General features: G+C 36.4%; 5 protein-coding genes and 1 long non-coding RNA gene across 7 annotated transcripts; 2 read left to right on the forward strand and 4 right to left on the reverse strand.

The window, feature by feature from the left end:
- Positions 1 to 3704: 3704 nt before the first annotated feature.
- Positions 3705 to 7284, forward strand: LOC147568094 (uncharacterized). Its single transcript, XM_086658995.1, has 2 exons — positions 3705 to 5313; positions 5828 to 7284. The coding sequence occupies exons 1-2, from the start codon at positions 3705 to 3707 to the stop codon at positions 7282 to 7284; spliced, it is 3066 nt and encodes a 1021-aa protein (XP_086515121.1).
- Positions 7285 to 12692: 5408 nt separating this feature from the next.
- Positions 12693 to 14017, reverse strand: LOC147568095 (uncharacterized). The gene is made up of 2 exons (XM_086654535.1): positions 13852 to 14017; positions 12693 to 13735 (listed from the first exon to the last, which is right to left on the reverse strand). The coding sequence occupies exons 1-2, from the start codon at positions 13903 to 13905 to the stop codon at positions 13013 to 13015; spliced, it is 777 nt and encodes a 258-aa protein (XP_086510661.1). The 5' UTR covers positions 13906 to 14017; the 3' UTR covers positions 12693 to 13012.
- Positions 14018 to 23988: 9971 nt separating this feature from the next.
- LOC147568096 (putative pectate lyase 18) lies at positions 23989 to 27495 on the forward strand. Its single transcript, XM_086654536.1, has 4 exons — positions 23989 to 24241; positions 24321 to 25224; positions 25890 to 26095; positions 27052 to 27495. Exons 1-4 carry the CDS (start codon positions 24108 to 24110, stop codon positions 27347 to 27349), a joined length of 1542 nt encoding a protein of 513 aa, XP_086510662.1. The 5' UTR covers positions 23989 to 24107; the 3' UTR covers positions 27350 to 27495.
- A 4267-nt stretch (positions 27496 to 31762) lies between these two features.
- On the reverse strand, positions 31763 to 42167 carry LOC147568097 (transcription factor MYB27-like). 2 transcript variants are annotated; one of them, XM_086654539.1, is made up of 5 exons: positions 41757 to 42167; positions 41555 to 41684; positions 41366 to 41454; positions 41203 to 41283; positions 31763 to 32338 (listed from the first exon to the last, which is right to left on the reverse strand). In XM_086654539.1, the coding sequence occupies exons 1-4, from the start codon at positions 41887 to 41889 to the stop codon at positions 41204 to 41206; spliced, it is 432 nt and encodes a 143-aa protein (XP_086510665.1). In that variant the 5' UTR covers positions 41890 to 42167; the 3' UTR covers positions 31763 to 32338; position 41203. The 2 variants fall into 2 exon arrangements, with proteins under 2 accessions (XP_086510665.1, XP_086510664.1); XM_086654538.1 differs by having other exon boundaries at positions 31763 to 32337; positions 41207 to 41283; positions 41757 to 41968.
- A 526-nt stretch (positions 42168 to 42693) lies between these two features.
- On the reverse strand, positions 42694 to 46650 carry LOC147568098 (serine/threonine protein phosphatase 2A 57 kDa regulatory subunit B' beta isoform-like). The gene is made up of 2 exons (XM_086654537.1): positions 44973 to 46650; positions 42694 to 43464 (listed from the first exon to the last, which is right to left on the reverse strand). Exons 1-2 carry the CDS (start codon positions 46158 to 46160, stop codon positions 43138 to 43140), a joined length of 1515 nt encoding a protein of 504 aa, XP_086510663.1. The 5' UTR covers positions 46161 to 46650; the 3' UTR covers positions 42694 to 43137.
- Positions 46651 to 55576: 8926 nt separating this feature from the next.
- Positions 55577 to 58913, reverse strand: LOC147568099 (uncharacterized). Its single transcript, XR_015230955.1, has 2 exons — positions 57583 to 58913; positions 55577 to 57544 (listed from the first exon to the last, which is right to left on the reverse strand). It is a non-coding gene; the product is annotated as an uncharacterized LOC147568099 (long non-coding RNA).
- Between the last annotated feature and the right edge of the window lie 12951 nt (positions 58914 to 71864).

The following is a 71864-nucleotide window of genomic DNA, read 5'->3' on the forward strand; positions in this document are numbered from 1 at the left end:
ATCTTTTTCCCAAACATTATTTTTTCAAACTAAAAATCCCAAGTCCAATTTTTTTTCCGGAAAATCATTTTTCTAGAAATAACTTTTTGTTTCAAAAACAACTTTTTCCCCCCACGAAATTCTATTTCTCTTAAGAAATCGCTTTGTTCCGGGATCTTTCTTTTTCACGAAAACCGTTTTTTCAAAAAAGTATAGACTTCCCGATATCTCGATATCTTCTTTTACGCAAAATCATTTTTCCACCAAAAACTGTTTTTTCATAAATCATTTTCTTTCATGAAAACCGTTTTTTCTTCGAACACCGCTTTTTTTCCGAAGCCGTTTATTTTTTCTTAAACTATTTTTTCCCCTTTCAGAAATTATTTTATTTTGAGAAAACCATTTTTCGACTACCGTTCTTTTTTTCGAGAAAGTTATTTTGTAGAGAAACCGTTTTTTCTCAGAAACCGATTATTTCGAGAAAATCGTCTTTTTCAAAACACGATTTTTTAAGAAAAGTCGTTTTTTCAAGGAAAAAGGTTTCTGAAAAAAAATCTCGGAAAAACAGGTGGAAAAATCGATTTTCGTGGAAAAGCGGTTTCTCCGAACAAAGAATTCGTATTCTCGTGATAAAAAAGATTTCCGGAAAAATTATTTTTAGGGAAAAGAAACAAAAATTGTTTACGGACCAAAAAAAATTGCGGGAAAAAGACAGTCACTTTCTCTGAAAAATGAATTTTAAAACAATATAACTTAAAATATATCTTTAAGATGAATTGTAAATCTTCTATTCTTACTAGTTACCAAACAAACAAAAAAGTAAAATAATATGGACTCATGGATTCACGATTCTTTCATCTAAATACACTAGTAATATATTTAAGAATAATTCTCGTAGTTATTATGTAGTCCGCGTAAACATGTTTAAAGAAAAAGTTAAATTAGTTTTTATTCTTTTTTTTTTGTTAAACAATTAGTATTTTTTATTCTACTTCTAGAAAGTTAATTTCCACCACCTCTTAACTTATTATAGGTACTCAACAAAAACAAAACTTATTGTAGAGAAATTTTTGGTAGATACCACTTAATATAAAAGAATTAATTACATACTGGCGTAGGAATTCACTTTAAATATGATTTCAACTGTGGCCAAAATTGTCTATCACTTGCGGTATAGTGGTTGGACACCTACTCCGTATCCTATAAGTCAATGGAAATGTAAATCCAAAATTTATTTAACCTGGGTATAGATAGCCTTTTAACTTGAAGCCTTTAAGGGATACTATATGGATTTTAGGGACAAGATATCTCAGGGTGTACTAACTTTCTCTCTGCTTCTACAGGAGAACTCTTTGTCAACTCAGTTATTATCACTCCTGAATCCTCAGAGGCAGTCAAGGTTAGTGAGACAAAGGATCAGCCCAAGGAAGTTAAAGATTAAAGTTAGTTTTATCAAGTTTATATCTAGTTCTGTTAGTAGGTGTGTGTAGTAAGTTTAAAGTCTATATTCTGCTTTTTGTGGTAGTTTTTGTGATGAACCTAGTGATATAAGTTTCTTGTGTTTGTATGGAGGTATGATATATATTGAAGGGCGCGTCTAAAGGCGCCTCTCCAAAATTCTATAGGGGCCTCCAATTGCTGTTTGACCGTAGTCAACACCCGACACCTATAGGCGCCCCCCACTCGGACTGACCAGTCCGAGGCACAAAGTTTTGCCTCGCACTGGCCCAGTCCGAAATAGGTCGGACTGTCCAATCCGATAGGTCTAGGACTGGCCCAAGCCGAGGCCATCCTTTAGACTTGGGAGGGACTGATCAGTCCGAGAGAAGATAGAGAAAGTAGATCTAGGGTTTCTTCATTAATGGTTTGGATCTTCATTAATGGTGGGGTTCTTCATTACACTTGAAATTGGGCAGTAGATCTAGGATTTCTTCATCACACTTTCGAAATTGGACAACATATCTAGGGGTTCTTCATCACGCTTTCGAAGTTGGCTGGCAAAATCTAGGGGTTTTATTATGTTTTTAAGCTGGTTTAAGATAAAGAAAATAGAGAGAGAAAGAAGCCAAAAATGATTAAAAACGGGTTTAGAGTTCAGGGTTTAATCTTGTGTTTAATCTTTTTGAAGATTAATGGATTTTAGTTGGTTGATTGTTAGATTGAAAATAGAGAGAGAAATAAGAAAAACGAAAAAGAGAAGAAGAAGATGGGGGTGCTCAAGAGGCCCCTATAGATGTTTTGGGAGGCGCCTACAGAGGGGAGGCCCCTACAGTAGTTTTGGGAGGCGCCTACAGCCGTCTCTCCATAGTTATTTTGTTAACAGTCTTATTAGTGTGGTTCCAATGTGGTTTCTTATTTTCTAGGTTTCCTTCTGGTTTCATTTAGTTTCCTTAGACATGATTAGTTAGGCCTAATCTTCTTATTCCATTTAGAGTTCTTGTTAGCTTAATTAAACTTTGATACATCAGTAGCCAGTAGATTCTGTATATATAGATTAGTGTGCTACGAGTTTTTCTTTAGGTAGTTTTATTTTTGCTGAACTCTGAAGGTAGTTGTTTGTATCACTAGTAGAAGAGAGTCTGATTATTGGGTGCCTCTAGCTTTTTTCTTTGTGGTAGTGGCTTGCAGCGTGTAGGCAATTTCTTTTCAATAGTAAAGTATTTTACCTGTAGGCACCCCCACAGCAGTCAGTAGAAGGAGTTTATCCCTCGGTCACTTCTTGTTTTATTGTCCTCTGTTAAATAGTTAGTTTTAGTACTAGTTAATAATAGTAGTATTAGGGTAGGTTATTATAGGACAAATTAGAAAGAGATATTAGCAGTGATTAGTATATATATATATATATATATATATATATATTTTAGTCTTCTGTATATTAATAGATAGTCTTCTTCTTTTCTATAATTTAAGGTAATATGTTATTAACTATAAGTATATATAGTCTTCTGTCTTAGTAGCCATCTTGGTCGGTGGTTCTCTGTCTTTTAGAGGAAAGGTTTTTATAGCTCTTAGATTATATTTTAGGAAAAATATATATATATATATATATAGTCCAGTTTGACATAAGAATATAATAACAATAAATAAACAAGAATATTCATCAATAACTTATAAAAAAAAATAAAAATAAAAAAAAATAAAAATAAAATAAAAAAAATAAAAGACTAAAACTATATAGCATTTCTATTATTCTATTTTATCATAGTTAGTTTTTTTCTATTTAGCTTAGTTTCTTCGAGAACTTTGGTGGCTTTCTTTGGACTCCCATTCCCTAGTGATGGTCGAGGGTGGAACAGGCTTCTTCCTTGACTTATTTCCGTCTTATAGAGCTTTAGTCGATTGCTAGGTTATGGTTGTGTCAACCATGACCAACAATTGTTTATCCTGTCTTAGTTGGAACATCAGAGGCACGTCCACCTACATCTCTAGAAAATATCTTCTCAATTTAGTGAAGATCAAACAACCTGATATTATTTTTCTGTCTGAAACGAAGAACAGATCTCATAATATAGATAAGCATATTCCCATTAGAAAAACTTACGCTAGTCATTACGTAGAACCGGCGAACAATTAAAGCTGGAGGTCTGGCTCTTTTTTGGAAGCACCACATTAACATTCAGATTCTCCAGTCCAACGCTAACATTATTCATGCGGAAATTAAAGACTCTCTTAATTCGTCTTCCTATATAACAGGTTTCTATGGGTGTCCGTATACCAAAAATAAAATGCGGCCTTGGAAAATGCTTATCGATCTTAATGTTATAGGTGACCTTAATAGTATTCTTGATCCTCTGGAAAAAAGTGGGGGTAAGGAGACATCTAATTCACACCTTCCAAAAATTCTCAATATCATTCAACTTCTAGGGCTTGTAGATTTAGGTTATAAGGGCAACCCATTTACATGGACTAATCGTCAACTGGATGGCAAGCTTATTCAAGAGAGACTGGATAGAGCGTTAGTTAATGAGCATTGGCTGAAGTCATTCCCTGAATCGAGTCTTAGCCATCTAGACACTAGTGGATCTGATCATAATCCAATCTTTTTGAGTTCTATTAAGACATCTAAACAGAAACCAAAGACTTTCAAATTTATTAGGACTTGGATGTCTCATCCAGATTGCCATGAGTTTATAGCCAATAAATGGAAAAATAATGGTGACCCTTCCCCTCATATGATTCAACCAAACTTGTCTAATCTAGGCAAGCATCTCTCTAAATGGAATAAGGAGGTTTTTGGTAATCTTGACAATCAGATTAACAGCACGATTGCTTGCCTCCAAAATAAAAATATCAATAGTAATGATAGGATCAAACTTAAAAGTCGTCTAGAAGAACTTTATAGGCAGCAGGAAAGTTTGTGGAAAGAGAAATCACGTAATAATTTTATAGCCTTAGGAGATAAAAATACTAAGTATTTCCACTCGCAAGCAATCCATAGAAACCGTAATAATCGAATCCTAGCGATTAAAGATCACAATGGTGATTGGAAGGATGACATGGATGAGGTCACTAATATCATCACCAATCACCTGCTTAACATCAACACTTCTTCTAATTGTGTTAGCTCTTCCAGTATCCTTGATCTTTTCCATCCAGTAATTACTCCTGCTCAAAATCGCGACATGACCGCGATTCTTGATAAATCGGAAATTGATTTGGCCATCCAATGGCTGAAGAAGGATTCTGCCCCAGGTCCAGACGGTTATCCGCCTTTCTTCTTCCAAGCTAACTGGGATACTGTCAATAAAGATATATACAAGATGGTGCAGAAGTTCTTTCAGACGGCGGAACTACCTCCAGAAACTAATCACACTCATATTTGTCTTATTCCTAAAACAGCAGTTCCCCAAAATCCGTCGGACTATAGACCTATTAGTTTGCTTAATACCACTTACAAAATCATCACTAAAATCCTAGCAGAGAGACTTAAAATTTATCTCAGTGACATCATCTCTCCTTTTCAGGCAGCTTACATCCCTAGCAGACAGATCGCGGATAATATTATTATGGGTCAGGAACTCATCCATTCTTTTAAATATATGAAAGGTGCAGTAGGTTTTTTCGGGCTTAAACTGGATATGTCAAAAGCCTATGATAGAATTGAGTGGCCATTTCTGATAGATATTATGGAGAAGTTAGGTTTCTCTGACCATTGGAGAAATATGATATTTAACTGCGTGTCCACGGCCTCCATGGCGGTGCTCATTAACGGTCATCCAGGTCCTACCTTTCATCCTACTCGAAGCATTAGGCAAGGAGACCCGCTTTCCCCTTTTCTCTTCATTATTTCTATGGAGGGTCTCAGCCGTATGCTTTCAGCTAATATAGGTGATGGTAAATTCTTAGGTTTTCCTACCAAAAACCAAAACCTAACGATTTCTCACCTTCTCTTCGCTGACGATTGCATCATCTTCGGGAGAAATTCTATTGAGAATGTCCACAATCTTAAAGCCATTTTATCCTCTTTCTGCTCGGCTTCTGGCCAAATGATTAATTACAACAAATCTAATATCTTTTATTCCAAAAATTCTCATCCTAAATTTAAACGTATCATTATGAAAACTCTAAAAGTCAAATATGCTTCCACTTCGGAAAAATACCTGGGAACGCAACTGTTCATAGGTCCTCAGAAGACTAAAGTTTTTAACTCTATCCTCAATCAAATAGATAATAAATTATCTAAATGGAATCATGCATTCCTTTCTCAGGCTGGGCGCACGGTAGTTATTTCGGCCGTAGCAGCAGCCATTCCCCGATATCAGATGCAATGCTTAATTTGCTCTTCCAAAGAGCATAAGTAAACGCATAGCGACTTCTCAGAAGTCTTTCTGGTGGGGAAAATCTAAAGGTATATGTACCAAAGCTTGGTCATATATTTGTCAGCCGAAAAAACTAGGAGGGTTAGGCATTCACCATCCGCATCTGGATAATCAAGCCCTACTTAGCAAGCTGGCTTGGCGTCTCAAGACTGATTCAGATGCGATTTGGGTGAAATTCCTCAAAGTTAAGTATTTCCATCAATCTGATCACCCAGGTCCGGTGAAAGCTTATCACTCCTGGATATGGAAAACTCTGAGAAGGCATTATGATCTCATAGATAGTCACATCACGTGGGAAGTTCATTCAGGAGAAAACATTAATATTTGGAAAGGTAATTGGATTCCGGGAGAAGTCCAACAACTTCAAAACACTAATAACTCAGGTTTGAATAAAGTGTCTGAACTTATTTGTAATAACAATTGGGATGAGAATATCCTCAGGCAAACTTTCTCTGATAATATTTGCAATCTAATTAAAGCAATTCCGATTCAACATGAAGGAATAGATAAAATGAAATGGAAGCTAACGCAATCAGGAAATTTCACGGTTAAATCCATGTATCAGCATCTTAGCTCAGCCGACCAATCTTCTTCTCTAGGAGATATTAACTGGAGTTTCATTTGGACATTACCCACTATTCCTCGTATCCAACTTTTCAAATGGAAAATATGTACGAAAGCACTTCCAGTGAGACAACGCATAGGTAAATACATCGGAAATATAACTCATTGTCCAAACTGTACAGAAATCGAAATGATAGAACATGCTCTATTTTATTGTCCCATAGCTAAGAGAATATGGTTTCACTTTAACATTATTTCAGAACACATCCCTTCGGTTTCTGAATGGATTATGTCTTGGCAAAATCAGGATCAAACCAATTGTACTATCGACAATATTCATTTTGTAACAATATTATGGTACATATGGAAAACGAGATGTGACCACTGCTTTCAACAAACGGTTTATGATGTGAATACAGTAATAGAATCGATCAAAACTTTTCCTAAAATTAGTGCAGAAAAAGTGAATCATGATAAAGTTGTCATTTCTAAATGGCAACCTCCGACTCAACCGTTTGTGAAAATTAACGTTGATGCATCTTTTGTTAATGTGGTTCAAATAATAGGAACTAGTCTAATTGTACATGATTATAGGTCAAATTTTGTCTTTGCAAGCGTGAATATTGGAAGAGCAAGGAACAGTGAGGAAGGAGAGGCTTTAGCCATACTGAACGGTATTACTTGGGCAAAAGAAAACAATTATATGCAGGTCATCATTGAAAGCGACAATATAAATCTGATCAAACATTTGAATAACTCAAAGCATCAAGTTCAATGGCAATCACTAGTACACATTCGGCAAATCAGGAACGTAAAGAAGGAGATGCAACAGGTAAAATTCAATTACATCAAGCGGGATCAGAATACTCAAGCGGACAAGTTAGCGAAATGGGCGCGTCGAAAGGAAAGAGTAAAAAAGTAGAATTGTATTCCGTATTTTCTTCTTAATATGTATTGTAATGAGACTCTGCGTGTGTTGAATAATATATATACTTTTAACAAAAAAAAAAGATATCTCAGGGTGTTGTTAACTTTGTAGTCCTCAATTCTTAACAAAAAAAAACTTTGTCCATTTGGAAGAATAAAACTGTGGGCAAAACCAAATGTGGGTTAATTCTTAGGTAAATGGGCTTTGGGTTTTGTAGTCATGGGAGTGTTCATGTAAAGAAAAATTCTACAGGCGCCTATGAACTAAGGGCGCCCATGCACTTCTAATTTGGTTATAATCAACCAATTTGACCAACCTTCACCTTGTAGCGCCAACAGATGAAATACTTAGAGCATGTCCAATGGGACACTCAATCTCTAACACTTAGAGTGCCACGTATGATTTTTTGGAGTTTTTGTTAAAAAATCATCTCCAATGGAACACTTTCTTAGACACTCTATTATGAGTTTGACACATTTATTATAGAGTGTCTAGAGATAGAAACTCTAAAATGAGAGTGCTACTTGAGACTCTCTAAGTGTTACTTTATAATTCCAACCAATAGAAAACTTTACTTTTCAACTACTTTTTATCTATTGAATTGAAGAGGGACATGTGTATTAAGTAAGAGATTTTAGAGATCTCCATTGGAGACCAAACAAATGTAGAGTGTCTCTATATTGACATTAGGAAAGAGAATCTTTATTTGACACTTAACAACTAGATTTTTAGAGTGTTTATTAGAGTGTCCCATTGGAGATGCTCTTAGGGCGATTTGGCAATGCCTTCATCCTGGTATAGGAATCTCTCTGACTCTTTCTTCTCTCTATTTTTCTTCTCAGGAAGTACTGTTTGATCATTTTTATACCATGGGTTTCATTTATTAGGGAACAGAGTGATAGGAATTGAGAGATTCGACAAAACCCTGATAATGGGTATTTCCAATCTCCATTAAATCTGAATGAATTCCCCTTTACCAAGTTGGGTATTTGGGGTTAGACGAGTCCAACTCAAATAATAAGAGAAAAAACAAACACCATCTTACTAAGGTGGATACTCATTTGGAAGTTCTTTTTTCTCAAAATAGTATTCAATTAGTTTGGTTGACAAGCGAGTACTGAATTGTTATTTGATGACAAAATGAGAATGAGGGTCAACACGAGACATATTTGTATTTTGAGGGTGTAGTCCCAATATCGATAAATAGTCGGGGGTCATTATCTATATAATCTAAATATTTCATGAAAGATATTTTTGTCAAAAGTCACAGATGTGATTGACACGCAAACCACTTAACTGATATTAGACGGAACAATAAAAAATGAAGCCAACCCCATACATATCTTTATTTTAGGGGTACAATCCTAATATTGCTAAATAGTCCAGGGTTGAAGTCTACATAACCATTTTGGTTGTTAGAGTATTACTTTGTCGTATAACTATTCTCTTATTTTGTTGTGATGAGATTTGATATAAAGATGTGTATCTATTGTGAAAAGGATTAGAAAATACAATTTGATTCTGTTTATATAGTCTTCAAATGAAATTTAAATTAATATTTATGTTTTACAAATGTAATAATTTACTATACTTAAATTTATATAGGATTCCTGCCAGAGCACCGACAGATGAATGGAACAGACAAGAAAAACGCTATTCCAAACTCGGAATTTTGTGTTTTTTTCCGTTGAGAAAACGTTACCTTTACTCCATCAAAGCATCAAACTACCTTAATGATGGGTCATCTTTGTTTTTTTGTTGAAAGGATCCGTCAACTTTGTTGGATTGGGTAGGTTTAGTAGAATAATGCTGTTTTTTTAATGTACTTAATCCAGGTTAGTAGGCTCCATAAACACGATCAATCAAACAAAATGACCCAACACATTCAAGGACAAAAGAGTCTGATCTGGACCTTATCATGTTCAATCATAAAAAAAAACACATTTATGCTCTTTAGTACAGCTAGGGTTTTGTGGTAAATATTAGGAGAATTGTCTTCTCATTTTCATTGTTGGTCATATTCAATTCTTTCTTGTATCTTGCTTGGGCAGATTTGTTTGCAAATATCTACTATTTGTTTTGCTTTAAATGTTAGTAAAGTTTATAAATATTTTTTTGGGGTCTTAACAGGAAATGAATATCTCCCAATTTTTTTAGTCCATACCAATTAAAAATAAAAGAATTTAAGCATGTGGGTAAAAATCCACTTTAAATAGGAATTCAACTGTGGCCAAAATTGTCTATTGCTTCTGAATGTAGTGGTTGGACACTTACTCCGCAACCCGTAAGTTCCAAGTCGATTTCATAGAAGTGTAAATTCAAGATTTATTTAACTTCATTGAGGAATACTATTTGATTTTTAAGAGCAGGATGTCTTAAAAATCAGGCTGTCGATATCATTGTAGTACATTGAAAATAAAAAACTGTGGGCAAAATCAAATGTGGGTAAGTGGGTTAATTCTCATGTAAATGGGCTTTGGGTTTTATAGTCGTAGGAGTGCTCATATAAAGAGAAGTTCTATAATCGCCTTTTCATTAAGGGCGCGCAGGCACTTCTACTTTGGTTATAAGCAACCAATTTGACCTTGTAGCGCCAACAGATGAATTACTTAGGCGATTTGGTGATGCCTTCATCCTGGTCTGGTAATCTCTCTCTCTATTTTTCATCTCAGAAAGTACTGTTTAATCATTTTTATACCATGGGTTTCATTTATAGGGAACGGAGTGATAGGAATTGAGAGATTCGACAAAACCCTAATAATGGGTATTTCCAATCTCCCCACTAAAACTGAATGAATTCCCCTTTACCAAGTTGGGTATTTGAAAACCCTTGTTTAAAAGCTCAAGAAATGGAGGAAAAATATAGTATTAAATTTGCAGTTTAGTTATGAGATTACTTGTTGACAAACTTGGAATATGAAGATCTAGCATCTTCCTTGAATATGAAATATAAAATTATTCATTTTATAATATAGAACAGATGAATAGACAGCCTTAAATCCATTCTTAATATGACTAAATTTGATTAATATGCTAAGCATTCATCATGTTTTTGTTTTAGCATGTGAAATTTACCATCTTTTTTTAAAGTTTGTATTGTCGTAATAGGAAATTAATTACAATTGGAGTGTGCCCATTACCTTAATAGAGTGACAATTTTAATACATTATGTGGACTACTTCTCTACCGCTCTCAATGTTTCGCTTGACGGAGGTATTGGTGGAAATAAAGACACTTCCATAGAATACATTTCCGTACTATTCACTTCCGTGGAAGGAAAAGGAGTTTCTCACTTTCTTGGTGAGGTGGTTCTTTAAATTATCTTTCGGCCACAACATTAAGGATCAAATAATCAAAATTACTATCGTTGGGATAAATTATTAAACTTAATGAGCTAGATGTACAACTTCTATCCACATTCTGTAATCCCACATCTGTCAAGTCGGGGATCTTTATCAGTAAATGAACTCTAGATCGCATTTCCTTTGTTATTTATGTTTTAGGGAAATTCTACCTTTGGGTTCACAAGTTCATTTATATGTATACTCTTACTTAGCATTTATGCTTATAACACAAGTTTGTCAATATTCAGCTTTAGCGAGTGATTCAATTACTTTTACTTTATATGGTTTGGAGAATCGAGTATAACCTGTTAATCTTGCTGCAATTAGTATTGTTAATGCTCTTATTTGGCATTAAGAAACTGACACCTATTTGTTATATTTGGATTCTAATTTGGTACCTTATCTTGCAGATGCTTATATTCATTTCTACTTTGTGTTGGAGAACATGAGCTGATAGAGCTAGTAGCTGTTGGATTCTAGTTTGGTACATTACTCTTATCTAGCACATGAATTGGTTTAAGCCCATCTTTTAGCTGCATCTGTGGCACCTTCTTTCTTTACTCCTGAAAGGGGGATGGTCTAACGTCTCATGGGTGCTGATTGAGCATGTTCTTATCCTTGATCTGATTCGATTGAGTGATGCTACATAAACCTCAGTACCAGACCACATGACGTGGGACCTGTCCGACTGATATATAGGTCATGACTCACGTTTATATAAGCTCACCCATGTCAAGAGTGCAAGTTCTTCTAGTGGGTAAGCAAATTTAAAACTACCCATTATCCAATTCCCTAGAGATAGTCAACCTCACTATCTAATATCTATGCTTTGTTCATAAAACACTAGCTAGGGTTGTCCGCCATACTAGGTGAGTGGTTTTGCTCACTCCCCTTGCACAACCACAAGTTTTAACTTCAAACCATATTGACCTATGTGATATGTGTGCGTTAGCTAGTACGATATTTGGTTTGTATAACCACAAAAAGACATATACCCAATAATGCTATATAGACGGTTTTGTTTCCAGCATCCAGTATTCTCTTGTTGATGTTCATACTCTAAGTATCACATGCATGACTTGTATGAACATACAGCACACTAAGACACGATTTCTCCAAGGCAACTTCGATTTCCACTCTCATATATCGTTGATTATGCCACTCTTATTTTCTTTCCATTAAAGGTAAAACTAGAGGCAAATAAAGGTTGATATAGTGGCGTGACGCTTTTTCGCCTTTTTTTTGCTAGTGAGTAGGATAGGATGTTGTATATCACGTTAGACGACAAATTAGGAGGCGCCTCGTCAAAATTGTCCGTAAAAGCAATAGCAGTAGAATTGTTCTTCTTGAGTGTGGGTCAAATCTAGATTGTTAATGGGTGAACCTAGCTAATTGCATGTACATGACCTAGGGAAAAAAATTGAGTAAAAATGGTTGAACCACTACAACTACAAGGGTCCCACACCTCCAATATGGAGTTGAAAATGGACCCTATGAAGGTGCCTAAGTGAGTCAAGTCAAAGTCCCTATCTATAACAAAAAAGATGAGTGAAAACCCCAATAAAGCAACATCTCTTCTTCTTTATAAGTAATAGTAAAATTGACTATTTTGTGAGGTAGGCCTCACAGTGTGGTATATTGGGAGTTTATATGATTACTTCTCTAATCTTTAGAATCATATATATATATATATATATATATATATATTGCTTTATAAAGGTTAAAGAAGAAGAAAAGAAGAATCACAATCTTGGACAATTTGGAATAATACTGCCAAAACAATATCAGTAGTAGTTTTCATTATAGATCTTTGATAGTGATTTGAGGGACCCATACTTAGCTGATGTGGCGGTTGTGATTTTCATCTCTCAACGGCCTAGATTTGGTCAAAGTTTGAAACCACACCCGCCACATCAGCTGGGAACCTTTTTTTGTCAAAATGTTTTGTAACTTTATCATTTCCCTACTTAAATCATCACATATAGCCTTGATTAGTTTACTAGTAGTCTCTCTCAATCTTACATGAACAAACAGATTCACACAGTTTTGGAGAAATCAAAACATAATTCACCCCAACTTTCAAATTGCAGAGGAAAAAAAATATCAAGCGAAAAAACAAGCAAGATACTTGGAACAATCTCTCTCTCTCTAAAACTCACTCTTTCTTTCTAAATCTTGGTTAGGAAATTAGGATACTTTCCTTTTCCCTAAGATAACCTACTGTACAAGTATACTTTGATTGATCCAGATCAACCATCTAACTCATTCTGATTAATGTTTGACACACAACAGAGAATTTGTTGATTAAAAGATCTCACTAATTAGGTAATATATTGATAAGGGTATATAATATTAGTATTTAGTAGCTAGATATCTTGTCAATGCAGGATAGTTCTTCTTTGGTTCTTAAAATTGGTAGAAGAAATATCAGAACCTTCATAAATGACTAATGATCTCTTCTTGTTGTTAAAACTACCCAAGTTGGTTTTGTGGTTAGAATTGGTAATGTTGATAGTGGAAGGTGATCCTTGGTGATGAAGAAGATGAGATTGCAGTGGGGCTAGTGGTGGTGGTTGAGGTGAAGAAGGGATGATCACTGGTGGGATATCGAAGGAGTTAAGTGGAGGTGGTGGGTGTTGCCACTGAGGTAGTGGTCCGGCGAGGAGGAGCGTTTGAAGAAGCGGACCAGCCTTCATCACAGCCTGCAAAAGCTTCCCTTTTTCAGGCAATGGCTTATCTTTTCCGACTTGTAACATCTCTGGCGGAAAAGGGTCGATGGCAACCGGAGAAGAAACTATACTCTCTTCACAATCTGAGGAAGATATAGCAGTATTAGATTGTCCTCCACTTTTTGGTTCATCTTCAATGCTAGAAACACCAGACAGAGGAGTTGTTTGTTGTTGAAGGAATAACAATTTATCCATTAAAAGTGTCTGATATTTGTCTTGAGCTTCATCTCTCTCTTTAATGGCAGTATTCAAGAGATTCTCAAGATGAAACATTTGATCTTCTCTCTTTCTAATCTCATCTTGTGCTGCTAATCTTGTTGTTTCTAACTCTAAAGTTGTGTACAACAGAGACTGCTTTAATTCTTCAATGCTCTGCAATTTAAAATCCAAAGTTGAGAATCAAACAAAACCCATGAAAGAAAATCTCTTCAATTTCAGAAAATCAAAACCAATTTCACCAAATCAAGATAAGAAATTCTAATCTTTACCTTTCCTTGGTAGAAGTAAGGCCAACTGAGAAGAGCATTTCCTTGAGCATCCATTCCTTTGTACTAAACCTAAAAAAAAAGACTCTGTATTTGGTGAGAGAAAGAGGAAATGAGGGTTGTTAATTTGTTTTAGTTCTTTCAGTCTTTATAATAATTGATTAGTGTTCCTGTTTTCTTTCGTTCTTGGTTTTTTTTTTCTAATGGGGTTAGACAAAACAGAACCTGCCAAAAGCCTAGTAAGACCAAAACCTCTCTCTTCTTTCTCTCTCTTCTTAGCTCTCTAGAAAAAGTTAGGGTAAGGTAAGAGAGATATGTAAATGGCGGGAATGTGAAAAGGGTGTTAAAATAGGAGTTACCCTTAAGACTTCTTTAACTAAAGATTGAATAAAGTAGTGAATAATAGTACTATTTTATGAGACTAGTAGTAGTACAAAGTAGAGTAGATTATACTAAAAATGATTTTAAAGTGGGTGGTTTGTTTTTTATATAGTTTTTTTTGTTAGTGAATTCTGTTACTAATTTTGTTCTTTCAGTTTAAGCAATCTCTTCTGTAATCGAGTTCTTTTGATACTTGATGGGCTTTGTCATTTGTTTATTAGATATTTGATTTTATCAGAAGTCAACGATAGAAAAAAAATTTGAGAGTGAGATTATGTGATTTACCAGATTAAAATTGGTACGCGAATAGGTTTTTATTGTGGTGGGTTGCTAAAAGTAATCTAGATGAGTTTTAAGGCCCATAAGATAGCGATGCAAATGAGTTTTTATTCTAGTGGTTTGGTAAAAGTAGGGTAGATGGGTTTCATGCCCATAAGATAGCGACATTGTGTTGATTTACTATCTGCTTAATGTACTAAAAAAGACAGACGAAAACGAATTGCTTGATTACTCGGCCACAGGGCTCAACGCTTATGTTTGATTTGGGCAAAAAAAAACATTGTTATTAATCCATATGAAAATATGAAATAGGGCGGCTTCTACAAGCTTAGGATCCGGCTTTATTAGTCTTTGCCGTTTGGCCCCACCCAACTCTTCCAACTTGATTACTTGAACTGCTCGATGAATGGCTCGAAAGCCTTAGTGCCATTTATTTCTCCTCGATTAACTAAAAATCCAGAGATCTAATGGCTATGATTAGCCACTTTAAATATCAGATTAATCTTAATACATATTTTAATACAGAATTAAGAGACCAAGTTGCAAATAAAAAATACTACAAGTAAGAAGAAATAGTGTAAAAAGGGGGGGAGTTGTTAACTTTATTTAAAAGGAAAATATCCTATTCTGGGGGCACGCATGATGATAACGGTTTTAACCGTCAAAAAAGAAATCTCAAATACCCTTATTATGTTTCCTCCATCCTTAAATATGTAGACCCCTCATCATTACTACAGGCGTGATCTTGTTTTCCTTTTCTTAATCTTGTTTTATGATAAATTAGTTTCTATTTGTGAAGTTTTTTTTAATTAGGGGTGAACAATGGTTTGGTTTCCAACCTTTTTTTTTAGTATATCTATAGTTTGATCCAAATAGTTAGGTTATTGAAAATCTCAATCCGAATCACCTTGGTTCGAGTTATCAAACTAAACTATGCAGGAACGATTTGGTTTGGTAGGAAAACCGAACTAAAAATTAAAATTTTTCCAAGAGCGAAACATTGAGTTTTCAGTTTTTCGACTTTAAGGTTCTTCATCTTTCAACCGAAAGCCCTAGGAACTCAGGGAAGAATGGTGTTTTGATGGAACTAACTTAACAATGGAATCTCCACCATCCATCATGTCCAATCATATATTTTATATATATAATATGTGGAAGATAATAATAAATGGTTTGGTCCGGCGTTTTTGGTTATCCGTTAAGCAAATCCATGGACCGAATCAAAACCCTTGGTTTTGACCTTTTAGTATCCTAATCAATCTGGATAACTATTGGATCGGTCACCAAAACCATCCAAATTTGTTTGGATCGGATTGGTTTGGTCAGTCAGAATACTAGATGTACACCCCTATTTTTAATCTTGTCAATTTGACTGGTTATCTTAATTTTATTTATTTATTTTAGTTTCTTAGTTATTTCAATTTTCGGTACTATGATGAAGTGATGTCTATTGAGAAGTTCATTTGTTTGAGTAGTAATCTCTAAGTCTTAACATAGAAGAGATTAAAGCTCGAAATTTATAGTTTCTATAAGAAAAAGTTGACTCTATTAAAGTTTTCAAAACTTATTATTTTCAAGGGAGACTTTCATTTAGAGAGTTCTTTCTTATGGTGTAATCCTTAAACTTTGTATGGCGTTTTTGTTCTCATAGTTCGAAGCTGGTTTGTTTGGATCTGAATAATCTGACTCAAGTAGATTCACAATTAAATCAAATAATTCACTTAGAAAACTCAGATAATACAAATCAGACAAAAATATATGACTCAGAGATCTAAGCTCAAGTCAAATTTCATATCTCATTAAAAAAAAAACTGAGTATCTTTTAGCATCTTTATCTATCTGTATGTAGTCTTCTTCTTTTTGTTGTGGGGAGAGTTATTTATTTTCCTAGTTGTGTGGGTTGGGCAAGTAATATAGGGTTGGAAAAGAACACAACCAAGAATTTCATGGCTACCTGTGGCAGCAAGCCGATTGTGGCGGCCTGCCGATTGTGGCGGCCCAGACGGACTTGCACGATCTGTTTATAAGGCAACACGACAGTTACGTTCCGTGTCGACCCGTTTCTAGTCAAATGGGTCGTGATGGGTCTAAGATTGTAAGTTCTCAAACGCGTCAACCATAACACGTTAGAAACAGTAACACGGTATGCTACGGCATGTGTCGTTCTTGACCCGCGGCGACACGCAAACTTGTAAATTTGTTTATTTAATTTATAAAATATTACTATTACCTGGTTGAAAGTAACTATTAATTATTACAAACAAAAAAAACAAAGTATGACTTAATTTGGTAATATAGTCCAACATGTAAAAGACTACAAGATAAAAGAAAAGTGAAAAGTTAAGAAAAATAATTTCTTTTCCGTCTAATTAACAAAGAAAGGAAAAAAACATGTTAGGCTTAAAAAAAAAGACCACAATGTCTGGTTTGAAAAGAATTAATTGCTATCTTTTTGTTACTTTTCTTTTTATAAATGTTATAAAAAAATTTTGAGTATTGATGAATGGACCATTAACGACTGGACCATTCAGCACGACACGACAACATCTGAAAAAGCCACGGCAACGACAACCACATTACTGGGACATTTATGTGCCCAGACCTTTGTGCTTTGGGAGGACATGACACAACCCGTAGACCACCACTAATGGATATTGTTGGGGTGCCTCTAGAACATCCTCTATCAATGCGATTGCCTAATAGACACCTTCGGCTAAGTGGGCTGCCGGAGGGAAAGTTCTAAAGGCTACCCCTTTATAGTAGGGCTGGCCTAATACACAGTATAGCATGATCCACTTTAAGTAGCCAAGTAGGGAAGTCTTAATCACATGTTATACACACAATTTTCACTTCACTTCTTAGTATAACCAAGACAAGCATTATAACAGACAAACCAGCTGACCATCTTCTTCCCCATGAGGGTTTCAGGTAACCCTGGTCGAGAGTGTGAGAGAGAGAGAGAAGGAGAAGGGGTGAAAGAACACGAGAAGGAGGGGAATAAAGTAGAGAGAAGGAGAAAGTGGTGGTACTGGTGTGGTTGGTGGTGGTGGTGGTGGTGGTGATGGTGAGTGAAAGTTGTCCTCAAAAATGGGGAAGACAGATGATGTATCGTGTATGTGTTTGAATAGCTAAAATGTGGTTGGTTCCTATGGTCCTGTATGTGCATAAACTAATCTGATAAAAGTTCTTTGGGCACCACCCAAATTGCTAAGACAAAACCTTTACACTATATATCGACAAACTCACGATAGACTTTCAACAACACAGTGTGGTCCAGATATATAACATAGAGTCTAAGAAATTATATTCATCTATATTGGCAAACGTTTGCAAAACCGCATATTATGTAAATTATACATAAATATAATTTGATTTCCGATAGATAACAAACAATAAACACATCATTCTAAAACCTAAATATTACGCCATCATTAAAAACAATTTTGAATTTCTCTTTTTTCCTTTCTACATTTTCAACTTCATGAAATACAATACGAATTCGACAATGTTTTTTTTTTTTTTTTTATATATATTTAGTTTATCAGAAACCATCGCTTTCAATCTCACCTTAATATCCAATTCTGATTTCAATCGCAAAATCTGCAAAAGTAAAAGATACAAAAGCATGTGATCGAAATAGTTAAGTGTAGTCATTGGTGGGACAAGAAAGAGAAAAGTAAAAACGAGTCACTCTCATGGCCCTCTTGCACTTAAATCATCTTTTGACCTTTTGTTCATGCCAACTTGGACATATAAAGGTCCTAAAATTGAACTTGGATAAACAAAAGGTACCAAATTTATATTAACTAAAACGTAGTGGGACCCAAACCTCACGCCGAATATAAGCTTTCCACATAGATATTTGGGATCAGATGCTAAAAAGGAAAAAATAAAAGTGGAACCGGGTAAGAAAATTGAACATACATACTTGGCTTAGGGTTTCTTTTCCTTGTATTTATCTACTTATCATCTTCACTTTATACAATCACCTTTGTTTGTTTTGGAATTCAAAGTAAGAGTCCTACTTGAGGCAATGTATATGTCTCTTTCTTCTTCTTTAACTTTATTACAAACCTAATACATTTTCTCAATATTTGAAAATTTGAGGACTTTGGCCTCTCACTCAGCCCAAAACACAATTTGTATATCCATGATTCATGGTTTGTAAGGACAATGGTAAGATTGTTAGAGCCATAATTTTGATAGAGAGACTTGGGTCCATTTGGATTTCGAGTTGTATTTAAGATATTATATGACGCAATTGTTTTTTAATTAATTAACCATTTAGAAGTCTCCTAAGATGTCGTCGAACATGATCCTGAACTACGAGTACTTGTGTGGGTTCGAAACTCAGCATCTTCTTAGATATTGTTCTATTTAGTATTAAACAGTGATGCAATGGAAGGTCTTAGCCGTAAATTAAAGATGAATCATAGTCAAGATAGATTTCTGGGCTTTCCGACCTCTCAAGGAGATTTGAGATATCCCATCTCCTTTTCGCGGATGATTGCATTATTTTTGGCAGGAACACGATTGAAAATATCCACAACCTCAAGAACATTCTCCAGGATTTCAGTGATACTTCGGGTCAGATGATTAATTATGCTAAATCTAATATTTTTTACTCTAAGGACTCACACCCCAAATTTAAGAGAATTATTATGCGTACGCTGAAAGTTAAATACGCTTCCACATCGGAGAAATATCTTGGCACCCAACTCTTCATAGGAGCACAGAAAATCAAGGTTTTCAAGGACATCCTGGAGCAGATCAAGAATAAACTTAACAAGTGGAACCATTCGTTTCTCTCCCAGGCGGGTCGTACTGTGGTCATATCAGCCATAGCGGCGGCTGTACCCCGATATCAAATGCAATGCTTTGCCATCCCGAAAGGAATAAGCAAAAGCATCAAGGCCGTTCAACGGACATTCTGGTGGGGTAAGACCAAAGGCATTTGCACTAAAGCTTGGTCATATATTTGCACTCCTAAGAAAGTAGGGGGTCTTGGACTTCATCTTCCTGAATTAGACAACGAAGCTCTTCTTTCTAAGCTAGCATGGAGACTCAAAACGGAACCGGAGGCGGTGTGGGTTAAACTTCTTAAGTCTAAGTATTATCCGCGTCAGGTCAACCCGGGCTCAGCTAAAGCTCACCACTCTTGGAATTGGAAGACGATCAGAAAGCATTATAACCTTATAGAAGATCTGGCTATTTGGGAGGTTCAGTCAGGAAACGACATTAGCATTTGGACTGATAATTGGGTGTCGGGGCTTAATGGACCGGTTCAGAATGATCATCAATCCAATCTAATTAAAGTGGCGCAACTCATCAAGAACCATCAATGGGAAAATGATCTTCTTAGATCTAACTTCGATGAGAATACTTGCAATCTTATCAAAGCTATTCCAGTTAACAGTGAAGGCAAGGATCAGATTAAGTGGAAGCTTACTAACTCGGGTAAATTCTCTGTTGCATCTATGTATCAATATCTCAGCAACCACCATAGTGAGGTTAATAATAATCAACATAACTGGAACTTCATTTGGTCGCTCCCTACTGTTCCCCGGATAAAGATGTTCATATGGAAAATTTGTAACCAAGTGCTACCAGTTAGAGAAAGAATAGGTAAATATATCAATAATAACTTTACTTGCCCTAATTGCACTTATATTGAATCTATAGAACATGCTTTATTACATTGCGAACTGGCGAAAAATATATGGTTTAATTATAATATCATTTATGTGAATATTACGTCTATCTCCGACTGGATTTTCTCTTGGGAAGAGAATGTTAATCTGAGCTACACGGTTAATAATATACACTTTTCGATTATTTTATGGATTTTATGGAAAGTGAGATGTGATCACTGTTTCAAGCATGAAATAAATAATCTCGACCACATCATAAAAATAATTGAGAATTTTCCTAGAATAATAAACTATAGCAGGAGTATAAGTCAAAGTGTAAATGGAAAATGGCAGCCCCCGCCGGCAAATTATATTAAAATGAATGTAGATGCATCCTTTATCAACTTAACATCCAATGCGGGTATCAGTACCATTGTCCACAATGCAGAATCAAAATTCATAGCAGCTAATGTTCAATCAACCAGGACCAGAAACAGTGAAGAAGGAGAAGCTATGGCGATGTTATTTGGTTTGGAATGGGCTAAAGCTAACAACCACAAGAAGATAATTCTTGAAAGCGACAACATAAATCTCGTCAAACATCTCAAGAATAAAAGACACTCGATACACTGGCAATCTCTTATTCATGTTCGGAGAATCAAGGATTTAAGTAAAGACTTTGAAGAGGTGAAATTTCAATATACAAAGAGGAATCTCAATTCCAGTGCTGACACTTTAGCTAAATGAGCGCGAAAGAAGAATTCTTGTAGAGTGTGGAATAATGTTCCTTTTATGCTTGTTGATAAGTATTGTAATAACTTTTTAGTTTAATTTAATGAAAGCTATTTCAACAAAAACAAATAGTATTAAACAGTGATGCATATGTATATGTTAGTTAGGTTAAAAGATGTATTTGCCTAAGAAGATAAAGCAATTTTAACCACGTAATAGAGTGAGAAGAGTGCGACCATATCTCATAACTATGAGGTTGTTTGTTTAAAACTTTAAGAGCATTTCAGTGTCGCATTCCACAACGCTTACTTGTACATCTCGCGAGGGGAGATTTGCTGTTTGGACTCCCTTACCTATAATCGACTTGCTGTTTGGACTCCCTTTTTCCAGTGTTGCACTTTGGACTCCCTTTTAAAAAAAAAAAAGTTAAATCTAACAGCTTAAAAGCACATTAGAGATGAAAATACTATTTTACCCTCTACTTAACCTAACCCAACCTAAGTAACCCACGAGTTAACTAAACCCATGTACCGACCCGCGGGTTGACCCAAGTAGGTTCTAAACAGCAACCGGGTTCCTTCTTCTTCTTCTATATTAGTTATTAATGGAATTGTTTTTTCATTTTTTTTGATGAAATCGATTTATCCCAAACTCTTTCCCCCATCTAACCGAACTTCCCAATATTCATGTATCATTTCTCGTTCTTAAATTGATAGCTTCACATTTAGGCTGCTCAGAGTTAGCCATGAAAAACCTAATCTGCCATAGTCAAAAGGCAATAGCCATAACACGAACTATTCTCAAACACCAGGTCTTGGTCGAACTCCAATAGCCACAAATGGTGGTAAAACTATTGCTTCCTACAATCCAAAAACAATCAAACCCAATTTCATAAACAGGAACAAGAAAACTAATGAAAAAAAAGCAGTGGCACTAAAAAAGATCAAATGTGTAGTTTTTAGAACTTCACTAAAACGACCATCAATAAGCATTTCCCCACCTTGATTTTCTCCAATTATGTTTGTTAATTCATCTATTATATGATGGGGTTGTAAAATCCCTTTCCCTTGAGCAACATACCTTCAAAAGAAAATCAAAGAGCAGTTGAATTAAAAAAGAAAAAAAAACAAAGCTTGCTATAAATGGATTTGGGATAAATTAGAGAGAGAAAGTTAGAACGACTGAAAGAAAAATAATGGGTAGGAATGTTGAAGAAAAATGGGTACAGTTAGAGAGAGAAAGTTAGAACAGGGTAGGAGTGAAAATAGTTCTTCTGGAATTGAAGAAGATAGAAATGTTGATAATGGTGAATTCTTCTTCACTTTTAATCCATTACATGTGGGAGTCATCCTCATCCTGAGTTAAACAAAGTAAGGGGCCCAAAGTGCAATATTGATTATTTAAGGGTTAAGTGGGAATTTTCTAAAATATAACTTTAGGGACGGAATATTCCTGATTGATTCCGTCAAAAGGGAGTCCAAAGTGCAACACTGGAAAAAGGGAGTCCAAACAGCAAGTCAATTATACGAAATGGGGTCCAAACAGCAAATCTCCCTCTCGCGAGATATTGGAGTGGAATGTCTCGCATAAAACGTTACATTATAGGGGTGGGGATAATAGATTACAGGGCCTCGCTTGACCTTGATGATTCCGTTACATATTTAACGGCTACAATTACATACACACATTATTTATGGTTGTCTAATTGAGAACTTCTTTTTTTTGATGAGAGGTCTAATTGAGAACTTATAAATAATTTGTTGGTTGTTGTTTCACATCTCTGTAGGCCCATTTGTTGGCTAGGCCAGACAAATAAAACCATCCTCAGCCAACCAAATGATTTTAATATCTATTCTAAATTTCTCAATTATTTCTTATCCACCTTCCCCTTAAAAACAATAAATAATTCATACCGACCTCTAATGTTATGAACCACCAACGTGTTTTACTAATTGAGCTTACCCGTCTCTGTTTGTTCACGTAGTACTTTGAATCTGACTTATATGGTGAAGAACACGATAGTCATTTGAGTTATCTTGGACAATATATGGACTCTTAATTTACATCTGATCTCAAATATATCTAAAATTAGTTTGAGTATCTATTGAGACGAGTGACTGGTGCGATACACAACCAACCCTAAAGTAAAAAATTTCTCTATTTGTTACTATTATTAGTTCAAAGATTACCGAGTCAAAGAGAAACAACTGAAAAAAAAAGAAAGGAAAGAAAAAGGAGAGAATGACAGTTGAACACGAATATTCTACTCTCATTGCAAGACACATGAGAAAAGAAAACAAAAAATCTGACCTAAATAAGCCTCCATTTCCCACAGATAAAAAAGGGTAGCTTCTCCCAAAGTATTAGAACTCTAAATCAACATTCTTTACAAACCTAAGTTCTTTAAAAGTTAAAAACATTTCAGCCAACTCAAGAAAAGCACAAATCCCTATGCATTTTAGTTGGTTTACACGCTTCACCCCCCAAACACTTTCTAATTCTACCTTTTCCCATCTCTCTCTCTCTCTCTGTTTTTCATCTAAATCCATCTTTACCCTAGGAGAGATTAATGTCTTTTAAGAAGAAAACAAGAATTATAAAGTAGATGAGTTTCATTATATAATTCAGAGATACTTTAATTGGGTTGATAGGTCAGATATCTATCTAATCTTCTCTTTATTTTTCTCTCTCTCAAATTAAGAAGAAGAAAAAACAGAGACCCATTTTACTTTGATTCTTTAATGAATTATAAGAAGAAGTATATACATATATCTTACATCATCCTTAACCAAACCCAGAAAAGAATATAATAAAGATCAATTGTTATACTAGTTTCTAATACAAGTATCAAATATAGAAATTTTTTGAGAATTTGGATAATCCCCTGTTTTAAATTCATCTTTTTTCGCCGATTTTCATTTTCTTTTACCTTTTTGGATACACCTTTTTTTTCAACTTCTCTTGGGTTATAAGTGTTTTAATGATTAACAAACAAGATAGGAATTTAAGTGAGATAATTTTAGAGAGAGAAAAAAAAGAATAGTTGGGGGTACCTATCTCTATAATCAAAACTAAAATTAATACTTTTTTTCATAAATAAAGACATATATATATATATACATATATTTATATTTATTCCAAATTGTATCTTTCTATCCAAGTTCATTGAAGAAGAAGAAATCTAGGGTTTAGAGAAGGAAGAACAGAACAAACCCACATTACTTACATTCATTCAAGATGCTTCTCAATACCTGCATTCTCCTAATTTCTCTCTCAAGCTTCTTCTCTCCTGTTATCAGAGCAACCCATTATAATCTAACTCTTCCTCATCAACACCCATACCCTGAATTTGTTGTTCAAGATGTTCAAAGGTAGTAATCAAAATTTTGAAATTTGGGTTTTGCTCTGTTTTTGGAATTTTAATTTGGGTTACTCTGTTTTATATTTCAGGAGAGTAAATGAATCTGTTTCAAGAAGGCAAATGCTGGGAATCCATGAGAAAGATCAATATACATGTATGACTGGTAACCCAATTGATGATTGTTGGAGATGTGATCCAAATTGGCAAGAAAATCGACAACGATTAGCCGATTGTGGAATCGGGTTTGGTCGAGATGCTCTTGGTGGAAAAGGAGGTCAGTTCTATATAGTTACAGATTCATCTGATACTAATCCAGTAAACCCTAAACCAGGAACATTAAGATATGCTGTAATTCAAACAGAACCACTCTGGATCATTTTCTCTGCAAATATGTTAATCAAACTCAAAGAAGAATTGATTATTAATAGTTTTAAAACCATTGATGGAAGAGGATTCGATGTTCATATAACTGGTGGTGGTTGTATTACTCTTCAATCTGTGAGCAATATTATCATTCATAATATTCATATTCATCATTGTGTTCCTTCTGGTAATGCAAATGTTCGTTCAAGTCCTACCCATTTTGGATTTAGGTCAAAATCAGATGGTGATGGTATTTCAATCTATACTGGAAGAAAGATTTGGATTGATCATTGTTCATTATCTTATTGTACTGATGGATTAATTGATGCTATAATGGGTTCAACTGGGATAACGATATCTAACAATTACTTCTCTCATCACAATGAAGTTATGTTAATGGGTCACAATGATAATTATTTGCCCGATTCGGGTATGCAAGTAACGATCGCGTTTAATCATTTCGGTGAAGCATTGATTCAGAGAATGCCAAGGTGTAGACATGGTTATTTTCATGTCGTTAATAATGATTTTACGCAATGGGAAATGTACGCTATTGGAGGTAGTGCAAATCCTACTATTAATAGTCAAGGAAATCGTTATACTGCGCCTTCCAATCCCAATGCAAAAGAGGTAAGGATTTCAACATCTTTTCAAGTTTGATCCGCAATGAGATGATTCTATTCACATGAGACTCCAAGATCATTTATTAAATGACATGGATACATCTTGAATTGAATAAACACTACAACCACCATTATTGAAACATCTCGACTCTAAAAGCCATATAAAAACTTTTAAAGCCATCTTAGCTAGGGTCTGAAAGTCCATATATTCGTATTTTTACTTTATTCACTGTTTTTGTTACATGAGATAAATGTAGAAGATAAACTAATTACATCAAGATTAGATTTCATAGCCTCGTGGACTTAAGAGCTAGTGTCAAATCATGGAACGCCAAGTGGTGGTGATGTAATGAGATGTTTAGTTTGCGGACGACTAACTCAAAACCAATATGATGAATAGAGAATTAGAGATGACCTAGTTATAAAAGTATTGTATGTTCACGTCAGAGTATTGTCACGTGCCCCTCATGTGTGTCATTTTGTTGAGCGACATGAAACACTTATTGCCGTTAGGCCTATCATACGTGGGTGTAGTTCTTATATTCTAATACTATGTTAAGTTTGTGGAAGTCTCACCCAAAATTATTACTGTATAATTTTAGTGATCTTGAGAGTACCTTTTATCTATGTGGAGTTATTATCTTATGCCCCATATGTATGTTCGATGGATAGGTAACCAAGAGGGTGGAGACAGATGAGAGAGAATGGACAGATTGGAATTGGAGAACAGAGGGAGATATGATGGTAAATGGAGCATTCTTTGTTCCATCTGGAGCAGAAGCTTCACTTCAATATGCACAAGCCTATAGTGTCGAACCCAAGTCTTCGGGTATTATTGACCAATTAACTGTGAACGCCGGCGTCTTAACTGCAAATGGGTACACTTTCTTTTCTTTTTTACTTGTTTTCATTTTGTGTAGGGCTCTAGTTTTGACCTAGCAATGTCCATTACTAATTAAAATGATTTCTAGGGTACACTATCAAGTGATTTGGGAACCCTAAACGGCCCAATAAAATCAATACTTTTTGAAACTCACTAAATTAAAGAAGATTTATTTGTTTAGAATTTAACTGAAAAAGAAAAGGTAAAAGATTGCATGGGTTCTTGTACTGGTGCGAGCCCATAAACAATAACCTAAAGTCTAAACAGCCGCGCCTACGCCCCTTTCAATAGTTTTTTCGTTATTTCTTGTACACTTTCTCATAGATTATAACATTATAATATCATTTTTAACAAATGGGTCCATAGTTTAAAACTATTTTAAGGTATACATCATGTTTGGATTACATTGACAATGTTCCATTAAGGAATTTTGATTACTTGAACTAAATAAGAAGGATAGTTTACATTCTTTTGTTGACCAATTGATATTGTAGTTGGATACCTTTCCGTGCTAACGAACATGGTAATTTCTCATACGGTTATAATATACATTCAGTAAACACAAAATTTTCACATTACTTCGTTTTCAGTAATAAGAAGAAAATAATTATAAATGAATAGGGTTATTTTAGTAGTCATAAAAAGATATTTTGTCATGAAACATATTTCCAATCCCATGTATCTTATCATGTCATGGAGAAAAACAGGTATTAGATCATAAGTGTCGCTGCTCGTAAGTCTTACTAATAATTATTGGTAGGACCATTTACGGGTTCCACACGTTATTTTTCGGTTTGTCTCCATCTGGTGGAGCTATCACCTTCATCATCTATGTTTTTCTTTTTGAAATATAATCAAATCTAATTATTTTTTATATATTTTATCATATAATAGTATCTTTTTATACTTTATAATACTAAACCCTAGTCCAATTTATGATCAATGGTGCAGGGTGAGTAGTAGAGGCGTATCATACCCAGGATTCAGTGGCAATGGTGGTTTCAGTGGCGGAGGAGGAACAACCAGCGGTGGCACCGTAATAGGGACAAACCCTGGTGGGAATGGTATCATTGGTTACAGTGGTGATGGTGGCGGCGGCAGTAGTACAGGAGGAGTAGATCCAAATATTTTTGGAATGGTATTTGGGAATGGGACATCAATTCAACTACCATCGCCTATATTTTTGTCGATTCTTCTTCTCATTATCAATGGTTTATTATTATTTTTAAATACAACCCAAACTACATAGAAATCTACATTTGTCATCCTAAATTTTAGGTAGGATAATTGTATACACAAATATAGGATTAGGGAAGAGAAGAAAGAAAAAGAAAAGGTTATTAAAAGGGGCACACCTTCTTCCTTGTCAATATATACATATATTCTTTTTCATTATCTCCCCACTTGCAGAAGTTAATATTAATTTATGCATTCATGGAGCTCCTACTATTTTGTATGTAATTAACCATGGAGTTGTGTATATCGGTATATATATATATATACACAAATTGGTTCATTAAATTAGAATATATGACATGTTGCACCCATACTTTATGACATGTTGCATGGGTTCATGTAGCAAATTAGGGTATCACTTTGCTACTTCATAAATTATAACTAGTTGGTAGGTCCTATCTGTCTAATAGAAGTTCCTAAATGAGAATGATCCATTTGACTTTTAAAAGAAATTGTGCAAACTCTTACACTATTACAAGAAGCAAAGATAGGACGGAATTCTTACAAGATTTTGAATCCCCTTCCACAAAAGAAATTTTGATTTCAAGTAAATTTCAGTATACATAATAAAAATATTTTAGTTGTTTTGGCTGAAATAATCTGAAATTTAGTTCTTGTTTTCTTTTTTGAAAGAACAGGACTCAAATTTTAGCCTCTCCAACAAAAAGACATAATGTCACATCACTCAACTAAAATAAATTTTAAATTCTTTATATTTTAGTTTTTCAGACAATGTAATATGTAATAAATAATAACGTTATGTCCTCTAAAATGAGGAAATAACTGTTCATTATAAAATGCACATTAACAGACACTGTTCCACTAGCTTTTATCATCACTATCCACCCACATGCGTCACTAAACTTTTCTCTTTTTGTTGCAAATCACTAGTACCTTTTTGTCACTAAACCCTCCCTCTTTTTTCCTTACTTTAGCAGGATTTGCACTAAGTACTTCGTTCTAGGCGTTTAAACTTTCTTAACTAGTTTAGCAACAATGACATTCTCGTATTTTCCAATTTTGTAGGATCCACGGGTTTTAGACCCAAAATAAATTTCAAAAATAGATGAAAGTCAAATCTTCATTTTCCATTTTGGAAAAAACATTGTTGATTCATAATGCGTTATATATGACACATAAAAAAAATGAAATTAAATATAAAATTTTAACAAATAACACGTTATTTATGAAACAAAACAAAACAAAAATCAATAAACAGAAAAACATTGTAACTTTGACATCTAGAGTCGATCCTTGGTTACCTTCTCTCCCTGATAAAATTCCTATCTTCATTGATAATTCCTGAAAACATTTTTTGGGTGTCGGACTTAATTTCTAATAGCACTAATAATTCCTATCTTCATTGATAAGTATATAGCTTATTCAAGCTATATAAGCTGGTCGTATTGTAAGAAAAGTTCAATCTTCTTAATAAGAGTTTAATGGTTTTCAATCTTCTTAGGTTTTCATCATGGTAACAGAGCTTTGGTGATTTTTTTTTTCGAAAGCTTCATCAATCCTCTTTCTATCACTAAGAATCATCACTAATTTCTTCATTATTCTCTAATGGCGTCACAATCGATCTCTTCTCCAAATTATGCTTTTCCGAATACTTCAATCTCGAATATAGCAAGCTTTGTATCTGAAAAACTTGATGGATCGAATTTCCTAATTTGGAAGGATCAATTCGAAGCTATTTTGATCAGTACTGATCTTTTTGGCTTTGTTGATGGATCAGTGGTGACTCCAGCCAAATCGATTATTGAAAATAATATGGAAGTTCCTAATCCTCTCTATCTTCAATGGCGGAAAACAGATAATTTTGTCAAATCATGTATGAAAGCTACTTTCACTCATTCAATTTCATCTGATGTGTTAGGTCTTTCTACTTCTAGAGAAATTTGGAGTTTCCTTGAACAAAATTATGTAGAAGAATACGAAGCTAAGATAGCTTCTCTCAGAGAACAAATTCAGAACATCAAAAGAGGAGATTCTTCTGCTACTGACTATCTTAGACGAATCAAGGTACTTTCTGATTCTCTTATTGCTGTTAATGAAAGGCTATCTGATAAGGAGTTAAGTAGGATTGTTCTTAAGGGTTTAGGCAGAGAGTATAGAACCTTTGTAGTTGCTATTCATAATAGAGAGAGTTCTATCACTTTTTCTGAATTAAGAACTCGAATCATTCATCATGAACAATGGATGAAGACTCAAGTTCAGGAAGATGAAAACACAGCTTATTTTGCTAGGAAATTACCTCCTAAACCTACCTATCAATCATCTCAATCCTATAAACATAATAATTCATATCAACCACATAGAAATTCATATCAAAATGATAATATGAGGTCTTCTTCTAATTATCATAGAGGATCCACATCAAATCATCATAATCAAGGAGATAAATCATCTGATTTTGATTTTTCTACTGTTCCTTGTGGAATTTGTAGAAAATGGGGTCACTTTGCCTCTAAGTGTCGGTACAGGTATGCACCTGAGGAACCAGATAGACACTCACAAAGTAAAATTGAAAATAGTTCACAAAGTAAAATTGAAAATAGCACACAGCATAAGAGAGTGAATCAGCAACCAAGAATATAAAGTATAGGTCCTCTCCACTCATTGCCAATTGGTTTTGAGTTGGATGGCCACAAACTTAACATGGTATCAGAGCTAGGCCCACACGTGATAGGCTTAAAAGTCACACGTGTTCCACGTCACCCGTAAAGAAAAAAACACACGTGTTAGGCTCAAAGAACGCCACACGTGAGGGGGCGTGTGAGAATAGTGCCACATGGGAGAATGGGTAATTAGCAACCAAGAATATAAAGTATAGGTCCTCTCCACTCATTGCCAATTGGTTTTGAGTTGGATGGCCACAAACTTAACATACTTTGACCAATTAAGTGTGCAGGCAATCATGGAGATTACAATCTCTAGGACAAACAGAAGTGATAAATTGGTTTGGTGTCCAACAGATAATGGAAGGTTTAATACTAAATCATATTATACAGAACACAGATCAAACCCCATTCGAAGTCAGGAAGCGCAAAATTTTCCTTGGAAAAGCTTTTGGAAAATCGAAGGAATGCAACCGAAAATCCAACAGTTCATTTGGAAGCTAATACATAATGGAGTAGCTACTTTATATGATATAGGTAAAAGGGTACCAGAGTTACCTCAGATTTGCACCTTATGTGACATGAATGAAGTAGAAACAAGAAACCATCTATTCGGATCTTGTTCGAAGTTCAGAGAGATACTTCAACTCACTGGAATCATAGATCTACAACAAATGGGTAATGATGAAGTAGCTAATCTTACATCTCTCCTTCAACATAAGGAAAACGAGAAAAATTGGTTTATATTTACCTATCTTTTGTGGGAATGGTGGAAGATTCGTAATGAAAAGTATTTTTATAACAAAAATCCAGATCTGAATCGCTGTTGGTGGAGTACGAAGGAATCATTAAGGTACGCAACCCCTTTTCTCAGTTCTGATCTTTCTATTAACCCTTCTGTATCAGATAACTGGATCCCACCACAACAAGGTATTATCAAAATCAACTGTGATGGATCCTATACTGAAAATAAAGCTTCAGCAGCAGCGGTGGCTCGAGATTTTAAGGGAGAAATCATAGGAACGAAGAACTCTTGCTTCAGACCACGATCTCCATTACATAGCGAATTTCTAGGGTTTCAGTTGGGCTGCGATCTGGCTGAGAATCTGGGTTTAAGAGACTATATACTAGAAGGCGACAGTAGGGTTATGGTTGAGCTATTAAACACCGTGGATTCGGAAGTACCATGGAGATTGACGGATGAGATTGCATGGCTTCGTGGACGGTTGTCAGAGTGACACTTCACAGTGCTGTTTACTCCTAGGAATTGCAATCAGGTGGCCCATAATTTGGCCATGAATGCTTTTGTCCCCTAATTTGGAGATATTAGCTTTTAGTCCTTCTCGGTTAACTATCATTAGTTTCCTTTCTTTTTGGATGTAAACTGGTGATTTATTTATGAGATTTTATTCCCCTAAAAAAAAAGACATCTAGACATACTTTAACTATACTAAATGTGTTTTGTTGTGGAAATATACGTAATTGATACTAAATAGCGTGTATATTGCGAAACAGATAGTAAGTTTGAAATCAATCGAAAAAATCTGAGAAAAAAAAGAAAGAGAATTTTGGGGATTGATTTTTAAAAGTGGATTTTTTTCTTATATAAAAGGTTATAATGGGCATTATGATTAAACAGAAATGATAGAGATCTGTTTTTCTATAGAGATAGGTCAATTTGGACTAAATATCCATTATAATTATTATTTCTGCTTAAGATAATATTAGTGTGGATTAAATGTGTGTTTAGGTGTAGATTTTTGGACTAGGAACCCAAATATTATATTTTTATTCTTGGAAGAGAATAAGATAAAATGAGAGTAATATTGAGTCGTAAACAATTCATAACTCTAATTTGCATAAAATCGTCCATAAAAAACATCACTTGAGTTGCTTTATGCTTTAATAACCATAGTTCTTGAAAATACTTTTCTTCGTCCAAAATGATCAAACTTCCATTTGAGAATTATATATTGAAGGAATATAACGAGTTCATATTTTTTAAGTCATACTCTTGTATTTTATTTACACCTTGAAGGTTCATATAGTCTACCTTCAGCACCATTAGTATGGCATATCATTACTTCACACAAATCACAATTCCCATTATTACTTGTTTAGATTAATTTTATTTCATCTCCCAGAGAGAAACTGAGTTATAGTCCCATATACTAGTATTACTATCAACATTATCTCTTGCCAAATGTGTCGAATATTGAAACCATGGATTCTTGCATTGTCCATTATGTTTGAGTACTACTTCCTGATTACCATTTGACGATGATGATCCTGATACCCAATCTGATAAATGATTTTCGTATGGTAAAGTGGCACCGTACAAATCGTTAGACGATTCAAAACCATTAACCGAACCTGTCATACTATTGATGCACCCGAAAAGGTTACACACCCAAGCGGAGGTATCAAGTAGTAATCCGGCAAAGCCGGGATCGATCCAAGGATAGGAAGGCAATTTGGATATCGAAGGGTCTTATCCCTCGGTCTAGATATTAAAAGCTAACTTAAACTAAAAAGGAAAGGAAACAAAGATAAATGGGGGTTTTAGATTGAATAAGTAATAAGAGAAGAAATAAACTAATTAAACGATAAAAGTAAACGGGCGAGAGAGATTCGAGAGAAGAGTTCGGAGGAACAAGAGTCGGGAGACGGTAAGAGTTGATTCGGGTAAAAGTTAATTGAGACGGTTACTTCGATCCACAAGATCGACAGTGACAAATACTATGTATCTATTCACATGAAAGTGTAATTAACTTCACCCACATTGACAATCCTAAGCATCATGTGTCTAACTAAGCATAACCGATCAAACATCACTAAGCATCGACTATCAAACTTACACACACCATCTAATGAATTGAGAATGAACAAGTATGACACTAATAAGCATAATACGTCAAACTAAGTATAATCGATCAAACGTCACTAAGCATCGATTATCAAACTAAGTACGCATTATCAAAGTTCGTGTCAATAGACGATTACGATCAAGGCTTCTAGTTTATAAAACTAGACGAAGACAATTAAACTCACATGTAAACAAATAATAAGTCAATCATCACATTCAAATCATGCTTCAAGAGTATCTGAATACGAGAGTTCATGTATCGAAGTCCGGGAATCTATAATGATAATCTACAACTATGTATTGTCCGATTTAATGTGTCAAATACAATCGATGTTCGACTCCTAAGGTGGTGTCTATAAGGACTACGTATATCCGAAGGTCATACTTAGTCAAACAAACGTCCTAAATCGGTTAATCCCGAGTCGTCGAAAATGTCGTCTAGTCGCCTAACTATGCGAAGTGCTTGACAAGACACATGAAATACGATCAAAACGATAATCGAATCAAATGAACATCAATTCATAATCAAAACATCAAATCATATCAAACATAATCACAAATTCATCACATTTCATCTCATATAATCGACACACTTGATTTAGCTAACATGGTGAATAAGTAATAAATGAAAAGAAGATGATGAGAAATCCCCCTTTTTCGATGTGGCTCGAGGCTAGGTTCGTCGAGAAAAATGAGTCTCTAAGTGTAGTCGATCTCCCCGTAGCAATTTTCTGGATTTCCCTTTAATAGTGAACTTTGGGTGTCCCCGAGTAAAAATCAGATTCCCCATAGCACCCACCATCATCTTCTCCATTTAGAACACAAACTCCATTAAAGCTTCATCAAGCTTTCTCTCTCTAAAGATTTCTTACCCAAAATCAAATCAAATCACATGGGAAGTTAGCCAAGGACATGGGGAGTAAAAGCCCCAAGGTTTCCGGCCAAGAAAGTTGCCGGAACACCATGAAAATCCGGCCAAAGAAAGACATGAAATTCGGCCAAAAACCATGAAATCCGGCCAACACACTTAGATCCGGGCCAATAGCTACTGTCCCTAGGCCGTCCCGTGCTATACCCGAGCCGGTAGCTGCTGTTCCGAGCTTGTCCGAGCTGCAGCCGCGTCCGTGAGTAAAGTCCGAGTTGCAGCCCGAGCATCGCGATTTGCAGCTGCTTCCTTGCTGTCCGCGCGTGCTGCTGCTGCTGGAAGCTTCCTCCCGAGCTCGGGAAGCTTCCCGAGCAGCAGCTCTGTCCCGTGTAGCAGCTCCCGTGTAGCAGCTCCCGTGCTACTCTTGTTCCGGCCAAGCTTAGGCCGGCCTAAGTGATGGCCGGCCAAGCTTGGCCGGCTCCCTCTTCTTCTCTCTTGCTCTCTTTAACCAAACTCTTGCACTTGAAGAACACCAAACCCTAGCCTCTTGCCTCTTTCTCTCTCTCCCTTACTTGGTATCAAAACTTGTGTATATTGTTTGAATGAAGAAGAAGATGAATAGTGTCTTGACTCAAACCCTAGACTTAGTCAATCTTGACTTTGACTCAAACTTGAGTCCATTGGGTGCCTCCAAAATCTCTTCCTTCTTTCATCTTCTTTGGGCTTGGGTTTTAGACTTCACTTGGAAATCAAGAGGGTGCCTTCTAGAATTATAACCAAAGGAGGGTGCCTTCATAGAATCCTTGTTTTAAGACCGAACCTCGACTTCTTTCTTTCACAACTTCCCCGTCCGAACTCGGAATTGACTTCCGTTTTCACCGTTGGACTCGTCTTTGACTCCTCTTCTCATATGATTTGCTTGAAGTCTTTTTCTCTCATTTTGGGCACATGAAATGATAGTGATAATTCGCCTCCTTTATTACAAATTCCATGTTTAGCTCCACATATGGTACCTAAACAAGAAAAACACATAAAATATTATTGATAACACTCGAAAATGACTAATTAGTCTAAGTTAGGCTCTCCAAATGTGACATTTTCGTGTCACATCAACATCCCCAAACTTAAACTTTGCTAGTCCTCGAGCAAAAACAAAATAAAATAAAAGCCTAACTCACTTTCGGAGGAATCCCGGTTGCATTTAGCATATGCAACAAGCCGTTAAACCCCTAGGTTACCCTAGTGGACGAGTGTGGTCTCGTGAGGGTTTCCATAGATGATACCCACAAACATTATGGTTTCAAATACACAAGGGTCCAAAATCCAAATCATAGATAAGCATGGTTCAAATAGTAAAGGGTTTAAGCATGTCAAAACATAATGAATCAAGTAAACATGTTCATGTGAAAGCTAAAGACCTCTTCACTAATGAACTTACCCTAAAGTGCAAGTGCTAAACCATAATAAGCAACATCTATGTTCCGAAGTCACAAAGCCTTGATCCCTAGTTTAGTACATTTCGCCTCGACTTTGGCCTCACGGACATACACTCCAAATATGAAATCACTCAAGAATGGTTCGCTCGTATGTGTGAGTGTGATCACTAAACATGGACTCAACACACAAAAAGGGGTGAGGACAACATTTTGGAACGAATGATCTCCTAGAAGGAATTAGCCACTAAATGGAGTGGGGAAGCTCACTCGCCCTTCTCACCTATTCTACCCTCTAAGGATGCCTTCCAAAGGTTGACGGATACAAAAGATGGATGAGATGGTGGATTCCCGAGAATATCGACCTCTTCATGATGAACCTCTCAAGCATCTTCACATTTGTTTCTTGCTTCGAATACTTATTCATGAAAACAAACACCAACACATATATACACTCACATCACAACACATAAGAGCTAACACATGCTCAAACATATACATGAACAACTTTATTTCCTTCATTCTTTCTTTCTCTTTTCCTTTTTTTTTTTTTTCAATTTCTTTTTTTCACTTCTTTTTTTTTTCTTTATTCTTTTTCTTCATTCCTTTTTTTTTTCTTTTTCTCATAACACAAAATCACACAAAACAAAATAATTACAACTCACACAATACTTTATTCTTGCAATCAACTTCCTTTTCATACTTGCTTTTGACATTCTTCTTTGTTTCTTCTCATGTCTTCATTCTCGGGATATAAGATGATGGATGATGATGGAGTATCCGCTTTCCTCTAGTTGACACTCTTATTGGGTTTCATGGACTACAAGGGCAAGGTTAAATCGCTATCCTAATGTCACTCTTAGTGGCTAAGGAAGTTGAGCACACGAGATCAAATGAGCTCTTTTAATAGTTACGAGGTTGAGTAGCTCTTCATTCTACTCGGAGTTAGCGCGGAAGAGTACACTCGAAGGGCAATTTAGGCTTTGAGCTCTCACATGGGTTAAGTCTCCACTAATGACTACTCGAGGTCTCTTAGAGATGTTTCTTCTTCACTAAGATGTTACTCCCATAGCATAACACAAACACTCAAGGACTCGACTTTCATGCAAAGGTCACTAGCAATCACAAAACTCATCAACTCAACACATATGCATCAACATTATTAAAACCATCACTACAATCACATGCAAATCTACTCAAAGTGTTCAAAATTTTCAAATTTTGGCTAATTTGAACCCTTTTGTCTTTGAAACCCATGGTCATGCATAGGTTATGGTCATATCCCGCATCCCCAAACTTAAAACTAACATTGTCCTCAATGTTCTAAGCATACACTCACCAAATGATAAAGAGGTACATCAATTCAAAGAGAAGAGTGGAGAGATATTACCATAACCGAAGGAGATAAAAGATGATACTACCAAGACTCATGTATAACGAGGTTCCAAGTTGATGCCTAGCTCACTTTCGGAGGCATCCCCAAACTTGGAACAAACCACGCCTTAGAAGTAAAACATATAAGAAATGCTCCTTAAAATAACCAAAACATAATGAGAATGAAGCACATAAAAAGCAAGACCATATAAAATGACCACTCACGCGGGATCACTCGATTGCATTTAGCTATGCAATTAGCCTTTGATTCTCTTATTTTCACACAAGAGCACGAGTTATGTCTCGCGGAGGGTTTCCAGAGATGCTACCCACAAACATCAAGACCCATCTTAATCGGCTAACGATCATATAGCAAAAGACGGAAGATTTGGGGATCAACCCAAAGAAAGCTATATACAAATGGTAAAAGTCTCACAATAATATCGAAGCATATAAGTGCACGTGAGACTAAAAGCGAAAAGAGACCATCCCCAAACTTAGTGGATGCACGGTCCACTAAGTACGCATAAATGCTAGGGGCGACGACTAAAAAGTCGTCAAAAGGATCGACATACAAATGAAGGGTCAGGAAGTCAGTCGAAGGTAAAAAGTCAAACTCAAGCTTAGTGGATAAAACATCCACTAAGTCCCTAGATATGCTAGGAAAGACGTCCGAAGTGTCCCATAAGGGGTCAACGACCGAGTCTGAGATCATGTGGAAGGTCGAACTAGACTCTAAGGGTAAGGCAATAGGCTCGGGGACCAAGTCAAGGTCCATAATTTCCTTAGGTAAATAATCCAACAAGCTATCCGCTATCTCTTCAACCACTATGTTATCGACATCCTTAAAGGCATCGGGAGCCTCAACGTTAGGCATAACACCTTCCATTCTACATAACCCATCCAAATAATCACAAGTGTTAAAGATTGGAAAGTTCAACATTGTGTGATTCCCAAGTTTACTCGTAGAGCTATCATCCTGAACATCAAAATCTAGTTTAGATTGATCAAGGTCAGATGACAATGGTCCGGGGAGTGAGCAACAAGGGTCATCGGTCAATTCATGCTCTAAGGGTCTATCAGGAGCTTCTTCGACCATTAACTTAAGACTAGAGTTAGGTGTATTACCCTCACCATCATTCATAGTCTCCTCTTGAGTTTGGGGTGCGCAAACCCCTTCCTCGTCGACGATAGGCTCTGACTCAAGTCTATCAACAATTTTGAGAAGTCGTTCCGTGATCTCTGTTATATCTCGATTAAATCTAGTTTGGTACTCTAAAATTGCTTGGAGAGTGTCTTCAGACATCTCCTCGTAATAAGGCACATGAGTATAACTAGACGAAGACTCTCGCGGAACACGGATCATGGGACAATACTCGGTTAAATGGTCTAAGCTCGCACAAATAGCACAAACCGGGTTAATGGTCTCCAAGGTCCTTTCTTCACTACCTTCATGTATATACATAGACTCGACTCTTTGAGTGGAATCATCGAGTCGGGAATTGTCATCACTAAGTGAACCGTTCATATATGCTTGTCGATAGTCACGAAGACTTCGACGTGGTCGATCAATACTAATAGAACTACGGTTATCATCAAATGACAAGTCCATACATGAAGGTGTTGTCATCCCAAATTCTTGTCGATAGTCTCGAAGACTCTTACGGGGTTGATTACCCTCATGCCCATAATCCCTAAAACCATATTCATGACGAGTCTGACTGATTCCATACATCCGTCGATATTCACCCATGGTTATCTTAGGTCGGTCAGGCTCAACTCGCCTACTCCTATCACTAGTCGGAACATTCCTATGTAAATTTGTGTAGTCCTGATGACTTGTAGATGGTCGACTAGTGTTGGAAAGGGTTTGCATAAGGTCATTCTCATCAAATGACCAACTTGCCATGATCTCACAATGTTCAAGGATACTAACACACAATCGCAAAATGGGAACAAACACTTATAGACTAACAATCACACACAAGTAAAAAAGAAAAGATAGAATGTGATACTATCGAGTGCTCCTCTCCTTTCGTTCGCCTTTTCCTTGGCTTCTCGATTCCTTCCTTTTCCCTCGCCTTTATGTCGCTTTTGGCTCTTTTCTTGTAATGATACCTAAAAGAAAAAGAAATTAAGAAAGTACAAAATAAAATAAAGACGTCTAAGAAACAAATAACACTAAACTAATGAACAAAACAACTAACGCTATCCTAACTACTAAACCTATCCCCGGCAGCGGCGCCAAAAACTTGATGCACCCGAAAAGGTTACACACCCAAGCGGAGGTATCAAGTAGTAATCCGGCAAAGCCGGGATCGATCCAAGGATAGGAAGGCAATTTGGATATCGAAGGGTCTTATCCCTCGGTCTAGATATTAAAAGCTAACTTAAACTAAAAAGGAAAGGAAACAAAGATAAATGGGGGTTTTAGATTGAATAAGTAATAAGAGAAGAAATAAACTAATTAAACGATAAAAGTAAACGGGCGAGAGAGATTCGAGAGAAGAGTTCGGAGGAACAAGAGTCGGGAGACGGTAAGAGTTGATTCGGGTAAAAGTTAATTGAGACGGTTACTTCGATCCACAAGATCGACAGTGACAAATACTATGTATCTATTCACATGAAAGTGTAATTAACTTCACCCACATTGACAATCCTAAGCATCATGTGTCTAACTAAGCATAACCGATCAAACATCACTAAGCATCGACTATCAAACTTACACACACCATCTAATGAATTGAGAATGAACAAGTATGACACTAATAAGCATAATACGTCAAACTAAGTATAATCGATCAAACGTCACTAAGCATCGATTATCAAACTAAGTACGCATTATCAAAGTTCGTGTCAATAGACGATTACGATCAAGGCTTCTAGTTTATAAAACTAGACGAAGACAATTAAACTCACATGTAAACAAATAATAAGTCAATCATCACATTCAAATCATGCTTCAAGAGTATCTGAATACGAGAGTTCATGTATCGAAGTCCGGGAATCTATAATGATAATCTACAACTATGTATTGTCCGATTTAATGTGTCAAATACAATCGATGTTCGACTCCTAAGGTGGTGTCTATAAGGACTACGTATATCCGAAGGTCATACTTAGTCAAACAAACGTCCTAAATCGGTTAATCCCGAGTCGTCGAAAATGTCGTCTAGTCGCCTAACTATGCGAAGTGCTTGACAAGACACATGAAATACGATCAAAACGATAATCGAATCAAATGAACATCAATTCATAATCAAAACATCAAATCATATCAAACATAATCACAAATTCATCACATTTCATCTCATATAATCGACACACTTGATTTAGCTAACATGGTGAATAAGTAATAAATGAAAAGAAGATGATGAGAAATCCCCCTTTTTCGATGTGGCTCGAGGCTAGGTTCGTCGAGAAAAATGAGTCTCTAAGTGTAGTCGATCTCCCCGTAGCAATTTTCTGGATTTCCCTTTAATAGTGAACTTTGGGTGTCCCCGAGTAAAAATCAGATTCCCCATAGCACCCACCATCATCTTCTCCATTTAGAACACAAACTCCATTAAAGCTTCATCAAGCTTTCTCTCTCTAAAGATTTCTTACCCAAAATCAAATCAAATCACATGGGAAGTTAGCCAAGGACATGGGGAGTAAAAGCCCCAAGGTTTCCGGCCAAGAAAGTTGCCGGAACACCATGAAAATCCGGCCAAAGAAAGACATGAAATTCGGCCAAAAACCATGAAATCCGGCCAACACACTTAGATCCGGGCCAATAGCTACTGTCCCTAGGCCGTCCCGTGCTATACCCGAGCCGGTAGCTGCTGTTCCGAGCTTGTCCGAGCTGCAGCCGCGTCCGTGAGTAAAGTCCGAGTTGCAGCCCGAGCATCGCGATTTGCAGCTGCTTCCTTGCTGTCCGCGCGTGCTGCTGCTGCTGGAAGCTTCCTCCCGAGCTCGGGAAGCTTCCCGAGCAGCAGCTCTGTCCCGTGTAGCAGCTCCCGTGTAGCAGCTCCCGTGCTACTCTTGTTCCGGCCAAGCTTAGGCCGGCCTAAGTGATGGCCGGCCAAGCTTGGCCGGCTCCCTCTTCTTCTCTCTTGCTCTCTTTAACCAAACTCTTGCACTTGAAGAACACCAAACCCTAGCCTCTTGCCTCTTTCTCTCTCTCCCTTACTTGGTATCAAAACTTGTGTATATTGTTTGAATGAAGAAGAAGATGAATAGTGTCTTGACTCAAACCCTAGACTTAGTCAATCTTGACTTTGACTCAAACTTGAGTCCATTGGGTGCCTCCAAAATCTCTTCCTTCTTTCATCTTCTTTGGGCTTGGGTTTTAGACTTCACTTGGAAATCAAGAGGGTGCCTTCTAGAATTATAACCAAAGGAGGGTGCCTTCATAGAATCCTTGTTTTAAGACCGAACCTCGACTTCTTTCTTTCACAACTTCCCCGTCCGAACTCGGAATTGACTTCCGTTTTCACCGTTGGACTCGTCTTTGACTCCTCTTCTCATATGATTTGCTTGAAGTCTTTTTCTCTCATTTTGGGCACATGAAATGATAGTGATAATTCGCCTCCTTTATTACAAATTCCATGTTTAGCTCCACATATGGTACCTAAACAAGAAAAACACATAAAATATTATTGATAACACTCGAAAATGACTAATTAGTCTAAGTTAGGCTCTCCAAATGTGACATTTTCGTGTCACATCAACTATCATTTCCGAGCGTGATCTCCTTTGAATTGGGAGGGAGTTTCATTGCATTTTTGTTCTCTCTCTGCAACTTCTCTGTCAAAATCAACTAACAGTGTATGTAAATACTTATAAGACAAATAGAGTGAGGATATATTGCAATATACATTGTTTTTACCTTGTGTTTTCTTCCTTAGATGAGTTCTCCAGTAGTTCTTAATCTCATTATCGGTCCTTCCTGGCAATTTCCGAGCAATTTTCGACCATCTAATAAATATAAAGACAATTAGTCCTTCTCATGTCAAAATCATAAGCTTAATTGAAAGAATAACAAAGATAACCATGAATTTGAACTCATATAGGTTACTTGTTTCCCCATCTTTCTTGGAGTTGAAGGACTGTATTCTCCTCTTCTGCAGTCATTCTGCCATGTTTAAGATCCGGGCGTAAATAGTTCATCCATCGAAGCCTGCAACTCTTGCCACTCCTCCTTAGGCCTGGAAAAAAAAACAAATTCAAAAACTGCTTATAAATCTATACACACAACAACAGCATGTTATTCTCCGTACTTGAAACTCTGGCAATGGAATCCCATCTTCTCTCGCCCATCAACGTTACGAACGTTTCCAGTCGCTCATCTTCCTCCTCAAGCCAAGGGCCTTTTCGAATTGTTTCGTCTTCCATGACTACTTTATATACCATTTTGAACCATTCAAATGATTTACCAAGTGAATGTGACTACTTACTAACCCAAAGAACTTGGTGAAAAATCTACTTTCTTATATAGGAAAGTACAATATGGTAATAGAGGTAAAGAACAAAAGGTAAGGGTAAGAAGAGTGGGGAAACTAAGGGTACCCCTACAGCCTAGACTTGAACGTCCTACGCATACAACACTAGTTTGTGGGTAATCCACCATTGACTTTATCTATGTCGTCCATGTCTTGCAATACATCTCTGAACTTAAACTCTTTTAGTTTAATCTGATTTTCTTTTTCTTCTTTTGTTATTTGTATTCTCTTTCAACACCACAAACTTCACACACTAAAATCCCAACTTTGTGCTTGTGGAGTAATGTGAGTGGGTGGAAATATGAGGCTGGGGAACATTTTATCCTTCTACTATGGTGCATGATTCTATAGCTTTTCATATCCATGAAGGAAAAGAAAAATATGATATTTCAAAAGTGTAGTCAATAGGTCAGATATAGTGGAATTGGCTGTGTAGATTGTAGATTACATCCTAGTCACATTACATTCAAACTCATGAGTCAAAGTAGATTTAAGATCATCACCTAATATTTTTCGAACCAACAATACTCTCAAGGGCAGTTTTAAAAAATTATAGAAAAGAAGAGTAACTCACCATTAAGCTTTGGATAAATGGTGGATGGACGGCCAGAAGAAAAGAGTAACGTGGAATATCTTTCTGACTGTAATAAACTCGCCCGAACTGTCACAGCTGCAACAAATAGAACAAGAAAAGCTAGCATAGACAATTTATATCTATCACAGAGACTACAAAAGATTATATTAAAACTCAATCATGAAGTTTTTCATACAACATTTTTGTTATCAATTTCAAGCCTAAATTCCATACAATTTCGATGAATGAACATAAAGAAAAGGCTGCTCTAAGAAGGTACAGAAAACAAAAAAAATCAGACTTCTCTCTGCGAGGAAAAAATGAACAACTACCAGCAATCCTCTTTAGAGGCATTAACAATCTGCAGCCTAGTATGACTATCCTTTTTTCTTTCACTAAATTACAACAACCACTGACTTTCTCGAAGATAATTTCCATCGAGTACCCCCCCACCCGCCCCCCCACTACCCGCATGAACAGACAGATCCAAATACAAAATGATTCCAGAAGGTGCGAGGATGAATTTAGGTCAATTCATACCCATCCAATTCGTGGGAATAATCATATGATCTGGCTCCTAATTAGTCAGCTAACCATTACTTCATCTCCCCCAGCCTTTGCCGCAACCACCTCTTCCAGCCTCTTCCACGTATGCTGGCGTTGCTCTTCTAAACCTTTCGCCCTTGCTTCTTTCTCTTTGTATTGCCTTTGACACTCTTCAAACAGTTCAGTGTCCATGTCTACGAACATCTTCCTCACATTTCCAGTCAATCCGTGAACTGCCTGGTTCCAGTGACTCTGGATGTTCCTTTCCAATGCCTCGAAGATTATGGGAAAAATTACATTTCGGTGTTGGGCAATTAAGCTCACAATGTGCTCATTGTTCCAAAGGAACAGAGCACGTTCCGCTACCTGCCAGGACAATTTTACCTTAGCAAACCATCTATATAATAAAACAGAAGGGAAAGCGATGACTGGGAAAAACATCCTTTTTTAATAAAGGATACTGTCTAGAAGTCCTTCTCAATATTTAAAATATAGTCCTTTGTAGAAATAAAGTTACCTATTTAAAAATTCCTTCTTAGAAATAAAATAACTAGTTTCAGAAAAAAAAAAAACAAAATAAATTTCAAGGTTTAAAAAAGAAATTAAAATCTCTCTCTCTCAATAAAATAATAACTAACTTAAGAGAAAATAAACAAAAAAATAATACAAAAAAATAATAACTAATAAAAATCTCTCTCTCAATAAAATATAACAACAAATTTCGTAACATTTTATTGATACAAGTGTCTGTGCCCTAGGGCACGGGATATACCCTAGTCAAAATATAAACAAGAAAATTCAAAATTTCACGTGAATAATATATAACTGCCATCAGTAGAAGTGTATAACTATGATTAGAATCAGTTAGCTCAAGATACTTTAACTTTATATAACATGGATACTACTTTTTAGTGCTGTTTTTCCCTGCTGGATACTCGGTATACTAATAGCCACTTCAGTGGGAATAACTTGAGATTTATAATAATTGCACTTTGTGTGCACTTGCACATAATCGTTTTGTTAAAGTGTTAAACTCGGGCTCGTCTCAGCATCGGTTGTGGGCCAAGCCCAAGTCAAGGCTGAGGCCCACCGAGATACACGGCCGAGTCAAGCCCATATTGAAAAAAAAGTTCTTTTACCATTTGATGGCACATATTTAGTTCTTATGTTATCTTCATGCATACCTTCGAATTGAGACTTCTGATGCCTCCTTATTTCTTCTTTTTTGAGATTTTTTTTCAAAATTGTATCTGAACTTCTAACTTAGAAGTTAAAGCTCTGGACCTTTTTATTTTATATACATTTTAAAATATCTTCTGATATTTCTAAATACTTCATATCTCTAAAAACTGTTACTAGAAGTTTCTAAAAGTTTTAATGAGTATTTACTAATTTGCAACATTTTAAATGACTCTTTGTATTCCAAAAACACAAAACCAAGAATTAAATAACCATAAAAACAAATAAAGCTGAGTCTAGCTGACTTATGGCAAGTCCGGCTGTCTTGGGACTCGGCCACGTTACTTGGCTGAACTCTAGACTCGGGAACTCGGTTGAGCACGGCTCATGCTACTTTCGAACCCGAGTAGACTCCTTATTAATAGCATAGAGTGATTGTAAGTCTCTCTAGGTCAATGTCATTTCTCTGTAATGTACGACACAGGACCCAAAAGTAAAATTTTAAGTAGATATATTAGGCAAATACTTGACAACGACAGTCCTACACTATAACATAATATATTTCTAGATAAACACGACAAACTAGTATACAATTACAACCTTTACGACACAAGTATAAATGACCACTTCCATTTCAATCAATCAGAAAATTTATTGTGCAAAAGCAAAATATAAGATTATAACTTGTCTAATACCTGGAAATGGGAGCTATTTAGGCAGCGACCTATCTGTCTGAAAAGTGGCACCATGCAACGTTGGAATTCGGGGGATTGAGTAGCCTCGAGCACTTCTTCTAATTCGTTAAGGAACATAACTTCCTTCTGACAGTTGGTGACAGGCCAGTACTTCAATAACCCCCTTATAACAGTATCTGCTAGCTTATAATCCTTTTCAACAAATTGGGTAATGCAGTATAAGAGCTGCTGATGGTATATACCAATTGATTTAGGCTTGTGAAGTGGGATAAGAGCTCGAACAAGGAACAATTTATGCTCCTCTTTCATTGGCAACGCAAATCCATTGATTATGCTGCCAAGGATTTCCAACAGCTCACCAATGCCACTATGTCTCTGTGTCTCGAATATGAACCTATAAAAGATATTATTGATCCCCTTCCTTATAAATGGACGATGCACCATAAACTTCCCATAGATACGATGAAGTATAGTCTTCAAATAGTCCCTCTCACGAGGATCCTCAGAATCAAACAGATCGAGGAGTTTCAAAACAAAGGAGTGATCAATGTATCGCTTTGCAATCTTAGTGTCGGTATCCAATGAAAGAATGTATCTCAATAACAATTCGTATACAATTTGCAAATGAAGCCAGGCAGGTTCAGTATATGGATCATCTTCTTCTGGGTCATTGCTCTCAGATCCTGTGTTTTCATGGGCACCTGGGGGTAAACATCGAAAAATATTGATTGATACCATTCTTATCAGTTCTTCCTGGACATTCTCTGTGAGCTTGCTAGAACCAGATTGTATAAAATCTACAAGCTCAAGCAATGCTTGACGTTTCATCTCCTTCTCCCGAACAAATTTTGAAGGGTCCGAGAAATCGAAAAGAATACAACATAGCTTCAACTTCCTGAGAAACAAGTTCTGACGATCGGAAACAACAACATCTCTAAATAAGGGTAGAAATTCGACCATATCAGATGAAGCCCGGTCTGGGCCACTCGATATACTCGTTTGCTGCTGAGTATTACCAGAAGAGGGTGCAACTGTACTTCGAGAAGCATGATTTACAGTAACGTTGGATGTGGAAACTGATCCAGAGTTTCTAAAACCAGAAGATGCACCATTCTCAAACGAAGCAGGTTCATTTGTATCAGCTTTAGAACCCTTACGATTCCCAAGTTTTATAATTTTGTTAAACATGTTCAAAATTGGATAAAACCCTAGTTTTTAACCCTAAATACTAAACACCTAATTCAATCTTCTTGTTTTTTTCCTATTATAACAGTGACAGCATGAAGTAACCAATCGAAACCCTAGAGATTGATAATTGATGACAAATAATAAGGTCTTATCTATCAAAATATGTAAGTAAACTAAAACCAAATGGATCTGGAAACAACAAAAGTAAAAAAAAAGAAAAAAAAAAGTACCCTTTTTTTGGAATGAAATCGTGTGAAAGATAGTCAATTGGAATCTTGAAAGAGCAGAAAATGGATATCTGAAATCGATCAAATGAAGTTATAGTCTCCCGGTGATAAGTTCTTGGATCTTTGAAATGGATCCATCGAGGAGAGAGAAAGAAGAGAGAGTGGAGAAAGAGAGGGAAAAAGGAAAGAAGAGTAGGAAATTGGGGGGAGCAACTGGTGAGAGCAAGTGATTTCCCTCTTGGTCGATCCATCACACGGTTCCCTATGTACGGAAAAATAGACCACTCAAAATCGAATCAAAGCCCATCTCACATGCTGGGTCCAACTGGGAAGCCTAATAAGCCCACTCACCGGAAGATGCAGGAGATAAACTCTATAGACGCTCCCACTCCATATGTATCCTTTGGGGAAAATTCTAAGGGGAAATTTTACACACCTTGTTGTCATTCCAAGTCTAAGTATTATTCACTCGGACTAAACAAAATTCAACTTGAAGGGTTTTTTTGAGGAGAGAGAGTGTCCCAAAGTGACAATCACTCGGTTTTCCTCTTCCCTCTCCTTTCTACCACAGATCCCTAATTCCCATACCCTAGAAAACCAGTTAACCCTTTGATTCTCACCTTTTCGTAATAAAAAAGCTACAGCTTAGAGCATTTACTTCTCCCCAACTACTACCTCTCTCAATTCCGGTAAAAACAAAGTAGAATCATATACAATCACTCACGCCAACTTGGATTCCCGAGACAAGAACAACGCTCATGGGGCGGATCTCCAATCACGCTTCCACTAACAACGTCCAAGCACAACTCCCAAAGGCAATTTAATCAGATTCCTCCACTAACAAGTAAGATCATATGCTCTCTTAAGTTTACTTTGGTGTGTTTTCTCTTTCTCTCGTTCTTGTCTTTTATCTCTCTCCTTCTTTCTGGAGTCTTCTCTCTATATCTCTCTAGAATGTCACCGGTCGCCGTCAATCGCAGTGAGTAGACGGGTCTGAGTTGCAACATTTTCCTAACTCAGTGCATGTAGAGCAATGATGATGGTTTGGCTTCAACTGTTCGTCTTCTTCTTTTACCCCATCTCTAGCTACACACCCCTCTATTTATACACAACTACTCAAACCCATCTTCCCTACAACATTGTTCTTATCTCTGACTCTTGCATGGCTTCCCATTTCACCATCTCCATGCATGGCAAGCTTACCCTTACCTTCGCTAAACCCTCATCCAAGCAGGAATCAGAACCCATCAACCAAGGCTTCATAGGACGATGGTGCTGTCCATATGATGTTGGGCTAACCTTCATAAAGAAACTTCTTTTCCTTCAGTCTAGATTCTTCCGTGACTGTGATTTTTATCCTTTTGGATGGTCCAGTGAATACCTTTCTAATCAAACCAAAAAGGCAGTTCATTCTTGATGCTCTAAACTTCGGCCGTCCGTGGATTCTCAGGGGAATGATGCTAGTTCTTAAGGAGGTGGAACTACCAGTACAAGATGCAGTCGACGACCTCTACTTTGAGCCCATGTGGTGTACCATTTACAAGGTACCACAAGCTCTTCAAAACAAAGAAGACTTCAACACTATTTTCAGCTGCATGGGAAAGATTATATAAATCAAACCCAAGAATTTTGGTTTTGTCAACAATAACACTGTCATGGTGCAGTTCATGTATGATGTGAGGTCACCACTACTCGCGGTTATCACCTCCATCTTCTCTGATGGCGAAAAAGAGATGAAGATTAGTTACTTTAAGTTTCCTGGGGCTATTTGTCGATTGTGTCGTATTGTGGAGCATCCACTTCATAGTTGTCTGATTTTCGTGAACTCCTCTAAGGAGGAAGAAGATACTGAACTTGACCCCACGGAGGACTCACCAGGTGATAATCTGTTCTTGGAACCAGAACCCCCTCAACTACTAGCCCCCCTCCTTCTCTTGTTCATCACCCAACCCCACTTCACCTCCTCTTTCCCTTCACGGGCAAAAAAGGTAGAAGCAGTTCCAAACCCACCTTGATTAGTTCTTCCGATCATCAAGAGGATCCCCCCCACCCCAATGCCATGCTTCTCGATAATGTTGAAGCCAACAGACTACATCAAGAATCCTTACTTATCTCTCGTAGTCTCAATATCACCACCAATGCAGGGGTAGAAGATGTTGCATCCTCAGACTAGTTCACTCACAGTAGTAGTTTTTTGTTTCTGTTTTAGTCTTTTGTTCCTTTTGGTTCTTTCTTGCTGGATAGTCAGAACCGTGTGGTAGTAGACACATAGGTTTCTTTTATCCATTTTATGTTGGGCTATTTGCTTTGCTACTGTTTGTCTGAGCCTTCTTTAGGCTCTTTTGTTTAGTTTTCTAGTAATATTGTCCTTTGTTTTGGTATTTTGATTGTTCTTGTTTCCTTTTGGTTGTTTCTGTCTGTTTACTTTTGTCCCTGCTTTGCCTTCTCTGGTGTACCATCGGTGGGACAACCCCCTGGTGATGTTAAGATTTTCGCTTGGAATGTCAGGGGCTGTGGTAATTTCACCAATCGGAAACACCTGTGGAACCTCATTAAAGAGCACTAGCCCGATGTCATCTTCCTTTCTGAGACTAAGTGTTTAAACACAAACATCTCTAAAATTCTGAATATTAACTCCACCTATCATCATGCCGCTATTGACCCTATTAACAAAGTCGGGGTTTAGCCATGTTTTGGAACAACTCTGTGGACCTAGAAATTATATCTAAAAACCAGAATTTTATTCACGCTAAAGGCATCCTCTCTCATAACAACTTCAACTTTTATCTTACAGGTTTCTATGGGTGCCCTTATAGCACTAATAAAATGAACCCTTGGACCAATCTGACCCATAACATTCCTGCTGACAACACCCCTTGGATGGTTATAGTGGACCTTAACAACATCCTCCTGTTGGGATTTACACCCTTCTACTAGTGTTTATAGCGGAAATAAGACATCTAATGTCTACACTAGTATTCCCAGGATCACATGCATAAGCCTATGATAATCATTAATTAATACTAGAAAGATAAATACCTTATTCGCTAGTTTTCCCTCAAACCTTTCCAATTGCTTATGAGAAGACCAAGAGCTTCAAGCGTAGCTCCTCTACTTGGGACACGAGAAATCAATTTTATCTCCCACCTTGTTGTATAGCTAGCACACCAATGGTGGTTGGAAGAAGAACTCCTTTCTTCTTGACTAGATAGATAGTTAATGGGAATTAGCTCACTTTCTCCTCTCTACTTGATGTGGTAGAGTAAGAAAGCTTAGAGAGAAATTCCACACCTTATTCTCTGCCGTAAGAGTGTTTATATAGAACCCTAATAAGAATCCACCTCCTTTTAGGTTTCCTAAAACACCCTTTCGAATAAGATTTAGGGAAATTATCGAAAATAGCAACCAGTTGATATTTTCTCAATTCCCTAATGAGATGACGTCCAAACCCAGCCAAAATTGGCAGATTTAATGTTCATAACATAAGGAAACGTCCCTCCAAAAATCAGCCCAATCCGAGCCCTAAAAGTGCCCGAATCGGCCTAGGCCCAAAACCCCGTTTTTGGGCCTTTTGTACTATCTTTGCCTAATTCCTTTTTAGGCCTATGAGATATGTTTATGGGACACTCCCATGATTATATCTCACTCCCACTAGTCATATCCTAGATCAATTTGTCACTCTTATGTGTAACCCGTTGTAGGATCCGATCGAAGTTAGCCGCGAATTACTTCGTAATTTGACGATCGTAGTTGGTCTCTAGCTACAACTCTACGATCCCTAAATCAATCGGACTTGATGATCTTACACATCAATTGTCCTATCCGACAAATTGTTCGCATTGTCACCTTGGTGGAAGGACATCTCCTTCAACTCCTTCACCTCCACCCCTCTGAGAAACTGGGAGGCAAAGAAGCTCATTTGGCCCATATTTTAAACATGAAAAATACTATCAATGAGATGGGCCTGCTCGACTTGGGCTTCACGGGCTACCCCTATACCTGGACCAACCGGCAATTTAAAGGCACCCTTATTCAAGAGTGGCTAGATAGTGTTCTCACTAACCACCAATGGCTCTTAGATTTTCCTAACTCTCAGCTTTCCCATCTCCCCACGTTGGGATCGGATCATAACCCGATTCTTCTCACTACCAAAACTAAAATCCATCTTGGAAAAAAAAACCGTTTAAATTCATTCGCACATGGATGTCTCATCAAGGTTGTGCTAAATTCATTAGAGACAATTGGATTCCCAATAACATTCACATCCACTCTAAGCTCAACTCCCTTGCTTCTCAGCTCTCAAAATGGAACAAAAACGTCTTTGGCAATCTCGAGTTACAAATCAAAAATCTCACCACCCAAATCCAATCTGTCGATGATCATGAGGTTTATGAAACTCTCAACACCCAGCTTGAAACTCTCCTCCTTCAGCAGGAAAGCCTCTGGAAAGAAAAATCCAGAGTTGCTAATATCAATCTTGGTGATCAAAACACCAAATTCTTCCACGCTAAAGCTATCGCCAGGAATCGGAAGAATAACATTAGCTCCATTAAACGTGAGGGTGGATCCTGGACTAATGAAGAACCTGAGATAGCAAATATTTTCTCAGATTATATTTCAGGGATCGCCACCTCTGTGGGCTCCACTTCCTCTAACCATCTCCTCAAGTGCTTCCATGTTCAAATTGACGATCAACAAAATCTTTCTCTCTCCTCTATGCCTTTGGAGGAAGAAATCAGGAAAGCCGTCTTCTCCCTTAAAACTGATTCAGCTCCCAGACCAGACGGCTACCCTCCTTTTTTCTACCAATCCAATTGGGACACCACTAAATCCGACATCTTAAATATGGTTAATAACTTCTTTGAATCCGGTTGCCTCCCCCTTGCTAATCATACTCGTATTTGTCTTCTTCCCAAAACAAAAACTCCTCAAACTCCTTCTGACTTCAGGCCCATCAGTCTTCTCAATACTACTTACAAAATCATTACCAAAATTCTTGCCAATAGACTCAAAGAGCTGCTTCCGAACCTCATCTCCCCCTTCCAAGTTGCTTATATTCTAGGGAGACAAATCACTGACAATATCCTGATTAGTCAGGAAATTGTTCATTCCTTCAAAACCACTCGGGGTCCAAAAGCTATTTCGGGCTCAAATTGGATATATCTAAAGCTTTTGACCGCATCGAATGGGCCTACCTTGAAAACATTATGACCACAATAGGACATTCTCACAAATGGATTCAACTCATCAACTCTTGTCTTAACTCCTCCTCGATGGCCATCCTCATCAATGGTTGCCCGGGTTTATTTTTCGTTGTTAGTCGTGCCATTAGGCAAGGCGACCCGCTGTCCCCTTTTCTTTTCGCGTTGGCCATGGAGGGGCTTAGCAGAGTTCTGGAAAGCACTAGAACCTCTTCGTACTTTGAAGGCATTTTGATACCTAACTCCAATATCAACCTTAAAGGTCCGCCAAACCTCGTCGCAAGATAAAATACCTAGGTACCAACTTTTTCAGTAACAATAACAAAAAACAGGTTTTTTCTGCGCTGCTCTTTCAAATCCAGAATAAGCTGTCTAAATGGCAGACTAATCTTCTTTCTCAAGCTGACCGCTCGATAGTCTTATCCTCTATCATAGCGACTGTTCCCCGATATCAGATGTAATGCTTTGTCATTCCCAAAGGCATTAGTAATCGCATAGAGACTATTCAACGATCTTTCTGGTGAGGAAATCCATCCACACTATTAACTGGAATGTGATCTGTAAACCTCGCAAATTGGGTGGCCTCGGCTTCCGGTTCCCGCACATTGATAATCAAGCTTTCCTTAGCAAACTAGTCTGGAGAATGATTCAAACCCCCAAGAGCTTTGGGCTCGCATTCTTAACGCCAAATACTTTCCTAAATCTATGAAGCCCTCTTCCCCTAAAGCCACTAGCTCTTGGATATGGAAATCCATTGGTAAAGATTACGATCAGGTGGCCAGTCTTATCATCTGGGACATCAACAAAGGTAATAAAGTGAATATTTGGCAGGATAATTGGATTCCCAACCACCCTCCCCCGACTGAGAATAGAAACAACATCGATCTGACCTGGGTTAGTTAATTGATTACTAATAATGAGTGGAATATCCATCTTTTAGCTAATTGTTTTAATCCTGAAATTATTAATGCTATTACTAGTATAAATTTGCAGGCTGAAGAAGAGGATACGATTAAATGGCAGTTGAGCAAATCAGGCAATTATGCGATTCAATCGATGTACAACCATCTGAGAATGCATATTTATGAGGTAAAAAATGATATACCTGAATGGAACTATATATGGCATATCAATACGATTCCACGAATTAAATTATTGTTATGGAAATGTTGTACCAACAGTCTTCCGGTGAAAGACAAAATTGGTAAATACATTGCTAATGTGTTCTCATGCACAAATTGTAGCAATGTTGAAACTATCGATCATGCACTTCTGCATTGTCATTTTGCAAAAGCTATTTGGTTCTGTTTTCAAGTTAGATTTGACAATATTCCTTCGGTTAAACTATGGATCATCCAATGGAAAGATCTAGAGGAAGATATCATAACGCTTTATGCTAAAATTATCTGGTTTATTTGGAAAGTCAGGTGTGAATCGTACTTCACTAATAAGAAACCATCTCCGTAGCAAGTAGTACAAATGATTAATGCTATGAGTACCACCCAGTTAAAGATAACTACAGAAAGCAAAACAAATTAAGCAACACAAATGGAGCCCTCCATCGACACCATTTCTTAAGATAAATACGGATGCATCATTCACAGAATTCTCTAAATCGGCAGGTGTAGGATGTGTTATTCATGACGAGAATGCAAACTTCATATAAGCCCTTTAGGATACAGTCAAAGGTCAGAACGCTGAGGAATGCGAATGCCATGCAATCATCGATGTACTACGATGGGCCGCTGATCTCCACTTCAAAGACATACAGATAGAGAGTGATAGTCTCAATGTGATCTCTGATATTAACGATCCAACCTTCTCTACTCAATGGCAAACAAGCAAGTATCTGAACAGAATTAAGGAATTAAAAGACCACTTTAATATGGTCTCGTTCTCTTACATCCTTCGCACAATCAATGATGGGTCATGAAAATGTCCCATCAGAGTCGTTTAATTTAGTCGAGTTAGTCGGTTTCGAATCTTTATTATAATAAAATAGTTGGTTTTCTTGATTAGGTGTCTTTTGGAGAGTTAGGTGTGAAAAACGGTTAAAAACGAGGAAAAGATGCATGAAGGGTATTTTGGTCATTTGGAGTCAAGGACAATCTGGTAATTTGGCCAAGGTCAGTGCGTGGTTGAAAAGTAGAGGTCGAGACGAGTCCGTAGGAGAAAACGGAAGTCAAATCGGAGTCCGGACGAAGGAATAAACCAAGGTCAAAGTTCAGTCAAAAATGTTGACTAGCGGGACAATGTCGGGTACGTTTCTGGCGCCCGGTTTACCGACCGACACGTGTCTTGGTACGAATATAGGAGCATCCAATATCCGTATTCTAGCTGAGCATCGAAATGGGGCCTCAAGAAGATGATCCGGTACAACCCGTTCCTACTTAGTTCCGTACTCCCGGAACAACGTTTTAAACTCATCTGTTGGCTTCCGCGCGCATCAGATCAACGAACCGAATTTCTCTGCCGCGCTATGATCCAGTATAGCGCACCCCAGCCTTGCTTCCGGTACTCCCGACGACGTGTCCAGCTCCTATCACCGCTCAGATCCCGGCTCTTCTTATCCAACGGTGAGAACATGATGCTGCACCACAAATCAACAGCCGAGAAGCACTCTAGCGGCCGTTTCCCAGCCCAAACCCTAGGAGCCCTAGCACGCTGACACGTGTCTCCTTTATCCCTTCTTTGGATACCCAGCCGCCGACTCAATGGGGTTGTGCTTTAGGGTTTTGCATTTGATCCCTATAATTCCAAAAGTAACCCTCTTTTCTCTCACTTTTTACCATTTAAACCCTAATAAACCCCAACCCTATAAATAAATCCCTTTCTCCTCCATTAGAACCTAGACTTCAACAACCCTCTCAAATGGCTTCCTTATCTAATTTCTAAGCCACTTCTCTTTCTATCTTCTAACCCTAATCCCCCATTCTTTTCCCCTCTTAGCCTCTCTTAGCCTCCTTTTCTCTCTACCTCTTCTCAACTAAAAACCCTAGCCACCATTCTTTTCTTCTACTTTCTCTACCACCTTCATCTTTTCTCTACATTTTCTTTCTAATTTCTTTCTCCTTCCAATTTCTTCTTCTAACCTTCTAATTTCTTCATACCTTCTTCTCTAAAATCTCTTCTTCTTCTATCTCTCTTATAAATTTCTCTTCTTTTATCTTCTAATAAGCTATTATTTGGAGTTTTGAGCAATATTCTTGAGATACTTGGAGCTTAAATTGGACATCAAAATGGAGATACATGGGAATATGGATTGGGAACATTCTTGGTGATTTCTTTCCATTAATCTTTTGTAATTCCATTTATTTTATGAATTCAATGAATATTATTTTAGATTCCATGAATAGCTAAATTTTGTATCTAGGGTGTAGAGGAAACCCATATTTGGGCTTATTTTGAGATATGTTATAAATCAATGAATCCTTATTTTGAGCTTCAATGCCTATTGATTGTCATTTCATGTTGATTCTATAACCTTATTATCATTCATGTATTATAATTAGATATTTCATGCTTTTATTGATTTATTAGATGAGATATGCCTTTTAGATCTTGAATGATAGTGTAGGAAATTAGTTTTATATGGTAGTCAATCATACATTCTTGATTTTGAATTGTGTTATTAAAGAATATATTCCGAAATCTAAATAGTTTATTATGTTAGATTTTGAGTTATACATGAGAAAAGGAATTTGTTAATTAATGCATGTTTTAAGTAGTCCATTTATGTGGTGAAATCGAAAACCCTAGATTCTTCTTCTCATCTTGATTTCATTCTTATTAGTCTTTTAGTATTGCTTTCTTTTTAAAATAGTTTCTTAAAAAAAACAAATCAAAATTAATGAAAGGGGGTTTTAATTCGAGATTTAGATAAAATAGCTTGTCCTTGGGACGATTTCCCGATTTACTAAAATACTATAACTTGACCCCGTATACTTGCGGGAATAGACCTATTTTTAGGCCCATCAAGTTTTTGGCGCCGCTGCCGGGGATAAGTTTAATTTTATTTTCAATCTTGAATTGGTTTTTATTTTTATTTTTGTCTATTTTGATTACTTTGACTTGTTTTTCCTTTCTTTTTGTAGATTGACAAAGGAGGGAGCGTCAAGGAAGAGGACATCAAGAAGACCCTTTTTAGTTATTTTTACTTTATTTTTATTTTGGTGAGAGAGTGTTATAATCTTTTTTTTTGTATTTCTTTATTTTTGTTGTTTTGTAATAAGGCCTTTATTGTTTTGACCCTAAATTAGAGGGCATTTAATTTGTAACCGAAACTAAGAAGCCTCGGGTTCGCACACTTGCGGGAAGAGTGGCCCGGGTCGTCTACAAAGGTCGTCGCCCGTCTTGAACGGGAGGTAACTTCTAGATCACCCACGAATCTCCTGTAAGTGGGTACTTGTGATGTTTTTGCTTGCCTAATTGATTGTCGAACTGTTAGTTTAATTATCATATTAGTAAGGGCATTAACCCATTACAAGATAGGAGTCGGATTTCATCACCGGTCTCTTGCCCATCTAGGTAACAACATCGCCGATCCCAAGCCTCACTTGAAATTAAAAATCGATTTAGACATTGGCCAAAGGGTAACGAGCTTATAGGACATTCTTGACAAATCTCGAACTTGATTAGCATTTGGAGTTTTCCCAGGAAGAGGGAACGATCCAAGAACACAATTCTTGATCGTTGTACTGTGACGGAGTAACTCCTCATAAGAATCATAGTTCAAGTTTTGGTAAGAAGTAGAAGCTGTCTAGATCAATTTTTAGGTGAAAAAGACTACCCAGTCGTCTAGATTGTGTCTAGGTTGCTTGGTTGAGTCAGCTTGTTTGTGTGTGTGTTTTCCTTAGGATCTTCGTAGTTTCGTTACTCTTTTAAAACAAAAAAAACCAAAAAAATGGAAAGATTCTTCTATGAGGACGAATTGGAAGAGAGACGGAAGGAACAATCATTGTTAAGAACACAAGAGATACTTTTACGGAGCATGTCTAGACTTGAGGCGACTAACGCTACTCTAGATAATTTTGACCAGTCCCGTAATGATGGTCATAACGTCGATAACTATTGGAATCATCATCAACCTCAACAAGGTTGTGTCCCTCAGTTACAAAATACCAATAATTATCAACGTTTTAACTATCAAAATTATTTTGAAAATCCGAGGGATAATGTCTATGGTGATAATTATAGGGAGTATTGTCAACCTCAAGGAGGTTATGAGTCACATTATGCATATGTCAATAGTTCATCCTACAGTCGATATAATGAAGAGTTTTATGTACCAAACATGTCCCAACCACCTCAATGGGATAACATTAGAACTAATGACTCTTCATCATCTTCATTAGACCAAATTTATAGTCGTCTTGTAAGGTTAAATATAGAGCTTGAGCAGAAAGGTCAAGAGCTACGAGCTGAAAGATTAGCTCTAAATGAAAGAATTGATAGAAATCTAGAGTTGCCCCTTAATAAGAAACCAAACATCATGGAAGATGAGTCCTTTGATAATATGGAGTACAATACACAATATCATGAGTCTTATGATGATGAGGACGGTAATATAAATGAGGCGAATACTTTGTTTGATCCTACTCCATGTTTAGTTTCTGACCATAGTATTTTGCCAACCATAGAGTCGCCGCTATCATCATATGAGTCCATTGCTGAGGAAACTCTTGAACCACCTTTAGAGAAACCAAAAGTTGAGTCTGTTTTGTCTCCCGAGTCTAAACCTTTTACTCATCTTGTCCATGATAATCTTTTGGATCAATCTAGATTTCTTACTAAAGATGAAGATGAAGAACTATGGCTAGTTGGAATGTCTAAAGAGAGTGATGACTCATTTGACTTAGGTGAAACCTTAGAATTCTTTAAGGACACCGATGACATCATAGTAAGAGAAATTTTAGAAATTTTTTCAGAGTCTTTACCTAAGTCAGACTCAAATGAGCTAGTACCTAACTTGGAGGTGATTTTACAACGAAACACTGAGGTCATTTTGGAACCTCCTATTTTGAGTGTTGATCTAGATGAGTCCAATCTCTTAAATAGTCATGCACCATGTCCCTCGGAAGTCCAAGTAACCTCGTGTCAATCACTTGTGTATTCTTCCACAGTCTCTCAATCAATTTGTCATTTTTATGAGGATCCATTTTATCCAATGTCTTTCAACTTTAGTTTATCGCCAAACTTAATGATTGTTGCTTCATCTAAGTTTGGGGATAAATCATTCACATTGGAAGTCTCACTTAAACTGCCATATCATTCCATGGACGTGAGACTGAACCTTCCTGGATACTTCATCTTTTGGGTTGACCCTCAAATCTTCCGATTACTATTGTATGGGGAGTCATCAACCCTTAATCCAGTAGGTTTACAGTAACTTTTCTTTCCTTTTTCTTTCACCATCGTCTGGCTGAAGACGATAAACTTAGCGCTTCTTGGGAGGCAACCCATGCTTCTGATATAGGACAGTGGAGTCTAGTAATATCTTCCCTCTCATCTTTTTTATTTTTGGCATAGTCTTCAGAACATTGAGGACAATGTTCGGTTTAAGTTTGGGGATAGGGAAGAACTTTTTGCTAAGTCCTTCATTTCGAAAATTCAAGAGGGTTCAAATTTTTTTCAATTTTGGACCGAAAATGTGAGTCTAATGGTTGTTTTTGGCTTGTTAATAGTTATAGAGTCGAGTTGATCGTACTATCCGGTTGTTAAAGGTTTCTTCATGAATTTCGAGTCTTGAGGTCGTCTGTGTGCTAGCCATGTGAGTATTATGGAAGTGAAGGGTAGACGGTTCTGAGAGAACTAGATTAATCATTAGTGGAGACTTAACCCTTGTGAGATTTCTGAGCCTTTCTATTACCTTTGAGCGTACTCTTCTGCACTGACTCTGAGTAGAGTGAAGAGCTACTCAACCTCGCAACTTTGTAAAAAGAGCTCATTTGATCTCGTGTGCTCAACTTCCATAACCACTAGGAGTGACATCAGGATAGCGAATAAACCTTACTCTTGTAGTCCATGAAACCCGACAATAGTGTCAACTTTAGGAAGACGGATACTCCACCATCCATTCATCATATGACTCCCGAGAATGAAGGCATGAAAAGTAAAGAAAGAAGAATGTGAAAGCAAAGTGCGAAAAATAGAAAAGTTGATTGTTGAGAATACTAGTGTTGGTATTGCATTGTTTGTATTAATTATTTTAGATTCAAAAAAAAAAAAAAAAAAAAAAATGAAGCGAAAATCTCTGAAAAAGAAAGTTTGTGTAAACAGTTCATGTGAATTTCAGTTTGTTATGTAAAATAAGTGTTCAAAGCAAAGCTAAGTATGGAAGTTGCTTGGAGTTCTCTAGCATTGAAGGCGTCGACATTCTCGGGATCTCATCACCTTCCATCTCATCACTTGTATCCGTTGACCTTTAGGAAGCATTATTAGAGGGTAGAGTGGGTGAGAAGGGTAAGTGAGCTTCCCCATTCCATTTAGTGGTTATATTCCTTTTCGTAGATCATTCGTTCTAAAATATTATCCTCACCCTTTTTATGTGTTGAGTCTATAGTCGTGATCACACTCACACATACGAGCGAACCATTTCTGAGTGATTTCATCTTTTAGAGCGTATGTCTGTGAGGCCAAAGTCGAGGCGAAATGTATTAAGATAGGGGATCAAGGGTCTGTCTGCTTGGAACTGAAGTGATTCTCATTGTGGCTAGTCACGTACACTTTGAGTCTAGATTATTAGTGAAGAGATCTTTAACGTCTGTATAGTGTTGTTAACTTTGACTGATTCCTATTAGCTTGCTAAAATTTTCTAGGAGATAAACATTTTTAGTCCGTCTTAGTTGACTTTGAGTGCTTTTGGACCCTATTGTATTTTAGAAATGTTTTTGAATTTTGTGGGTACATTCTCTGGAAACCCTCACGAGACAACACTCGTCCACTAGGGCAACCTAAGGGTTTAACGGCTTGTTGCATATGCTAAATGCAACCGGGATTCCTCCGAAAGTGAGTTAGGTTTTTCTTTTATTTTGTTTTGCTCGAGGACTAGCAAAATCTAAGTTTGGGGATGTTTGATGGGTCATGAAAATGTCCCATCAGAGTCGTTTAATTTAGTCGAGTTAGTCGGTTTCGAATCTTTATTATAATAAAATAGTTGGTTTTCTTGATTAGGTGTCTTTTGGAGAGTTAGGTGTGAAAAACGGTTAAAAACGAGAAAAAGATGCATGAAGGGTATTTTGGTCATTTGGAGTCAAGGACAATCTGGTAATTTGGCCAAGGTCAGTGCGTGGTTGAAAAGTAGAGGTCGAGATGAGTCCGTAGGAGAAAACGGAAGTCAAATCGGAGTCCGGACGAAGGAATAAACCAAGGTCAAAGTTCAGTCAAAAATGTTGACTAGCGGGACAATGTCGGGTACGTTTCTGGCGCCCGGTTTACCGACCGACACGTGTCTTGGTACGAATATAGGAGCATCCAATATCCGTATTCTAGCTGAGCATCGAAATGGGGCCTCAAGAAGATGATCCGGTACAACCCGTTCCTACTTAGTTCCGTACTCCCGGAACAACGTTTTAAACTCATCTGTTGGCTTCCGCGCGCATCAGATCAACGAACCGAATTTCTCTGCCGCGCTATGATCCAGTATAGCGCACCCCAGCCTTGCTTCCGGTACTCCCGACGACGTGTCCAGCTCCTATCACCGCTCAGATCCCGGCTCTTCTTATCCAACGGTGAGAACATGATGCTGCACCACAAATCAACAGCCGAGAAGCACTCTAGCGGCCGTTTCCCAGCCCAAACCCTAGGAGCCCTAGCACGCTGACACGTGTCTCCTTTATCCCTTCTTTGGATACCCAGCTGCCGACTCAATGGGGTTGTGCTTTAGGGTTTTGCATTTGATCCCTATAATTCCAAAAGTAACCCTCTTTTCTCTCACTTTTTACCATTTAAACCCTAATAAACCCCAACCCTATAAATAAATCCCTTTCTCCTCCATTAGAACCTAGACTTCAACAACCCTCTCAAATGGCTTCCTTATCTAATTTCTAAGCCACTTCTCTTTCTATTTTCTAACCCTAATCCCCCATTCTTTTCCCCTCTTAGCCTCTCTTAGCCTCCTTTTCTCTCTACCTCTTCTCAACTAAAAACCCTAGCCACCATTCTTTTCTTCTACTTTCTCTACCACCTTCATCTTTTCTCTACATTTTCTTTCTAATTTCTTTCTCCTTCCAATTTCTTCTTCTAACCTTCTAATTTCTTCATACCTTCTTCTCTAAAATCTCTTCTTCTTCTATCTCTCTTATAAATTTCTCTTCTTTTATCTTCTAATAAGCTATTATTTGGAGTTTTGAGCAATATTCTTGAGATACTTGGAGCTTAAATTGGACATCAAAATGGAGATACATGGGAATATGGATTGGGAACATTCTTGGTGATTTCTTTCCATTAATCTTTTGTAATTCCATTTATTTTATGAATTCAATGAATATTATTTTAGATTCCATGAATAGCTAAATTTTGTATCTAGGGTGTAGAGGAAACCCATATTTGGGCTTATTTTGAGATATGTTATAAATCAATGAATCTTTATTTTGAGCTTCAATGCCTATTGATTGTCATTTCATGTTGATTCTATAACCTTATTATCATTCATGTATTATAATTAGATATTTCATGCTTTTATTGATTTATTAGATGAGATATGCCTTTTAGATCTTGAATGATAGTGTAGGAAATTAGTTTTATATGGTAGTCAATCATACATTCTTGATTTTGAATTGTGTTATTAAAGAATATATTCCGAAATCTAAATAGTTTATTATGTTAGATTTTGAGTTATACATGAGAAAAGGAATTTGTTAATTAATGCATGTTTTAAGTAGTCCATTTATGTGGTGAAATCGAAAACCCTAGATTCTTCTTCTCATCTTGATTTCATTCTTATTAGTCTTTTAGTATTGCTTTCTTTTTAAAATAGTTTCTTAAAAAAAACAAATCAAAATTAATGAAAGGGGGTTTTAATTCGAGATTTAGATAAAATAGTTTGTCCTTGGGACGATTTCCTGATTTACTAAAATACTATAACTTGACCCCGTATACTTGCGGGAATAGACCTATTTTTAGGCCCATCAATCAACAAGAAGGCGGATATTCTAGCAAAATGGGGAAGACAACATCTATGCAGACGCTATTGGAACAAGGAACCTGGTTTTTTGCTTAATGAGAGTCTGAGTGTTTCTGCTTAAACCTTTGCATATTTCAACAAAAAAAAAGTATTATTCACTCATAGCCTCATAGGGGTAGGGATTGGTCTGGGTCAGGCTGGTCGGGTTCGTATCATTCATTCGGTCGAGCTTTCAAACTCTTTGTCCAATCGAGGTCTCGAGCTCAATTAGGCGGGTTATTTTAAAAATACCAGTGTTTCAAAATCCATCCAAGCCCGTCAGATCTTTCGAGTTTCTTGGGTATCGGGCAGTCGGGTATTGGGTTTTCACAAAAAATTTAAATTATACCGGTCGAAATAACCAAAACATTTCTATTTCCATGTCTACCGAAATTTCCATCGAAGCTGAACCTTAATTAAGTTTCTCTTAACAATGTCTTGTTAAAGGACCATTGGACAACAATATATATACATATATATATATATATATATATACATTATATTTTTAAAATATGTTTAAAAAATATAAAGTATATTTAATATATTTTATACATCATTTCACCGGTCACTACCATATTTTGTCACCTTGGTCACCACCACCATACAACCGTCACATTTTCGGTTCACCATCACGTGTATAATTATGTGTTATATATGTACTAGTTATAACCAATGCCTCTAGGGCACGGACAATTGTGTCTTGCAAATCATAGAAGGTCAATGGTTTTTGACCGATGAATACGAATAGGAAGTACGTCACATTTACAAACAAGAAGAACATTGGCGAATATGAAGATCAGAAATAAATTTTTTTAAAATAAGTTAATAATTTTTAATTCAAAAAAGTCTGAAATTGATTATTGGTATTGAAAGTAGCATAAAAAGTTCACTGAAGTTTACAGGGGGTATAGTGGAGGTGAAAATTCATTTGACTTTTATAAGAGGTAATTCGAATTGTTCAAAAGTATTGATAAAAAGTTATTTTACTGAAATTTATAGAAGAAAACCAAGAGAAAATTTAGGGTTATTTAGACATTGGCCTCAATTATTTAGCAATATTAGGACTACACCCCCAAAATGAAAATAAGCATGACGTTGACCACCGTACTCGATTTTTCCGTTAAATATCAGTTAAGTGGTTCGCGTGGCAACCACATGTGTGACTTATGACAAAAATACCCTTCATGAAATGTTTAGTTTATTTAGACATTGACCCCCAGTATTTACTGATATTAAGACTACACCTCCGAAACAAAAATGCTTAGGTTTGACTTTTATTCTTGATTTTTTTCGTCGAATACCAATTAAATAGTTCGCATGCGGTTTCAAATTCCTCTTATTTATATAGGTTTTCAAAGATAGTTTTAATGATTGGTCCATGAACTCAAAGTTAGTCTGAGAGGCCGATCCAAATAAACCAAGAATAATAAGGAAAATATGTTATCCGAAGTCCGAGACGGGTTCAACCCATCTGGCTAGATATTTTAGATAGACAACCGATTGAAAACATACAAAAAAGGGTTACCCTAGTATGTAGTCGTCCACGTACCAAGTCTGGTTGATTAGAGAGATTAAAAAATGTCTCAGAAATATAATTGTTAGATACAAAGTCTAGTCCTTAGTTAGTCTTAGACTTGTTACTTATAATATAAAAAACTTGTGCATGTGGTTGGAAAGCGACTCACTTTACTGATTTGTTACGGATAAATCGAGAATGGGAGTCACCCCCAGACATATTTTAATTTTGGCGGTGTAGTCCTAAATTTGCTAAATAAGTGGGGGTCAATGTCTAAATAACCTAAATATTTTCTAAAGGGTATTTTTGTCATAAGTCACACATGTGGTTAGCACGGGAACCACTTAAATGGTATTTAACGGAAAAATCGAGAATGGGGGTCAACGCCATACATAATTTCATTTTAGGGTGTAGTCCTAATATCGCTAAATAACTAGGGGATGATTAATAAATAACCCGAAAAATTTATAAAAGAAAATCCTATTAAAGAATTACTAGCAAACATATATGTGTACCTACATGTTTAAGTTTGGGGGTTGAGCTAAGAGTCCACTGAGAGCCTTCCCCACATGATCAATGGGTTCAATGGTTGATGAGACATGAAACTGAGTCTCTTAACCTGGGCTAGTTAGTCCATTTCGAGCAGTTACTTTCATGAATTACTTGTTTCTCTTGTCCAGGTGTCTTCTACGGAATTGAGCGCGAAAAACGGATAAAAACGAGAGAAAGACATTATAAGGGTATTTTGGTCATTTAGTGATTCTGAGAATTTCGGTCAACGTTGGTGCTAGGTTGAAAAATGGAGTCGAATACGAACCTGACGGTGAAAACGGAAGTCAAATCAGTGCCCGTATGAGAAAAGTATAATAGGTCAAAGTTAGAGTTAAAGTTAGTTGACCATCAGCACCAAGCTTCCTGAGACACGTATAATGCAGGCGGGAAGAAGATCTGACAGCCCAAGTTACTAGCAGGACACATTCTGTCACGGTGGGACAGCGTTCGAGATTTTTTTCCTGGCGCTGATTCAGTGCAATATGATACACGATGCTTAGGTGCTTCCCGGACTATCCAGTGATTCATTTTGCGACACACACCTGAATATCCCCATTCGACGACCATCTCCACTATAACGTGAACTAACTCGGTAGTCCATGTTACACCTAATCTCGAGCTATTGATGATTAGGCAACTAATTCACGTGACAACTGCTGATTAGTGCCAAATATTAAGGATATTTCTAATTGCTAATTTCCCTTTCTCTCTCTCGTCTCCTATCTATTTGAACTTGGAAATTGGATATTGTGGAGAGAGAAAAGGAAAGAGATTTTAATCTATAGAGAAGGAAATAAGATTTCTAGAGAGAGAGAATTGACTTTTCTCTTATATGATTTGGTTGGAATAAAGCTAGGGAAAGAAAATCTCTAATTCGATTAAGAGAGAAACAGATTAGAGAGAGGTTGAAGATATTTTCAGAGAGAGAGAGGGCATGAAAGGAGAAAATTTGATACTAGATTTTTAGAAACAGTGAAGGAAAGAGGGAGGATTCGTTTGAGATATTTCCACTGAGATTTTTGGATTGGGTTCTTTTATAAAGTAGCAGAGAAGCAGAACAAGATGACTTCTCACCTTTGGAGCATTATCTCCTCCTTAGCTCGACTAGAACAAAAATATTAGAGGGAGAGAGATAGCTCGACTATAACTGAACAGAGAGAGAGAGAGAGATTAGCAGAGATTCAAATTTGTAACAGAGGAGTACTGGAATTAACTTGTTTCCAATCCTTCTTCTGTTTTCTTTCTTTTTGTGAGAGAAAGAAAGATTAATAGAGAGAGATAGAGAAATTTGTAACAGAGAGTTAAATAAGAAAGAGTTTTGATTGTTATCATCTTTTCTTCATTATTTTCTCTTAGGTTGTGTTTGATATCAGAGAAATAACTCTATAGAAATAAAAGAGTTCCATGGAAAGTCTTCAACGAATTTTTTTTTTTTTTGAAACGGTACACTGAGAGAGGGCTCAGACCCAATTAAATAAGAATAAAAGAGACTACTTAATTCTTAAATACAATTTTCCTTCTTTATCCTCACGAAGGATATCGTGTAACTCCTCAGTGAAACTCGTCTGGTGGAGTTCTTCATATGTGTTTGTCGTGTTCCAATTAGCTAACATATCTGCAGCTCTATTCGACTCTCGGTATATGTGTTCGACCTCCAGTTCTTGTAATCCCATAGTGAGGCGCAAAATTCTTCTCCAAATGTTCCAACAATGCCACGGTGGTTTAGGGCCATGTGTGGTAAAGAAAGACTTGACTGTCATCGAGTCAGTATTGAGTTGCACCCGACTTAAATGAAGGGCGTTAGCCAATTTAAGTCCTGCCTCAATGCCTTGGAGCTCATGGTATGTAATAGTTGAAGGACTTGTTATGCCTACTGCTGCACCTATAGTATTTCCTTGTTCATCTCGAATGATAGCACCATAACCGCCTCTGTCTTCAACGAAATTTATTCCATGGAAATAAGAGTTCTTTCATTTGATAGTCATTTATTATTCCGTGGAATTACGAAATCTTTTATTTGGTTGACAACTAACTTCTACGAATATAATATTCAATTAAGAGTTTCTAGTTACTCCTTATGTAGTCAAAATGACATTTTTTCTTTTATGTTACCAAAATTACATTTTCGTCATTATGCTGTCTAAATTACATTTTTACCCTTATCTTTTCATAATTATACTTTTGCACCTATGTTGTAAAATGATTTAATTTTGTATCATTTCAATGTGAAAGTGCAGACATGCCATTTCTAGTTATTCATACCACATAAGGGTAAAAATGTCACTTTGATTTATACGAGGTAAAAATGTCATTTTAACATAAGGGTAAGATGTCAATTTGATACTTTAAAAGGGTAAAAATGTATTTTTGGCTATATAAAGTCAAAATATCTTTTTAACAATTTTGTAAACATGTAATTTGGTAAGAAGGGCAAAAAAGTCATTTGCCCAATGTATAGATAAAAGTTTATTTTGCTAAATTTTATGGGTAAAATGTCATTTACAACATATATGGAGATAAATAATAGGTTTCAAGTATCCGAATATATTAAAATGTTTTTATTTTGATTTTTGACTTTCCACAGAAACTAATTCCTAGGGTGGAGCAAGGAATTAAAAGTGGGTATTTCATGGAAATAGATTCTCTAGGGAATTAAAGCCATGGAATTATACTTCGTATGAAACGGTGGAAATACCTAATTCCATGGAAATTCTTTTATTTCCATAGAAATAGGATATATCAAACACACCCTTAGTCTTTTCGGCTACAATAGAGCGCGAGATGGATTAAAAGAAGTTTGAACCAGAGAAACAGTAGAGAGAGAAATCTCTCTGTTGGAGAAGAAGACTGCGTTTGGAAGTTCTATTGGAAAATAATTTTCTCCTCTTGCTGGAAAATTATTTTCTCTAGGGGAGCGTTTGGCTGCCATAGGAAAATCAGCAAGAAAAGTCTGAGTCTTCTTCCATTTTCCCTCTTATTCTTCATATTTATTTCAATCTCGTATTATGATTAGCTAACCATCTAATCTAGGATTGATGTTGAAACCGTGTTCGATCTTTTAGAAACATATTTTGAATTGATTAATTCTCTGACTGTGCTTCAATGTTTAAGTTATTTGTTAAATCGGTTATCTTTTCATTTTCTATGCTTTTAGACACATCATGCTTAGGTTAAATCCTTTGATGGTGTATACTTATCAATTGATAGATAATAGTTTAAAGGTTTGTTTTTCAAAATAAAATGATTATCAATTGAGTTTTAACGAAAACATCATCCGGAATTCGGGTAGTTCATTACCTTGAATTTTGAGTTATAAAAAGAGAGATTTAATTTGTCTAATTATTGGTTCTTAAAGTGATTTGATGTGGTGAATTCAGAAACCCTAGGCTTTCTCCCCCATTTGAGTTCATTTCCATTATTTGCTTTAGTATTTTATTCTTTAATCACCAAATAACTTTCGAAGAAAAACCACACTAGTTCTAAGATCAAGAGTGAGTTTGACTTAGTCTCTGCGGATCAACCCCGGTCTTATCGGGTTTTACTACTTGACACTCGCATACTTGCTGGCGGAGACCTTTTAAGGAAACTTTCTAGGCCCATCAACGGTCATGTGGGGAAGTCCCTAGTATTTGGATTTAGCTCCAACAACCCAAATCGAGTTGATTTCCTATATATATAGGGAACCAACCTATAATTTCCAAAACAAAATGAATTTAAAATAGTTCATACATGTGTTTTGCACATACAAAAGATCACATAATTTTTCGCACACCCACAAAAAACTCACACAGGTGTTTCACACATGCACAAATGTCAGGCCTAAGCCCCTCTTTGATTGGAGTTGATTTTTGAAATAGAGCCCCTCAATTTAATTATAATAAAAATTAATTTTTATGCCTAAACCCCTCTTGGATTGGAGTTGGAAAAAAAATCATGACATAGAATCACAACAATTTATAACATTTGTAATCAATAAAAATTAATTGGAAGGGACACTCACTTCAATGTTTCCCCAAAATAAAACCCTTTAGAGACTTTTTTTATCTTCCACTCATCTAATAAACAGAAAAAGATTAACGCTGATGGAGCTTATCGACGACGGGGAGCAGCAGCAGGAAGGAATTAGAGGGGAGAGACAGTGGATTTCCTAATAGAGGTTTTCCCACCGGTTTGATCCTTACACAGCGAAATGAAAGGGTTTGCCTTAGAGTTTACTTTGGCAGAGAAGATGGGACTTTATACCTATGACTTGGAAGGGGACTCACTAACAATTGTAAACCTAATTCTCAACGGACATGATGCTTGCCCGTGGAAACTTATGAATGAATGATCTAGGGACGCTACGTGGCAATCTGGGCAGACAAAGTGTAACCATTTCCCAATGTTATAGAGAATCGAATTCGATCCTCACGAGTTGGCAAATACAGCTTTGACCCTTTCTTTTCAGAATTAGTCCTTGTAATTTTCTTTTGTGCACATGTAACTCTCCAATCCTAGTGATGGTTTAATCTATGCTATTTAGATTTCCTTAAAAAAAAAACTGAAAAAAAAACCTAAAGCAAATGAGAAGGCAAACGCAATTGACACGCGAAAATTGAAAAGGCACTCTTATATCTAATTTAAAAATAAAAAATATGTTGAGAAAAAAAAGGACAATTACACAATAAAAACCATCCAAAAGATGATTTTAATCATATGAACTGGTGGGTGTTTATATTGCACTGTTATTAAGAACTGAAGATAGAAATGTGTTTGGTCCCTTGACCAACTTTGATATCTGGATTAACAGGCACCAAGTTGGCAAGCTAACTCGTTTTTGGTAACTCCAAGTGTGATCCTCCATTATTTGGGTTGTTCCTGATCATCATAATTAGAACAATTATTTTGTATTGGATCTAATTGTATAAAGTTTAGGCCTAGTTGTCTTCGAGTTTTCCTACAACAATGACACTCGGGGCTAGTATTAGGTAAAAATTGGTTCATACTTTGTGTTTCCAGCGGCATACACTACTTCTAGGGTCCATGATCCAAAAATAAAGATATCTCACATGATATAAATCCTTCTTACAATAATCCTTCTATGCCAACACGTGAAAGACAAAAATTTAATTATATCACATGCACATATGGTATTCTTTTTTTTTTTTTTTTGTTGAAAGTGATAAATATATTAAAAACTAGAACAATAGAGTCTTATTACAATACATATTAGAAACTATATACGGAACATTTTTCCATGATTGCGTCTTATTTCTCTTCCTCGCCCACTTTGCTAACTTGTCTGCCACTTGATTGAACTTTCTGTTCGTGTAAGAGAATTTGACTGTTTCCAGCCTTCGCCTAATATCCTGAATTTTTTTGATATGAATGTTGGATTGCCATTGTATTTCTTGCCTCTTATTTTGTAAATATTGTATGATATTGATGTTATCGCTTTCTATGATGATCTTGTTATAATTATGGGATTCAGCCCATAACATTCCATTTAGGATTGCGATCGCTTCGCTCTCCTCTGCATTTCTGCTTCTAGTGGTGGTTGCATATGCTTCCAGAAATTTAGATTCATTGTTGTGTATTACCAAACTTGTACCTGCAACATTCTGAATATCAATGAAGGACGCGTCTACATTTATTTTCAAGAAAGACCTGTCAGGAGGGTTCCATTTTCCTGGTATTGTTTTGGTTGTGGTTATATTGTTTTCTATGTATTTAGGGAAGGTAGTAATCATATTTTGTATTTTGTCAAGAGTATTAATCTCATGTTGAAAGCAATGGTCGCAACGAACTTTCCATATAATCCATAGAATTGTGACATAATGAATATTATTACTCGTGCTACTACCCTGAGATTTCTGTTCCCAAGTAAAAATCCATTCTGCCACCGAAGGTATATGTTCCGAAATGATATTGAAGTAAAACCATATATTTTTTGCAATAGGACAGTGAAGCAAAGCATGATCTATAGTTTCAATTTCGTTGCAATTAGGACACTGCAAGTTATTGTCAATGTATTTACCTATTCTTTCCCTAACCGAGAGAGCTTTGGCACATATTTTCCATATGAACATCTTAATTCTGGAGATGACTGGAATGGCCCATATAAAGTTCCAATTAGGAGATAAAGGTATAGGCGAGTTCATAGTGATGCATAGATTTTGATATAAGGATTTTACCGAAAATTGGCCAGATTTGGTAAGGGTCCACTTTCTTTGATCTTCTTCATTACCTGCTATAGGAATTGACAAAACACATATGGTATTCGTTAACAAAAGGTAGCAGTTTCAAGTTGTTTTCTAATGTTGTAGCAAGCAAAAGTGACCATGGTTCTTTTTGTAGCTCATGAGTGTTGAACTTTGAATAATTTATTCATGTCATGGGGAGCTGGGAGCCTCTACCAAACAAGGAAATCGTTATTTGCCTAAAGACGTTAATTAATAAAAACTTGAAAATAAGCAAAGAGAAAATTATATCATCAAATGTCAAGGGATAACCATTACAAGTAACCGTTTATACCTAGTCTATAATAGTGATATGAACTGAACCTGTAATTATCACAATAGCTATATGGTGATTGAATAACTCTAAATTAAACTATGACTACAGAGAAATAAGAATGTTTACTTTAACAAGAGTAAGGAATGACATATTCTTCATCTTATATAGGTGTAAAATGTTGCGATACACATAAGCTATATCATATAAAGTTCGATAATTTATGATAAATAGGAAAGAATCCATCATTGAAATTGTAGCACCTATATGTTTATGTATTTGATTTGTAAAAACAAATGAAATTAAATGCTTTAAAAATCTTGACAGATGTAATTCCAAATCTCTCAGCTATAACACAAAAAAAAAACAGATAACGCGATCAGTTCATGTAGGAATTTTACTAAACACTTAGTGTGTCAACTGTTTGAGTTATTACAAGCATACAATAGCTAACCAAGTTCAACTTGAAACATTTGCAGTCTAGAAGACTACAACCATCAACACAAGTTGTGTCTTGAATAAATCATATCAAACATTTGACATACAAAAATCTTGTTTCATTCTCTCACAGAGCTACTGACTAAATCATATCAAATATTTTGAGAAATATTGTAAAAGTATGGCTTCAAATTCTCCTTTTTATCAACTTAAAGAATAAACCAATGATAGAATTGAGACATTTACTTGATATATTGCTATGTTGATTGGGAAGCAAAGTGTTATCTAATCCAGCTAATTGATATAGCTCAGAAATATTTACTCGTTCAAATATCCTTAGAAAAGTTTGGTCCTTCTTAGTGTTTAGAGATACAAATGTGAGGGAGGGAAGATGTATCTGACGTTTCCTATTGAAATTCAGAAGAGTGTAATCGAACCTATTCAAATATGATATATAAGATATGGTTGGTGGTATAATTAAATTCGATTGATGGTTTTAACGCATTTGAGATTTCCAATTGAAAGAGGGCAGTCTGGAGTAACGGATCGAAGTCGATTTCACGAAGCATAGAGATTGGGGAGATGTAACCGACTGGAGAAACTGAAAAGGAGAAGAGTAATTGAATCAGTTTCAAGAGGAAAGAGAAAAGACGATTTATTGTTCCATATTGTCCTAATCAACAATAGGATGACCATGATTTATCATAGTCTTTGTCCTAGTAAGCAAATCATATGCCTTGGTATGCCTAGTCAGCTTTTCCTAGTCAGCATTTAAGAAAATTAATTTTGTCCAAATCATATGAATATTCAATACTAAAATTTCATCATACCCTCCTAAGTTTGTTTTAGTCTCTACACCAACTATAGCCAAAATATGAATATTGGATGACAAACTAAATAAAGAAAACTTTACACTAAAGGATCAAAATGGATATCATTCTCAAATCGGAGCAACTTGATATATAATCTTATCACATTGGTTTAATTTGCTAATATTACAACATGACAATTAAAATCTATAATACAAAACAAAATAAAAACTTTACACTGAAGGATCAAAATAGGTATCAGTCTCAAACTGGAGCAACTGTTTTATGTTTGATAGCAGGCCCGTGC

This window comes from Eschscholzia californica, unplaced genomic scaffold, assembly GCF_041429995.1.
Source record: "Eschscholzia californica isolate CP2 unplaced genomic scaffold, dmEscCali1.0.p SCAF_1, whole genome shotgun sequence".
NCBI classification, from domain to species: Eukaryota; Viridiplantae; Streptophyta; class Magnoliopsida; order Ranunculales; family Papaveraceae; genus Eschscholzia; species Eschscholzia californica.

Excerpts from the sequence above, each read along its gene's own strand:
- LOC147568096 (XM_086654536.1), top strand. The coding sequence starts at position 24,108 with ATGCTTCTCAATACCTGCATTCTCCTAATTTCTCTCTCAAGCTTCTTC. Across the intron at positions 24,242-24,320 it reads GTTGTTCAAGATGTTCAAAG|GAGAGTAAATGAATCTGTTT; the intron begins GTAGTAATCAAA and ends TTTATATTTCAG. Across the intron at positions 25,225-25,889 it reads CCAATCCCAATGCAAAAGAG|GTAACCAAGAGGGTGGAGAC; the intron begins GTAAGGATTTCA and ends TTCGATGGATAG.
- LOC147568095 (XM_086654535.1), bottom strand. The coding sequence starts at position 13,905 with ATGGATGCTCAAGGAAATGCTCTTCTCAGTTGGCCTTACTTCTACCAA. Across the intron at positions 13,736-13,851 it reads CTTACTTCTACCAAGGAAAG|AGCATTGAAGAATTAAAGCA; the intron begins GTAAAGATTAGA and ends TTTAAATTGCAG.
- LOC147568097 (XM_086654538.1), bottom strand. The coding sequence starts at position 41,889 with ATGGTATATAAAGTAGTCATGGAAGACGAAACAATTCGAAAAGGCCCT. Across the intron at positions 41,284-41,365 it reads TCTAAGGAAGAAAACACAAG|AGAAGTTGCAGAGAGAGAAC; the intron begins GTAAAAACAATG and ends TGATTTTGACAG. Across the intron at positions 32,338-41,206 it reads TCACGCTCGGAAATGATAGT|ATGACAGGTTCGGTTAATGG; the intron begins TGATGTGACACG and ends TGCATCAATAGT.
- LOC147568094 (XM_086658995.1), top strand. The coding sequence starts at position 3,705 with ATGCGGCCTTGGAAAATGCTTATCGATCTTAATGTTATAGGTGACCTT. Across the intron at positions 5,314-5,827 it reads TTCAGCTAATATAGGTGATG|GTATATGTACCAAAGCTTGG; the intron begins GTAAATTCTTAG and ends GAAAATCTAAAG.
- LOC147568098 (XM_086654537.1), bottom strand. The coding sequence starts at position 46,160 with ATGTTTAACAAAATTATAAAACTTGGGAATCGTAAGGGTTCTAAAGCT. Across the intron at positions 43,465-44,972 it reads TAAATAGCTCCCATTTCCAG|GTAGCGGAACGTGCTCTGTT; the intron begins GTATTAGACAAG and ends TTGTCCTGGCAG.